At 41.4% G+C, this 72,089-nt stretch overlaps 1 protein-coding gene across 1 annotated transcript; it reads left to right on the forward strand.

Moving 5' to 3' along the window:
• Positions 1–14,430: 14,430 nt before the first annotated feature.
• Positions 14,431–16,367, forward strand: LOC147430279 (remorin-like). Its single transcript, XM_086494770.1, has 5 exons — positions 14,431–14,845; positions 15,112–15,198; positions 15,593–15,680; positions 15,786–15,867; positions 15,966–16,367. Exons 1-5 carry the CDS (start codon positions 14,743–14,745, stop codon positions 16,161–16,163), a joined length of 558 nt encoding a protein of 185 aa, XP_086350896.1. The 5' UTR covers positions 14,431–14,742; the 3' UTR covers positions 16,164–16,367.
• Positions 16,368–72,089: the final 55,722 nt, after the last annotated feature.

Genomic DNA, 72,089 nt, shown 5'->3' on the forward strand with positions numbered 1-72,089 from the left:
TAGGTGTTTCTTGTCCATTAGCTTATCTTTTTGCATCCATGTTTGTCTATTTTAATTGTGATTGGTAGCATAATATCCAGCACATTTGCTTGGTATCAAACATTAAATTCAATGTAATTTTTTGTCATAATCACTTATCTAGGTTTAAAAATCAAGCAATCCGACTAAGTTAGTTTGACCAAGCTAGGCGTTAGAGATCTTCTCTTAATACCATGGGAAATTCCTTCCTAATAATCAATGGTTACTTAGGTTCTTAATCCGATTTAGGCAGCATTGTGTGAAATATACTAGGGCTTTCTAGTGGGCTTAGTCCCTATTGACCTTTAGTTTAAGTATTATAAAGGAAGTTTACTAATGTGATGAGCCTGGGAAGGGTAACAGTGTTATATGACCCCCCCAAAGTTACAAAATTAAAATGTTGAAAACGTACAAAAAAAAATAAATCTAAGTGCCACAATGTAAAATCTTGAGCTGGAAGAGAAATCTCAACTTGATTTGGTACTTCACTCACATTTATCACCTATGGTACTAGAGCCCTAGAGGTTCCCAGCGTGTGCGCTTTTCCTTGAAAAGCAAAAAACCCAAGGCATACAAAATAAGCACACACATCAAAATTGAAACAATGTGAAAGACTTTGAGGGGTCAAAGAAAAGGAAATAAGTTAGGTGATGATTTCATGAGCAATTCCTTTTATCGTAGCTTAACTACAAGGTCTTCTAGGTATAGACTCTAGTCAGCCCTCGGACATGAAATACTTGGCTCTCACTATTAAACAACTTAATTGACCAGAGAAAATTGAGAAGTTTGCCCATGGTATTAATAGTCGATCTTTAATGCCTTTCGACCGTTAAATTAGCGAACCTAGACTTGTTTAATTTTTTTATCTTTACAACTGTTTATGTGTTTGATTATATTGCAGTTTAATTTTTATTGCTGACAAATGGTTTAAAATTTTGTTACCAATCAAATTGTCTGCTTACAACTGCATATGATTTTTAATTGTATATGAGAATGCAATTACTGTGCCAATGTTGTTTGATTTTGCAGTGACTGAAGAAGGTCTACATGAGCACTCAGTAAGTGCTTCAAGAAGGAAAATCCAAAGGCCAAATCTTTAGGAGGTAGCTTATAGCCTCGGCAATCAAGCATAAGGATCCAATTCGACAGAGTACCTTACTCTCCATGGAACGCGAAGCGAGCAAATCACTATCCAAATCAGCTTTCAAGGAAGCAGTGGGAATCAACACGACTTGGTTCTCACACCCAAGGTGAGTGTTGCATCGTCACTTCAGCATCAAGTATGATATCCGGAACAGACAGGTTCCTCGGCATGGATCAACGCAGCAACGTGGTCTATGCCACTCAATGTAAATTCTTACCCTCAAGCCCCATCAAAAGTGCCAACCGGACTTGGTATCCACATTTTTTTGCCTTCCAACCAACACGGTTGTCTGAGATAGACATTTCCTTCTCAGTCAGACCGCTCATGCAGCCCATTTTGGATTTCGTAGATGCACTACGTTCTACACCCTCCAAAGCATCAACCAGGGAGATTCCTACCCTACCAATGCTACTCTCAGGATGAGAGTTCTCTGGGGGGGGGGGGGGGGGGGGGGGGGCGGGTGTTAGACTCCGCTCAAGCGGACGTCTCCGGGGTGACGGTGGGACGTGGCCACCCGATCTTGGCAAACCACAGCTCGGTGCCGCGGGGCACGATGGACCCGGTATGGGGACGACGGACGATAAGACATAGTCCTGACCTTCATTTTCTCCTCAACGCACCGTTTGGCTACTACGGACGCGTGAGTGGGTTTGAGAGCGCTCGATAATGGGAGTGTCCCCCTCTACTTCACAACATGGAGGTATCGGGGGAGTTCGCCACGCACGGGGACTCCACGACCTAGTTTCAGGGCCGTCGACTCTTCGTCGGCGGGTCTCATCGGCGAGCGTCGGCTCGGCGCTACACGCGGAGGGGTTGTCCATTTTGGATGTTTAGGTACTCCATGTGGAGGCCTTGACTTTCTCTTTGAGATCAGCCATGCACATTCACGAACGTGTGCCCGAGATGCTCCTCGTTCGTGATTGACGGCTGTCGGCAGATTCGGCCCGGGCATTTTTGGTGATTTTTCAAATTAGCCCAAAGTGGCCTGAGAGAGTTCCAGAGGGACCTCTTAGACATGCGCTCAAGGCCCGAATAGCCTTGTTTGCTCAACATGATCCTAAAACGCTTTCGCACTCAACTTAAACTTCATGAACGCGTGCTGTCGAGACGGGCTCTCGCATGCATAGAGCTATACGTGATCTTGGGCCGTTTTCTGGACGATCCCATCAACGAGCCACCAAGGGGGACTCAAGTCAGCTAGACGCAAGCCTCCCAGCCTGGGTGCTCTAAGTTGTGGACCCTCGGCCTCTTGGTGAAGGTGTCACCTGGACTGTCTCGGGCACACCCGTACAAAAGGAGGCTCACAGATAGAGATACATACATAAGATATAATGCTTCAATAGTAGCATGGATGTAGACAACATGTCAGATCATATTAGAACTTAGGGCATGCATGTACTAGTATGAGTACAATTGAAATAACCACAGGTGTAATGGTGCTCGCTTGATGTCAAGAATGACGTTCGGATATTGATTGATAGCCAATCTTTTATGTATGAGTGACCCTGAAGATGCAAACTTAAAAGAACATATAAGATTCAAGTTAAAGTCAAGCAAGATCGTACTCGTATCTATGGCCAAATATAAACCTTAGAATACAATTGGTTTTTGGAAACATGCAATCACGATTGAAATTTATACAACCTTTCACAACAATATACCATATAGCATCCAAGAAAGAACTTATATGTAAGGTAGGGGTCTAAATATTTTTTCCTTGTACATCATATAAGTAAATAGGGCAGTTATATTTACTTTGGGGAGTTGAGAATATGGGTTTTTTTCAAGACTCTCTACTCACAAGTGACATGTCTCACTTTATATAGAGTGAACCCCCTGGGGAGTTGAAGGAAAGATCTGTGATTGGCAATGGCACTCGGGGGGTTCACCATTCAGTAGCCCTCTATATAACGTGCCTTCGCGAGGTATTAAAAAAACCTCTTTTATCATGTCTAAATGAATAAAACGACCTCTTATTTTAGGATTTTTTTCAAAATTGAATATAAAAGTCTCTTATTTTAATGTATCTTTCTTAAATTGCATAAAATTTTTGCATTTTAAAACCCCTCCTTTTGAACTCACGCTATACATTAACATGATTACATAATGCACCCCCCTAACAATGGCATAGGCGAGGTGTTCTTCAAGAGGAGCTCTTGTTTGTTGTTACACTCCTAGAAGTGGTGCTCTCCTTAAAGCTACAATGGAATGTTGTTGAAGCATCGACATGCGGACATGGTGCATACATGAACAACAAACCCCCAATCTCTCTCTCTCTCTCTCTCTCTCTCTCTCTCTCTCTCTCTCTACATATTCACTAAGATAGACACTCCATACCTATGAATGCTTAAATCTAGTTTTTCTTGAAGAAAGACACTATGGTATGGGCACATGGCCCAATAATTAAACAGAGAACTAATTATTAGTCAAGTTAGTTCTGCTAGTCAGACTAACTTGAAAATTTGATTAAGTTAGTGGGCTAACTTCCAATTTTTCAGGATGTGGCTATATGACGCAATAGCGCATTTCTAAGCTTCTTTAAGACTTCCCCGCACACCATTCCGACAATTGTCAAAATTGCAACTTTACTTCTCTCTCTCTCTCTCTCTCTCTCTCTCTCTCTCTCTCTACACAATCACTAAGATAGACACCACAAGCCTATGCATGCTTGAATCAGTTTTTTCTTGAAGAAAGACACTATGGAATGGCCACATTGGCCAAAAAATTGAACTCAAAATTAATTGTTAGTCAAGTTAGTTAAGCTAACCAACACTATTTGGCTGAGACTACCTAGATGAGACCTAATTAACTCATGATCGAACTAGATCACAAAGGAAACCTAACTAGATTAGACTAAGGCTATAGGATGAACTAGGCCTCTATGCCTTTGTGACTTGGGGACTCTGATGTAATAAATCCAAGGGATTATACCCTGGGCCGACTTGAAGGTTGAATCCTTTTGCAGAGAGGTGACTTGGGCAATTAGAGAGAGAGAGAGAGAGAGAGAGAGAGAGAGAGAGAGAGAGAGAGAGAGAGATTTGTAACTTGAAAAACTTATCAAAGGAAATATTGTATCTACTTAGACTTGTATCAAGTTGTTCTTTCAAAGTAGGAGCTACATGTAAGTGTGGTAATATAGAATACTTCCAAGAATGGATTATGTGGAAGATATAGAGAGAAGAAGATGTTGTACCTACAAATGAATTTTCAATTGGCACGAGATTAAATTAGTGCTATGCTGGCTATAGGACAATGGTCTTGATGCCTGCCCGCTTGCTTTTCTCACACACAAGCAAGAGAAAAGTGTCAAAAGTTGTTTCATGTAAACATTTCTATCAAAAGACATAAATGTAAGGTACACATGCACATTCTAAACTACAAGTGATCATTGATTAGACATAGCGCACAAATGGACAAGTGTGTGAGGGATGTTTTACTCTATTCTCCCCTATTAAATGAATCATGAAAAGATGCGTCCTTTTCGTTAGCAAGGGGGACTCCTAGTGCTAGGAGCCGTGGGCTTCCGGTATTGGAAGGAGGTTTGTATACAAAAGAGAAGAGAGGATTTTTTACAGCATAGATCAAGAGACTTTGATTTTTATGTGTGCTAATATTGCTAGATGAAGCTTCTTAGGCGTGTTGGAGGAAAACCCTAGCTAAAGGTATCACTCTACCAATCTACAAGAGGAAAATGAAGAAATTAACGTTAAGCTAATGAATAAAAACACTTAGCATTACGATATCAAATAAGAATAAATCATTTTTTAAGTATTAGCTTTACACATCCTTCTTCTCTGAGTGAGTGGGTAAGCAGGATATACCAAGACTGAACTTGGAAGTTTGAAGTTTCAAACCACTCTGCCATGGCAATGAACAAAGCGACTGGACCATTTGAGGTACCAGAACAATTATTATATTCTCAATTTCTTCTCTAAGGTATGGAGTAGTGACGAAACTTAGGAAATGGGCATGCATGGTAGATGCATGGTTTAGCTGGGATGAATATAGTTATCAAGGAGATCTGGCAGGATTAACCTGTCTCAGAAGGATTAACAGACTTATCCTTGTTAGATTCTTACATCTTTTACATCATTCTCCTCTTTTAGTATACATTAGGGTGACATGGATGACAACTAGAGTCACCCAAGTTACCTGTAATGCTGTGTGGAAACTAATTATTGATTGTTTTCTTACTTTGGATGCACGGAAGGGTGCTCTCTCTCTTACTTTGCTAAAGAAAGGACGTGCCGTCACTTTTCCCTTTTCTCTAGCAAGACCCCAAAGAAACTAAGATCTGGCTTGCACATTAGAAAGATGTATATTTTAGTGTGAATGACCAAATAGATATGTCTACTTGAAATGAATGGATCTTGAATTTTTTATGAAGTCTCATGTGCTACTCTTGCCTATATAAGTAACTTTTAGGATGTGGTTGTATGGCGCGATGACACATCTTTGAGTTTCCTTAAGACTTTCCCGCGTGCCATTCGGACGATTGGCAATGATGCAGCTAATGTGGTTGTATGGCATGATGGCGTATTTCTAAGTTTTTGTAAGGCTTCCCTGCACGCCATTCGGACAATTGGTAATGATGCAACTATACTTCCTTCTCTCTATCTCTCTCTCTGTCTCTCTCTTTTCCCTTTTCTCTAGTAGGATCCCAGAGAAACTAAGATATGGCATGCACATTAGACAAATATATCCTTTAGTGTGAATGACTAAATAGATATGTCTACTTGAAATGTATGTTGTGGTCTATGGTTCTTGAATTTTTTACGAAATCTCATGTGCTATTTTAGCCTATGTATATAAGAAACTCTCTCTCCTAAGTACATGGGGGTGGACAATGGCACATAGTGCACTTGAACAAAAGAACTTGGGTACAATACTTGTTCCATTGATATCTAGTTTATCTAGATATCTTGGACGGGGGGATGTCACACAACCATTATAACTCCGAAGGATGGCCTCCCTTCCAAATTTACTTACCCCGTTTAGTTGTTGGCTTCAGGTGCTCAATTCTGAGTTTACCCCTAAATGTAAGTGCTCTGAATTCATGCAATTTTGTAAAAACTTTGATAATCTTGGATAGCTTGTATGCACTAACAATTTGAATATTGTCTTTGACACGGAGGTGAAAGAATTGCTCAGCTGTGGGTTGAACCATATCCCCACCCAACCACTGAATCAACACTTGGCTTTTGCCGCACTACTTGATTGCTTGGCTAACATAGCCAATGTCTTAACAATGGACAATCTAACCCTTAACAAACTGTCTAATGGTTTGTTTCTACACTTTCAGACGAGTATTGGAACAATTCCACTAGCTCGGTTGAGTAAATGGCTCTCAACCTATGTTTCACAAATGGTATTTAACTTGAAACAGGATTGGTTCATCGTCGGATTAGACAAAGCACCACATATCCCTTCTATCATTTGCAAACAGCTTGCAAAAACTGCTGCTCGGGGACAACTTGATGGACCAAAACTTATTGTGACAGACATGACTGCTAATGAGGTAATTGAAATTCTTCAAGGAGCACTGGGCTCTCTCTCTCTCTCTCTCTCTCTCTCGCCCACAACCCCAAACCCTAGCACCTCCTCCATAGTCCCCCTTGCACGAGAAGCAGCTCTCGGGGGGGGGGGGGGGGGGGGGGGGGGCATTAAGCCTAAGCCTTGCCCTACACATTCAAGCGTATCGGCAGTGCGTGCTGTCTGTCCAGGAACGCTTGTTGTTCTAGTTCTCTCGGCACCCTATCAAAAGCCATAGCGACGCCCTCTCAACATGGTATGATGCCTTACAAGCTTGGTGGCACCCTCTCAACACATTGTACGGACTCACAAGCTTGGCTTCCATCACGGGAAATCATGGTTGACAATACCCACTCACGCCTAAGTCACTTACTCTATTAGAGGCTCACACCTCTTGTGATAGTGGATTTCTCCACTCCCAACCAACAAGACGAAGGACATGGCTACCAAGGCAAAAAAACACTTCCAAAAATGCCCACGAGGACATAGCCAAGTTCCGCTGCTGTCATAGCGGCCCCAAGCAAAGCCGACCATATCGGAAAACTCCGAGAAGCCTTGGACAGAGTCATGGAAGAAAATTGTGACCTCAAGGATCGCCTTAGCAAACTTGAGGCACGATTTGACTCTGTGGTAGATGTCACTATCGAGAAGGTGAAGCAAGTTGAAGAAAAGATCACCTAAGCTCACTCGACAACACATGACATGACCAAGGAGATTTGAAGGAGTACGAGCGGAAGTGCGACGCGAGAGAGAGTGCGAGAAGAAGAGCACGACGATATGGTGAACTCGCTCTACTGTAATGTGTAGAGCATAGTGAGTTCTTATTAGGTTTTTACAAAAGAATATGTGTACATACCTGGGCGGCCCGCCCACTTACCTGGGCGACCACATTGGGCTTTATACCCCAAAAACCTCCCACTTAAAGTCCAATGTGGTACTTTAAGTGTGAGAGAAGCTACTATACAAGCTCATATACAAGAGATGTAGAGAAGTGATGTACTACCCTACACCTAACTGCTTGCGAAAATGTGCAAAGCTCTCTGAGGGAAGTCCTTTTGTAAGTAGATCAGCAGGATTTTCTGTGGTGTGAACTTTGACAAGCTGAAGTTGCTTATCCTCGAGCATTTCCCTGATGAAATGATACTTCACATCCACATGCTTTGTCTTTGAGTGATAAACTAGATTGCGAGCCAATTGTATAGCACTTTGACTATCGCAATATAACACAGGCATCTCTTCTTTGATTCCCAAGTCTGTTACTAGTCGATTAAGCCAAATTGATTCTTTGCATGCCTCTGATGCTGCAACATATTCAGCCTTTGTAGTAGACTGAGTAACACAATCTTGTAATCTAGAACGCCATGATACTGCTCCACCAGCCAATGTAAAGACATGCCCTGACGTAGACCTTCGGTTGTCTAAGTCACCTGCATAATCTGAGTCTATAAAACCCTTTACACTTAGCTCCTGACTCCCATAGCATATACGCATACTCTTTGTAGCTTTCAGGTATCTCAATATTCCTTTCACTGCCTCCCAATGTTTCTTGCCTGGGTTTGACATGTATCGACTTACTACTCCCACTGCAAATGCAATGTCTGGGCAAGTAGCAATCATTGCATACATCAAACTCCCCACTGCAGATGCATATGGAATCTTATCCATTCCAGCCTGTTCTTCCTCAGACACAGGACAATCTTGTTTGCTAAGTTTCACATATGGTGGCAATGGAACACTCAATGCCTTTCCCTTCTCCATATTGAAACGTTGCAAAACCTTGTCAATATACTTTGTTTGAGATAACCAAATCAACTTTTTTGATCTATCTCTCTCAATGCGCATACCAAGTATATGACTTGCCTCACCCATGTCTTTCATGTCAAATAATTTTGCCATCTTTGACTTCAAAGCTGAAATTTCTTCCAAGTGCTTGCCAGCAATCAACATGTCATCCACATACAAAATAAGGATCAGCCAACTGCCATCCTTAGCCTTCTTTGTATATAGACAATGATCGAACTCACTACGTTTGTAGCCTTGAGAAAGCATAAACTTGTGGAATTTATGGTACCATGCCCTCGGTGATTGTTTTAAGCCATAAAGACTCTTTAACAACTGGCATACCCAATCTTCCTTGCCTTTCTCAACAAACCCTTCTAGTTGTTGCATGTAAATTTCCACATCTAAATCACCATGCAAGAACGCTGTCTTGACACCCATTTGGTGCAACACCAAATCTAATATGGCAACCAATGCAGGAAAGCATCTCAATGTAGTCATCTTGACCACCGGAGAGAAGACTTCATCAAAGTCAATGCCTTGTTCTTGCTTAAAGCCCTTGGCAACAAGCCTTGCTTTGTACTTTGGCTGACTATCATGAGCGGTGATCTTATACCTGTAAATCCATTTACAGGGTAGAGCCTTTTTGCCCCGTGGTAATTTAACCAGCTTCCATGTCTGGTTTTTATGCAGAGTTGTCATCTCTGACTGCATGGCCAATTGCCAATTCCCGGAGTCCTTCATTTGCACTGCTTCCTTGTAACATGAAGGCTCATTGCAATCAGTCAACATGACATAGTTCATAGATGGAACAAACCTATCAGGAGGTCGCGTGACACGTCCAGATCTACGCACAATAGGTGGCTCAGGCTCAGCCACAACCTATGGTTCCACTCTATCCTGTCCTTGCTCCTCTTGAGCCCTGACATTTTGTCTTGCACGTGCAGGTCCATCTTCTTGGAAGACAACTCTTCTAATCTCCTCAACCCTCTCTGGTTTAGAATGATATTTGGATTCATTGAAGTGAACATCATTGCTGCGGACAACCTTTCTGGATTCAGGATCCTAAAGTCTGTACCCCATCTCACCAGAATTACCATAGCCTAGAAAGATGCACTTTCTACTCTTTGGCTCAAGTTTGTTCCTAAATTCCTTTGGAACGTGAGTATAAGCCTCACAGCCAAAGACTCTGAGATGCTTGTATGAGGGCATTTTGCCTGACCATACCATCTCTGGCAGTGAATCCTTCTGCAAAACCTTGCTAGGAGATCTATTTACAAGATGAACAGCTGTTGATACAGCTTCATCCCAAAACCCATTTGGCAGCTGTGCATTAGACAACATACTTCTGACCTTCTCTTGTATGGTCCTATTCATCCTCTCAGCAACACCATTTTGAGGAGGATTGTAAGGAGTAGTAAGTTCACGTTTTATACCTTTTGACTCACAAAAGTCCTGAAAGGCCTTTGAAACATACTCTCCACCATTGTCAGTGCGTAAGCATTTAAGCTTCGTGCCACTCTGATTCTCCACAAGTGTCACAAACGTTTTGAAAACACTAAACGCTTCATCCTTGTGCTTGAGAAAGTAAACCCATACTTTCCTCGAGTAATCATCTATAAATGTCATAAAGTAAGAAGCTCCCCCTAGAGATAGGTTAGGCATAGGTCCACACAAATCACTATGAACAAGTGCCAACTGTGTATCTCTTCTACTGCTTCTATGCTTATGTGGCTGATGTGTTTGCTTACCATACAGACAATGTTCACAGAATTCAAAATCATTAAATGAAAAGCCAGGAAAATAACCAGAACGAGACAAGATTTCCATTCCCTTCTTGGACATATGTCCTAACCGGCTATGCCACAAAGAAACGTTCGGCTGCTCGGTTACATTGATTACATTTTTAGAGACATTTGATACATAAATCATGTAAAGTCCTCCAGACTTTACTCCATGTGCTACTGTCATAGAACCCTTGGATATCTTCCACATGTTCTGTCCAAAAGTGGTGACGTAGCCAGCATCATCAAGTAAACCTGTGCTGATCAAGCTCTTTGTAATTGAGGGAACATGTCTCACATTCTTCAGCGTGAAAGAAGAGCCATTCTGAAACTTCAATTGAACATCTCCAACACCTAAGATCTCACATGTCTGCCCATTGCCTAGCCGAACATGATCTTTAGTGGTCACATAAGAGGTAAACCACTCCTTGTTTGGAGACACATGAAGTGATGCCCCTGAGTCTATAATCCAGTCACTCAATGCATTTCCATCAGATGCTGTAAGAAGAGCTGAGTCCATTGTATTCTTCAAGAAGTAGATGTCTCCTGACACTAGACTGTCATCCTCTGCAACAGTGTTTGTCACATTTATTTCTTGAATCTTCACTGAGGACTTGTTCTTCTCACCATGGTCTTCAGCTTTCTCTTTGCCTTTTTCTGCTTTCCATTCTCTGCAGTCTCTTTTCATGTGACCCTTCTTGCCACAATGGTAGAATTCTATGTCACTCTTGCCTTTAGCACTGCGGGACTTGCTACGAGACTGATTCCTCTTTCCACCTTTGTACTTTTCTTTGGTCCTTCCCCTGACAACTAAGGCTGTTCCTTTGCCTTTGTCCATTGTCTTTCTATTGGTTTCTTCAGTAAGCAGACTTCCTTCTACACCTGCTATGTTCAAACCATCTGGAGGTGCAGAATTACTCAAAGTTGTGCGAAAAGTGTCCCAACTTTCTGGCAATGTGATCAACAGGAACATAGCTCTAACAGGTTCATCAAACTTGACACCTTGAGCTGACAACTGACTATAGATTGTGTTGAATTCATTCAGATGATTGGACATAGGTGTCCCTTCTTTCATCTTCAAGTCAACAAGCTTCTTAAGCCAGTATACCTATGAAGCTGCACTCTGCTTCTCATAAAGATCACTCAGCTTTAACCATGCTTGATAAGCCGACATCTCGTCTGCTACATTGAAGTAAACGCTTTCTGCCAAAGTCAGCATAATGGTAGAAAGTGCCAATTCATCCATTTCGCTCCATTCATCTTCGTCCATATCTTCTGGTTTTATCCCCTTGAGCTTTATAGGTTTTATCTGCTTCTTTTGTACCAACACGTGCCAAATCTGCTTCTTCCACAATGGGAAATTGGTTCCATCTAGCTTGAGCTTTATAGGTTTTTATCTGCTTCTTTTGTACCAACACGTGCCAAATCTGCTTCTTCCACAATGGGAAATTGGTTCCATCTAGCTTCTTGATATTGTAAAGAGCAGTGTCCTGTGATCCAGCCATAGCTACGCTTCACAGTAGTTTACTTTTCTGGGAAAAATTCGGCAGAGTTTCCCCTGTAAACTGACCTCTAAACCAATATCAACCTGTCAAATGAACCAAGAAAGCTTCAGATTCTGCAAAAATTTTGGCAGAGTCTCCTTTGTAAAATGGCTATGGTGTACTAAAAACAGACCAAAAAACAGCTCAAAAAATACTGTGACACTGTAAGTTGTGGGTAAACCTGTCCTGCACCTGTACTGTCTCTAACTATCCTGTCATTGTCCTGTAAGCATAGACTGCGACAATGCCTCAACGGCAGTAAAGCAAAGATGCAATCCCAACTGTCTAACTCACAGTCAATACATCCTAGCTGCCTATCTAAGGGTGCTCGAGGGATCGCTCCAAGACCTGTATCACCGAAAGGATCTCAACATTCGAGAATCCCCCAGCTCAATAAAACCTCACTCGACCCTCAACAAAGGCTGCAGTAAATCTGACAGTACATAGACTTCCCACAAAGTCATACATCCACAAATTTCCCACTGTATGCTGTAACCGCTGCGGCGGTTGTTTGCTGCGTGACTCACAGCCAGCAAACCCTCAATAGACATACATCATCTCTGACAATACATCCCATGTGGAAGTACCTGCAATGTCAGGATGAAATCTGGAATAACAAGCAGCAAACACAAGCTACCTGATGAACTAGTGGATGTCGCCTACAGACTGTGTGTAGATGCGTCCGTGTCGTATGTGACACGCCTCCAAGAATTGTGAGCCGTCCTTCGATGTGTAGACAGCCACAAATCAACACTCTGGGAGTGTCGATATCCTCAGCACCTGCAGTCATAGGCCGAAAACCCCAAATCTGCAGAGTCGGATCTGCACCCGCGGATCTGCACCCGCTGAGACCACGTAGTCGAAAATGGCCTGCGCAGACCTTTGTCGAAGCCGAACGGTGGCCAAGATGACCTCAGAATGAAATTCTGACAACACCCAGACCTTCGGGCTCGCCCACGAGATTTGGGGCCTTGTCTTCGCCTGTCAAATTTCACTCCAATCTGAGTTGGTGACTCTAGCCTCCTGCAGTGCTGCCCCGAGCCTCGGTCTGAGCTTTGATACCAGTTGAAGGAGTACGAGCAGAAGTGCGACGCGAGAGAGAGTGCGAGAAGAAGAGCACGACGATATGGTGAACTCGCTCTACTGTAATGTGAAGAGCATAGTGAGTTCTTATTAGGTTTTTACAAAAGAATATGTGTACATACCTGGCGGCCTGCCCACTTACCTGGGCGACCACATTGGGCTTTATACCCCAACAAGATTAACACTAAAATACAAGCGGTCTTACAAGAGCGTCGGCCACAAGAATTCCTTGGCTTCAAGGTCAGGATTGGGGGACTTCCCTCACCATGGTGCACAATGATGACACCCTTGAGAGCCATCACCAAGCTCAACGATATCCTTCAACCAGTTCACATAGAGCCCAAAACCATCTCCTGGATCAACGATAAAGGCAGGTACCACCTAAGCATTGTATCCTCACCTTCAAGGACACCTCAGTCTCTCTTTCTCAAGGGACAAAATCTTTGGATCGTCGAAGAAATGACTACGAATCAACTGAAGAGTAAAACAAGCGAGCTCAAGAAGATGCACGAAGCCCGCAAACAAGGCAAAGGGCAGTCTATCGAGGTAGTAAAGCTGTCATTCAAGAGTTTCAAACTCTCAAACCAACTTCCCATCATCTAACCCCTCTTAATTTTTGTTCTTTTCTTTCCTCCTGCCGATGGACCCTCAGTCCTTAATTGACGCGTACCTAATGCCTTCATTTAGAAGCATCATTGCTGTTTGTTTTTTGTCCCATAGGTCAAATTTGACCTCCGCGGACTATATTCAATGTGTGTGTGTGTGTGTGTGTGATGCACGCGTGCGCACACCACCCCCCTCCCCCCCGGGAAAAGAAACCATCTTTCTTCATACTTGAACTATAAATGCTACTCCAATACCAGGTGATGGGATAGGTAGCACTTTCAATTGTGTGTGCATGGAACATCCTCGGATGGTGATGAGCGTGGCGAGGCCTTGGTAAAATTGGATGGTTTTGCCACGAATCATGGCACAATCTTGGACCTTGATTGTGAGGTTGTTGTGTAGGTGTCCTCAACCGATAAAGTTTGTTAAGCTCAGCCATTTGGGTGGAGTTGCAAAACATGCCCAAGGCATCCAAGTGAGGGTTGACCCCCTCCTGCGCGAAACACCTCTAGCATGTGAAAGATGAGAATGCGGTGAATTCTTGGGATATTAACTATGAGACATTAGAAGCTTCTTTCTCTCTCATGTTCATGCTTTATTCGTGTGCCACCCTCTCAAGGTGGACAGTTTCCCATGTAATCTTCATGTTTTGTCTGTGTCAAATGGGTGCTTCAGAGTTGAACTTGAGACGTGAAAGGTGAAAGGATAGCGATTGTGTGACGGTGGAGAAGATTACCAAAAAAGAGGAGAAGGGGTAGGGCCCTCGTAGACGTGGCAGCACTAGAAGGGCCCCACGTGGCATGATGCCAGCGATTCATGACACGGCAAGAGCTCGCTGGCCGACAAGAAGGGTGAAAACCCAAGGAATTTACTAAGAGTGGAAGCAGCAGTGTGTGTGTGTGGGCGTAAACCCAAGGGGCTCAACTCTCACCTGGGTTCCCCACTCCCTCCGCCTCGATTGACAGCTCAACCTCATCGATTGCTTGTCACATTCTTCCACTATTGCTCCTCCCACTTCTACTTTATCTTGTTGTTTTCCCCTCTGTGCAATGCATTGTTGCTCGCCATAGCCACCGTATAGGTACCCAGCAGCCTCCTCCCCACTTGGTACGATTCGGGCACTCGGGTTGTCCCCTCTCTTCGAAGTGAATCGTGGGTCGATCCTCTGATTGTTCGTTTTCCCCGTTTGGACAAGTGGGCGACATTCTACTCTCGTCTCACTCAATTCTGCGCCGCGCTCCGCTTCCCGGCCATGGCGGTTGAACCAGATGCTCCTCCTCCTCCTGCCCCTCCTCCCCCTCCTTCTCAAGAGCCGCCTGCTGCGGAGTCCGTGGCCAAAGCAATGGTTCCTTCAGGTTTGCCTCTGCTCCTTCTCTCAATGATTGCTGTAGGTCCACCATGTCCATGCATAAATGCATCCGTTTTGCACTGAAATTATGCGTACACGGTGCTGGTAGGATTGGTAGATTGGTCATTGCGCAATATCTGTAGCAATCTCGAAGAATTTGGCTCTGGCCTTGCTGTTTGGTCTGTTTGAGCTGAGATTGTTTGACCTGCGGATGAATTGGCTATTCAAAGTATGGCCCTTCACGCTCTAACTCTGCTTAATTTTTGGGGATAGATGAGCCTCACCCGCACCCGGAGCCAGAAGCTAGCCCAGCGCTGGCAATTGTCAGTACGGGGGAAAAGACAGGATCTAAAGACAGAGGTAAAGAACTCTCTTTTCCTGCTCAATGGCAGTGCTCGAAAAAAACTTTTGCCCAAAAACTTGGCAAACCTACATATGTGAAACAACAGAGGTAAATTGACAAAATTTGAAGGTTTTTACACCAAACTACACTAATTTTTTTAAAATTTTGTAGGTTTTCTCACCTTCAAATATAAAATTTAGAGGTAAATTTCAAAATTTGTAGGTGGGATTAGTAATTACACTAAACCTAGGTTTTTTTGGAGCACTGCTCAATGGTTTCATTTTCTTACTACCCTTGGCATTTTGGCCCTTTCTGAGTGGTACTTTGTGTCTGCTCAATGGTTTCTTTCTCTTGTGATATCTGTTCATTGCTTTGTGCTTTGGCCCGTTCGATGTTGTATTACTCGTGCAGATATTGCTCTCGCGAAGGTAAACCAGGAAAGGACGTTCTCTCACATCAGAGCTTGGGAAGAGAATGAGAAATCAAAGTCTATGAACAAGTGAGCCCTTAGATCTGCATCTTTCATCATGGACTGGTTTATTAACTATGGCTGTTCCCCTCAGCTTTTTGTATCCTTAATAATAGGGTATTTACTACAATACAGGTTCAACAAGGTGGTTGCTAAGATCAACGCATGGGAAAATGCAAAGAAAGCCACTGCTGAAGCCAAGCTGAAGAAAAGGGAGGTGAGCAGTCAAACTCTCACGCAGGATTTTGGCGTTGACATATCCTCATATTGATTTTTGGATGCCATTCTTACATCTATATAACTTGACATGCACAGGAAGCTCTTGAGGAGAAGAGGGCTGCATATGTGGAAAAGATGAAGAACAAGATAGCAGCTGTGCATAGAACCTCCGAGGAGAAGCGTGCGATGGCTGAAGCTAAGAGAGGGGAGGAGTTTGTCCATGCAGAGGAATCATGCGCAAAGTTTCGAGCGTCCGGTCATGCCCCCAAAAAATTCTTGTGCTTTGGAGACTAGATTGCAAGTTTGCCAATACTAGCCTTTTGGCTTGCATGAGAGGAAGCAAGGGCACTCTGCAGAAGAAGTAGAAGAAGGGAGATTGTTCTCATCATCATTAGAGCTCATTAGCCAGTATAGCGAAGAACTGAAGCACGTGCTTTGTGGAGTCTTATAGTTTTTTCTCACTCTAATGAAATGCTTAACTCACTGGTTTGCTCTGCACATATTAGTTGGACTATGTCAAGTTGCTACTGAGGACATGCCACAATAAATGGTTGGAAATGCATGCACACCTTGTATCATAGTTGCCTCTTAGGTCGATCATTCTTTCGTTGTATTTTCATAATTACATTGGATTAACTACTTTCCTTCATTGTTGTCTTTTGGCCCAATGGTGTTTTGGATCTATGAGCTTTTTCCATGAAAGGAGCATGAAAAGTATGTACCTGTTTTTAACCTCTCAAAGAGAAGAATTTATTCTCTACCATCATCTATGTATTATACTGCGGCTACCATCTAAAGGGCATACAATGTCTGTTGTCAAATTTGAATGAACTTGCTCGTGAAGACCCACAAAATAATGAATAATTGTAAGCTTAGTTCCGAACTTAACAAAACATCGTCGTGGTCTTGCACGTGGAACCACAATGTATTGTTCATTGAAAATCAATTAGGTGGATGTAGTGATATGGCTTAGTCAATTGGCACACCTGTGGCCTATTGGTATTCATTTGCTCATGTGGTCACCTTTGTGTTAAGTCCTATCGTGGAACATGTTTCTTAGTCGAGGTAGAAAGGATCCTCTGGTTCTTACTCCATTGAAGTAGCAGAGGTTGTATGAGGAACATTGAACTTTCATAAGCAGTCAACTCTGCAAATTGCTCTACACGTAACATTACGAGCTGTTTTGTATCATCATGAGCCTTTAGGCTATCCCACCCATCATCAGTTAATCTATTCCTCTCTATCATCAGAGACCAGGCAATTGTGATCTTACTACTTTGTTTCAAGTAAAGGCTCCACTACCAAGGAAATTGTGCTTACATTTGGCAGGTTTATTGGGTAAAGCAACCAGTTTAGAGGCACTCAAGAAAAAAACCACAAATTTGGGGGGATTTTGAAGATCTCATTGGATTTTAAATGTGAAAATTGCATCGTATTCCTCATAAAAAGTTTGATTACCAAGAATGTGAAAGTATTCCTCATAAAAAGTTGGGAAAACCAAGACTGATATTTTAGCAGTATTCTTTTTATCAAATCACAAGTTGACACATAAGCAAGATTTCAAGCATATTCCAAATTTTTCCCTCCAATTGAAGTTCTATGACTTTTGAAAGGTACCCAAGTTGTTTCAAAAGTCCAAAGTATAATCCAAATTTTTGTCTTTAAAGTGGGAGGTGCTGTGACTCCTCACTTGAGAAGGAGACGGCTGTGGATATGGAAAAGATGAAGAACAAGATAACAGCTATGCATAGAACCGCCGAGGAGAAGCGCGTGATGGTTGAAGCTATAAGAGAAGGGAGGAGTTTGTCCATGCAGAGTAATCGTGCACAAAGTTTCGAGCGTCTGGTCATGCCCCAAAAAAATTCTTGTTCTTTGGAGACTAGATGCAAGTGTGCCAATACTAGCTTTTTGGCTTGCATGGGAGGAAGCAAGGGCACTCTGCAAAGGAAGTAGAAGAAGGGAGATTCTTCTCACCCTCATTAGAGATCATTAGCCAAAATAGCGAACAACAGAAGCATGTTAATAGCAGAGTCTTAATAGTTTTTTCTCACTCGAATGAAATGCTTAATTCACTGGTCTGCTTTGCACATATTAGTTGGACTGCCTCTAGTTGCTAGAGGACATGCCAAAATAAATGGTTGGAAATGCACCTTGTATCATAGTTGCATGTTAGGTCGATCATTCTTTCATTGCATTTTGTCATAAAAACTAATATCTAATACCCCCAAATGATTCTCTCATGTTAAACTGATCATTTAATATGGGGAAGTACCAGGAGAATAAAAGCTAGAATATTGGTAAGGCTGCAGACCGATCTTTGTCAGGGATCTAAAGGAGAAAAAATAGGGATCCAAAGGAGGACAGCCTGCAAAAGAGCAATGTGCTTCAATGGGGTTTAAAAGGCCTAAGGTTCAACTCCATTAAGACTTCCATAGGCTAAGCTCCATTAAAACTTCCATAGACTAAAAAGTCTTCCCACATCCCTAGGAAGGAGGGGGCGAGCTCATATTGTACGGGATGAGGGAGAAACACACACACACACACACACACACACACACACACACACACACACACACATACACACACACACACACACACACACACACACTCCAAGGCTCCCCCTTTACACAAAGGGAATACTGGACACATGTCAAGCTCCTAGGCTAGTTGCCCCCAACCTCCCCTCAAATCCCATTGGATGGCCATAGAGATGGACCAATGAGAATTAGGCTAGAGTAAATTTAGTCTAATCAATTTAAAAATGCTTGATAAAATAACCAATAGAAATTAAGCTCCCTAAAAGACTGTTGGACGGTCTACCAAGGGGTCCAATGACCAGCATCCCAATGGCTTGCCTGATTCCTATTGGCCAGAAGACAAAAAGGTCCAATGAGAGTTTAGATGAATTATTTAAATACCTGAAGCTCACAAAAGGGGAAAGGGGGATGCTTGTCAAAAGGCTATCAACTATGCTTCTAATTTGTGAGTGGCTAAGCTTTATAGGAGCCAATGGGAGGCCAGCATGAGCATTTAGCAAGAGGGGTCAACCAAGATTAGAGAAGGGGCTGCATTTTAGTCTAACACAATGCTACACACACACACACACACACACACACACACACACACACAAAACTCATGTGTGCAAGAAGAACCCCATCTCCTTCTCCAAGCATTGATAAGTAGAGGCCTACACCAACAACTCTTGGCTATGGAATGCAAATCCAACCAAGAGCCAAGCTTCAATGTCATGCTCATTTCCTCTACCATGCTAATTACTAAGCTAAGCTATGCTATTAGTGTCATAAAATCTAATATCTAATATCTAACCAACCCAAATGATTTTCTCATATTAAATTGATCACTTAATGTGGGAGAATAAACGGGAACAAGTGTTAAGATATAGACATGTGCTTATAGATCTATCTCAACACGAGGCCAATGGTAAAGGGGCCCAAATGAGAGATGGTCTATCAAAAGAGCAAGGCTAAAAAATGGAGCATAAGACCTTAGGGATAGCTTCATTGAAGACCTCCAATAATGTGTGTAAAAGGCCTTTGACCTTAGGTTCCTGAGCTTGAGGCGCAGGAACCCGACCCAGCTCGAGGTGCTTGTCTTGCTTGACTAAGGTGCTTGAGGTGCTTGATGATTGACGTGCTTGAGATGCTTGAGGTGCTTAATTATGGAAATGTTTGAGGTGCTTGACATGTTTGAGATGCTAGGGTTGCACTTGAGGTGAGAACCCATTAAAGTGCTTATGAGCCAAGCTTGTGGTGGGAACTGGGCCTATGCATGAGGGGCTTGAGGTGTCAAAAAGTCAAAGATTCATCCCTACAAGGAGGGGGTGAGCTCTACATGAGGGGGGATGAGAGAGAACACCCACACACTCACACAAGGCATGCATGGTACAAAGAAAGAAAAAGGGACACTTGTCAAGTTCCTCCTCATGTTGCCCTCATGGTGTGCTTGAAGCCTATTGGTTGGCCACCCAAGGGGTCCAATAATAATTTATGAGATTTAATTAATTGATTTAGCATTTATCTAGCCCTCTCTCTCAAAGGGGAAAGGGGGACACTTGTCTCAAGGCTACCCTTGCTGCTTGTAATGCCTCCTGCTTGTGATTGGCTAGGCCTCGAGGGGTCCAATGAGCTTCAAGCATGAGCTACAAGGGGGGGTCGACCCAAGCAAGATAGGGGGTTGCTTAGGGGGTATACTCACCCACACACACTCACAAACACTCTCATGGTGTGCTATGCAAAGTGCAAGAGCTCCCTCTCCTTCTCCAAGCAAGTAGAGGTTGAGAGCCTACACCAACACTCTTGGATATGGAGTGCAAATCCAACCAAGAGCCATGCTTCAATGCTTAAGCTTGCCATCTCCTTCTTCTTCATTACTATGCTATTATGTATGCTAGCAACAAGAGTTATGATAAGTGAGGAACTAATTCTGTCTCCTACGAAATGTTTCTTCTTTCTCTTTCCTACCCTCATTCCCTGCTAGCTCTCTCCACCTTCGAAGGTGTTTGAGGTCTTGGGACTGAGGCTTGGGATAGTTAAAGCTTTCTTCAAGTTTATGTTATGTTTGTGATGCATGAAGCTTTCCATCTTCATTGCATCACCTAGGTCACAAGGAACACAAAGGTTGTATTGTAACAAGTCTCTCTTAATGGGAGAAATCATAATACAAATGTCTATTGGAGGGGGGACCTGCTCCACATAAATCCGGTCCTCAACTGTTGTCATGTTCTCTAAATTCTCTCTCTTGCAAAAGTATTGTTCATGCCAAGTTAACTAATTGCTATGATTATGTTGCTATCTTCAACTATGTTCACCCGCTATGCTCACAAAGTCATTTCTCAAAAGTACTCTCATTAATTTCCGCTACTCTCAAATTAAATAGGCCAACTCCATTACATTGGTATCAGAGCATTTGGTTTCTCTTTTCTTGCTTAAGAAGAGAGGTCCTTAAGTAGCCTATAAATGGTTGATGTTGTTAATTATATTAGGGTAAGTGGAACTGGGATCTATTATCGGTTTTGTTGAGCCCACTATGTGGGGGATGGTGCACACCTCGGGAGCTTTGGACTTAATAATGGAGTCTTTTTAGACTTGCCTACGGCTTTACCATTATTGAGCCATAAGAAGTCCGAAAGGAGCTAGCCCTCGGTAACTCTGCTATGTTAGACCTACTCCTCTACTCTCTATAATTAACCACTTCGAGCCGTGGGTGTAGATACTTAAGAGCCGATTTTCAAAGGCTAAGAGGAGTGGCAACTAAGGTTTTGAATTGCCAAAGCATACACTAAGTACATACATAAATTTTGTTAACATGGTGGACAATAATCAAGAGAGTAGAATGAACATTGATAGCTTTGATTTTGCACATGAAGGTGCTAATGATGATGCTCCCATGTTTGTGAATTATCTCGTCACTAGGTTACAACAAGCTATGGGCAACCTTGCTTTGCAAGCTGAAGTTACTCAACAACTTCGTGCTTATGGAATTTCCCTTCCTCTCCAAGAGGAGAGAGAGCTTAGGAGGCCTCTTGAAGAGACCCCCAAAAGAAGACTCTCTCCCATTCGAGAGGAGGAATCCAAAGAGCAAGAAAGCAATGAAAGTTTAAGTTCCTCTGAAGATGTGGCTCCACGAAGACGGCGGTTTAGACGATCGCCCACTCCTCCCAAGAGGAAAAGATCAACACATAGTCCTTCTCCTCATCACTCTGAAGGGCAAGAGAGAAAACAAAGGAAGAAAAGGGCTAGGAAGAGGTCACCCTCTTCTCCTTCTTCTTCACCTTCCTCCTCTTCTGACAAAAGTTATGGTTATTCTCCTAGAGAATACAAGAGGGGAGGACATTGCTAATCATTTCCTGCATGGCGAAGGTCACAAAAGCTAAAGAAGTTCAAGGAGGGAGGAAAGAGTATCTCTTTTCTCACCTATGATGGCACCTTCGGTGCTACCGATAAAGTGTTGGCCTTCATCCAGCAATTTGATGCGGCCTTTGGAGATGAGGCTTCACAGAGTCCTCTAAGCTACGCCATGTAGCTATGCACTTCCAAAAATCAGCTCGTCAATGGTGGGCTAGCCTTCGTGGAAATGGTGAAGCCCCAAAGACATGGAAAACTCTACGAGTTTCCATCATGAAGAAATTCCTTGCAAGCGATGCAAAGGACAAAGTGCTTACCGAATGGCACAGCGTGAAGCTCCTCTCCCATGAGTCTATCCACAAATATGTAGACAAGTTTTGGGATTTACATCTCAAGGCTACTGTCTTTCAAAAGATAGACTTTGCCGAGCAAAGGCAGCAATTCTGTGCGGGATTACCTGAAGAGATGGCCGAATACATCAACTCTCAACGGCCTGGTACTATTAGTGAAGTAATCCATCACACCATGGTTGCTTCACGCATCAATTTCCATCAAGGGGCTAGACGTAATGTCAAGCCCATGGAAAACAAAGACAAAAATGATGCAAAGGGGAAAACCAATGTTCAAAATACTTCCCAAGTCAATTCCAACAACAACAACAATCGGTCCAAGGAGAAGGGAGTTTACAAAGGTAAAAACAAACTCTCTCCTGAAGAGCTTGAAGCTTTTCGCAAGGACCATAAGTGTTTCAAGTATAGGGAGTAAGGACATGGCTATCGTTCTTTCCCCAAGAAGAATACTCGCAATGAGACTCCTAGGGCTTCCACCATCGAAGCTCCAAAAGAGGATGCTCATTGCAAAGGATCATCACTTTCCTATGCTTGGGGAAAGGTAAGAGAGCATGATGCCTTCATCTTGTTTGACCCTGGCTCTACTCTTAACTTCATATCAATGGAGTTGGCCACCAAGTTGGGCATTAAAACTTTTGAGATGGGAGATATAGTAGTGGCTGATGCAGCTTTCAAGGGACAACAAGCCTCCGTTACTCCCTTGATTGGGAAGTTGAGGCTTCATGTCCAAAGCTATGTTGACAAGGAAGACTTCTTCATCTCTCCTCTCCAACATGAGGATGTTATCCTAGGGGCACCATGGTTTGATCGCATGGCTGCCAACATGAAGTTCCCTGAAAGGAGAATCTACTTCACCTACAGGGGAAAGAACATGTATATAGATGCTAGTGAGTGTGATCGCACAATTCCACTTGTAAATCCTCTTGATTTTGATAAGTCAATGAAGAGCTCAGTTTCTGCGTACATGATTTTTGTCAAAGAGTCTTTAAAAGATACTAATGTTTCATCAAATGTAAATGGTAGGAATCAAGAAGAGTTAGACTTGTCTAATTTTCTAAAAGGATTCCAAGATGTGTTCATCGATGATATCCCTATGGACTTACCTCCAAAACGAGGGGATGATGACCATCGTATTGAGCTCCTTCCTGGAAGCTGACCACCTAACAAGCCTCCTTATCGAGTCTCACAAGCTCAACAACAGGAGATCATGAGGCAAGTACAAGATCTGGTAGACAAAGGGATGGTGAGGCCTAGTTCCTCTCCCTTTTGTTCTCCAGTCCTTTTAGTGCAAAAGAAAGATGGTACATACCATATGTGTGTGGACTATCGAGCACTAAACCATATCACTATCAAAAACAGATTTCCCGTACCTTGGGTAGAAGATCTGTTTGATAAGCTACAAGGCTCGACCTACTTCAGTAGGATTGACCTTAAGAGTGGCTATCATCAAATAAGGATAGTGGATGAAGATATCTTAAAGACCGCGTTTCGCACAACGTTTGGTCTTTATGAATATCTAGTCATGCCTTTTGGCTTGACTAATGCACCAGCTATGTTCAATCGTTTGATGGAGAAAATTTTTAGACCATACCGCAAATTCACTGGAGTGTTCTTTGATGATATCATCATCTACTCCAAGTCTTTGGAGGAACATAAGCAACATCTCCAAGTGATTTTTCAAGCATTGAGGGAGAACAAGCTTTTTCTCAACCGAAAGAAAAGCGAATTCTTCCTTCAAGAGATTCAATACCTAGGTCATATTATCTCTAAAGACGGTATCCGAATGGATCCATCAAAGTTAGAGGTAATAAAAGCATGGCCTAACCCAAGAAATCTACACGAGCTAAGAAGATTTGTTGGTATGTGCGCATACTATAGATGCTTCATAGCAAAATTCTCTCAAGTAGCAGGACCACTACACGACTTAACTAAGAAGAACATTAAGTTTGTATGGACTGCTAAGGAGAAAAATGCTTTTGAAAAGCTCAAAGAGAAGCTTACTTCCCAACCAGTCCTCGTGCTTCCGGATCTCTGAAAGCCATTTGAGGTCCAATGTGATGCTTGTGGTGATTGCCTTGGAGCCGTTTTGATTCAAGAAGGGCATGCCATAGCATATGAGAGCCGAAGGCTCAATATTGATGAACGAGTCTTGGAAATTTATGAGAAAGAGCTTTTAGCTATTCTACATGTCCTAGACACATGGAAGCACTACCTATTGGGGACTCCATTTATCCTACGAACTGACCACCAAAGTCTCAAGTATTTCATGATGCAAACCAAGCTTTCCGACAAACAAATGAGGTGGGCAAATTTTCTTTTGCAACTTAATTTCCATATTGCTTACATAGCTGGTAAGCACAATCAAGTGGCCGATGCACTTTCACGACGACCCAAAGTTAATGCGGTGTCTATAGCTACTCACAATGATCTATCCTCTATGATAGATGAGTATGCTACTGACTCTGACTTTAGAGACATAATGTCAGCCCTTGCTTTGGGGAAGAAAGAGGAACCATTCACCTTGCAGGATTGTTACCTTCTCCACGACAATAGGCTATGTGTTACCCATTCCCTTCGTGAGAAAGTTATGTATGAATCCCATGCTCCTCCATATGCGGGGCATAGAGGTATTCAACCTACTCTCTGAGGAGTAGAGACGTACTTCTATTGGCCTACCATGAAAGTGGACATACAAGAGTATGTTTCAAAATGTGTAGTATGCCAAAAGACCAAGTATGATAGAGGGAAGCAACCTGGATTACTCCAGCCATTGCCTATTCCAAATTCACCATGGGAGAGTATATCCATGGATTTCATCTTTGGATTACCCAAGTCTATCCATGGGAATACAGGAATATGGACAATAGTTGATAGGTTTAGCAAGCAAGCACATTTTATTCCTGTCAAAAAGACTATTAAGGCACATCAAATGGCAACTCTCTTCATATCTTAGATTTTCAAGCACCATGGATTACCCACATCCATCGTGTCAGATAGAGATCCTAGAATGACCAGTAATTTCTGGAAAGGTCTCTTTGAAAATCTAGGAACAAGATTGAATTTCTCTTCGGCCTATCACCCACAAACGGATGGCCAAAGTGAGATAGCCAATCTTACGATACTCGATCTACTCAAGACTTATGTTACCGAAGTAGATCAACGCTCACAATGGGAAAAGTACTTACCTCTTGTAGAGTATGCCTACAATAATACTGTACATACTTCTATGGGAAAAGCACCTTTTGAGATCATTAGGGAAGACCTAAAAGTCCCTTGCTACTCAAAGTACATGGGAAGATCTTCGCCGCCGCCGATAAGTATAGCCGTGACCTACAAGAATCTTTTCAAAATATTAGGGAGGCTATATCCATCTCTCAATAAAGGCAAAAAACTGTTGTGCTGATAAGCACTGAAGAGCCTTAATGTTCAAAGAAAATGATTGGGTCTTACTCAAGTTTCCTAAGGTTCGATTAAGGCAAATGACGGGAAAAAATCCTATGGGCCATCAAAAGTATTATGCTAAACTAGCAAAAAGATACTATGGTCCTTTCCAAATCTTGAAGCCCATCAATGAGACGGCTTATCAACTCAAGTTTCCCAACCATTGGCTCATACACAATGCCTTTCATGTAAGCCTACTTAAGCCCTACAAAAGAGAGCCACCAACTGAACCAATTATTGAAGACCCTCCCGAAGTTGAAGACCAAGAAGAGGTGCTACAACCCGAAGCTGTCCTTCGGCATGAAGACAAGGTACTACGACATGGTAAGATTATCCGATGGTATCTTATTAAGTTCAAAAATTATCCTTTTGAAGATGCTAGATGGATGCAAGGAATACAGCTTAAGGATAGTATGAACCTTGTCAATGCTTACAATGCTACATTAGAGTAAGCAAATGTACAAATGACTCATGTTTTTGTCTTATAAGGCTAGTCCTCTTTTTAATTGTGCACAAATTTAACTAGTATGCATGCTTAGAATCATGTTTGTGATGACGACGTCTCTCATGGCCATTCGTTTGTGGGTGATAGGCCGAGGAGAAATTTAGCCTTGTACCTAGATTCTCAAATAGACCCTTCCAAAATGACTCATGTTTTTGTCTTATAAGGCTAGTCCTCTTTTTAATTGTGCACAAATTTAACTAGTATGCATGCTTAGAATCATGTTTGTGATGACGACGTCTCTCATGGCCATTCGTTTGTGGGTGATAGGCCGAGGAGAAATTTAGCCTTGTACCTAGATTCTCAAATAGACCCTTCCAAAAATTAATGGTCATTCGAAGATCTCTATCGACACTATTGATGTTGGAAAACCATGGTACTTGAAAATGTGAGATATGAAGAGAGGTGCCATTTGATGTGCCTTAATAGTCTTTTTGACAGGTATAAAATGTGCTCATTTGCTAAACTTGTCAACTATTGTCCATATTCTTGTAATCCCATGGATAGACTTGGATAATCCAAAGATCATTAGGAGAAATATGGACCTTGTATGCGCTTTGTAAGGAATCTTAATTTTTAGGGATTAAGGCTAATATTGTGTAGAGTTAAGGGGAAAAGGGCATTCAAGAAGCTAGTTTTGAGTAGGCTTTTTTAGCATTTTTTTTAGACACATGTAGGATGTGGACCTAGGAGGTCACTTTCTCTCTCTAGCTTTTTGAAAGTGAAGGGAGTAAAGGAGTGTGGCCACATTAGCAAAAACGTGGGTCACTAAGAGCCAAAATTTGACTTTTTTTTCAAGAAAAGTTTTTAAACTTATTTTTTACTTAAAACTTTCACCCAACATATATACATATGAAAAAATCATTTTTTGACCTTTTTTTAAACCTACAAACACTAAAAGTCCACTTTTTCAAAAAAAAAAACCTAAAAGAAAAGACATTTGTTATCTCCTCCTCTCTCCTCTCTCCCTCTCCTCTCCCTCCCTCCTCTCTCTCTCTCTCTTCTCTCCTTCTCCCTCATCCTCCCTCCCTGCTCCCTTCTCTCCTCCTCCTCCCCTGATCTCTCTCCCTCTCCCCCCCTTCCCCCTTCTCTCATCCCATGTTCCTCCCTCTCCCTCCCCCCTCTCTCTTTTCATCCTTTGCTTCCTCACGCAACAAATGCCATGGTGCTCACGAACATCACAAATCGTATGCCGCAACCACAATGTACTCCGCACAACAAAAGCGTACATATTTGCTTGTCGACGACGTTTGCACTGAAGTCCGCACATGAGGGTGAGCAGAGGTCATCCCAGGAACGTCGTACCATCGGTAAGACGAATGTTGATGGTTCTTCAATATCTTGGGAGGGAAGAAGTAGGCTTGTTAAACTATTGCAACTAGTTGTGTATGGGTGCAGGTGAATGTTTGCATTTGTTGGATGCTCAAATGTCAAGCTCTTCAGCTCAAAAGAGTGGCATTACAAGACAGTATTGCCTCTTCGAAGAGGGAGGTTGAAACTCTCCAAAAACAATTACAAGAAAAGGATGTGTACATTATGAAGCTTGCCAATACCATCACATATTTGAAAGAAACACCCCCTGGTGCAAGGTAACAATATACTTCTTACTTTTGGTTGTGTTCTTCTTATCACAGACTTTGAAGTTTAAGATGTTGCCTCTACTTGTTTTGTAGTGCTTAGCACAAAGGTTGCTTTTGTACACAAATAGTGAAAGGCTGCAGGTTAGAGAGGTCAAGTGTCACCACTTTTGCTCTAAAACAGCCTTCTTTCTTACATCTTGCACGTAGGTGCTTCAAATCCATGCTTATTAGAGGTGGGTAATCTCATCCTAATGTATATTTTAGGATTATTGGATGGAAATACTTGCAAGTTTGTACAACATATACTTAACAAGCGTCTTTACTATATAGCTTGCAAATGTTGAATTCATACATGTTTTTGTTTGAAGAACATATCTCTAACATGTCATGATACAAGGTGACCTCTTACTATGCTAGTTGAGTGGCGTTGTTTGCAAGAATGGCTCAAGGAACTGGAACACGAAGCTTTTACGATGGCACAAAGCTCTCCTCAAGCAATGTGACTTCCACTACACCAAAAATAATTATGCTAACATGGAGAGATCCCTAGTAGGACAATACAACAGCTTTTCATCAGCAACACACCCTTTTCTAACATGAGAGCATCCCCACCAAAGATATTTTTATGTGATAGGTCACCCTATGAGCATACCATGTCATGGAATGGATGTAAGAACTATGACCGCACTACCCATTGAAAGTTGTTCACGAATGTATGTTTATCAGAGTTAATGAGAAGAAATTTGGACTTTTTTGTTTGTTGATGTGTAAGAGCACTCTAGGTCTACCATATTTTAGATTGTTTGATAAGTTAAGTAAGATTTGTAGTCATTTAAAGTGTAAATTTTTTTTTTGTTTGGTAATATTGTACATGAGAAGACATGATAAAGTACAAGAGATCTTGACGGAAAAAACCTCGGTGAGATTCCTACCATGCACTTGTGACACCATACCTCTCATTGAACCCTTTGATTCCTCTCATTGAACCCTTTGATTTCTATCGTAGTGGAAAGTCCAAGGGAAGCCTATTTTCAAATTTTTAGCAATAAATTTTTTTTGAAGAAAATTTTGGTTATTTTAAAGTTTGTACATAGTCTAGGAGTTCATTCTGATTGTTTTCCTTCAGTTTCAAATTTTGACCGAGAGCACTCTTTGGAAGCCAATTTTGAAGGTGTTAGGGCGAGATTTTGGGAAAGTTTTGTATGTAAGAAATATAGTCCTTAACACAATAAAAAACATTGGTTCTTTGAGTATTTTTAGATTCCATGGTTTGAATGCTCGTTGGAGCCCGCAGATTAAGGAAAAAGTAAGAAATGTCTGTTTTACATCATTTTTTAAGAAATTGCCAACTTGCACGTTGATTTTTGGAGAATCCGAGCAAGATATGATTTTTTTGCATCACACGATGATTGGAGAGCGCAACAAGATGAAAAAATTCATGTGAGACAAGCCTAGACAGATTCGGAGCTGATTGGAAGCTAGAAGCTGTTGAAAGCAGCTTAAAAGTTCAACACTTGTATATCATCCTCATATACAATAATTTTGCAATGTTTTTCACTGTAAAGACCACCAGGGCCCTCAACAAGACTGGCCACAAGGGTGCGCAAAAAGCCCATCCAAAAGTCTCGGATGGGCATTTTGCGCGCCCTTGTGGCTAGTCTTGTTGAGGGCCCCTGGGGGCTTTTACATGGAAAAAAAAATACAAAAATATCGTGTATAATGATGATATTAAGATGTTATGTTGGATGTACAGAGAGCAAGAGCTCCCCCCCTCGCCCCCCCCCCCCCCCCCCCCCACCCATTTTGCTATGGCCTGGATGGACCTTGGGGCCTTAAAATGGAAAATACAATCTTTTTTAATCCATGGCCATTAGATAGAAGTGTGCAGTTTGATGTATTCATAGCAAACTCCCCCCCCTAATGGCAAATACCTAAACCTTATATCATGCTCATCAACCATTTTTTGCTTCCTTGTGTCCACTACCCCTGTTCTTGGTGTGTGTTTGTTATTATAAGACCCTAGGGACCCTCAAAAAGAGGGGCCATAAGGACGTGCAGAATGGCCATCCTGGGACCCTGGATGGCCATTCTGAGTGCCCTTGTGGCCCCTCATTTTGAGGGTCCCTAGGGCCTTATAATGACAAATAGGGGCTTTTCTTAGTGCATGTCCATGAGGTCTAGTGTATGATGTAATCAGAGCCCCCTCCCCCCCCCCCCCCCCCCCCCCTTCTCTGTGTTCAAAGGTGCGGAACATTCACTATGTAAAACTTTCCTATATCATGTGCATTCACCAGAATAGATTAAAAGTACCCCTTATAGGCCTTATCTACACATGTTTCTATAACTTCACAAGAATATAAAGTCCCTTCTATTGAACGCATGTGCTATGTTACATATACTTTAGTGAACTCGTCAGGTCAAAGGCCTCACAAATCTTGTGCACTAAACATTCAGTACTAGAAATCGACCAAACAAGGATCAAATGTTTACTTCCTTGTGTCCACCTCGTGCTCTTGGGAATGTTTTGGTTAAGTAATTTCTTTGGTATTTGAAACCACACATGACCCCTATTGTTATAGTATCCAACCAAAGGTTTTTTGATTAGCGGTTTACATAGGCTCGAGTGGTACATATCTTCTATGTTAACAATGCATGTATCTATAATTTATGTTTACACTTTCTCTATCTAAATGAGCTACATAGTCAAAATCAAATTTGCAATTTAACAGTTGTTCACAAGGTAATAGCTATTGGTATCATCTTTAGCAATACCAAAGAGATAACTACCAATAGCTCATGAATAGGGATATTTAAGAAGATTTGATACCAAAAACTTATCAACACTACTCAAAAAGATGGAAACTCAAAGGCTTTACAATATATGTATGATGAAACACGAATCAATAATAAGTCACCCCTATACATTGACACCTCCATCTCAAGTTTTCATTTCTCTAAGTCAAGCTTGGCATAGGCATAGTATGGAAAACAATAACATGTTGGAACGCAAGAATTTAGTTTTCTCAACTTTTGAAACGTTGCTAATGATATATATTAAACATCCCCAAATGAGGACATCTTGACAAAGGTTATGATCCACTTTAATAAGAATAACCATTAATGATTAAATTGAAATCAAAATATTGCTTGAATTTCTTCGTGGTGGAGTGATTAAGACTTAAGACTTGAAAAGTCTTACGAACAAATCAAAATATCCATAAAGATCAACAATATTTCTCAAATCTGTATGAAACTCCAGTAATCTAAATTAAATACTTTCACTCAATGCGACACCATTTAACAAAAAAACATAATTATATTGCATTTATAGAGGAATTCAGCCTCATGAAAGTAATTACAAAAGGAGACAATGTTGTTGTTGTTAGGCGTCTCCTACAAGTATTTGTCTTCCTCATCTAGAGATTCATATACACTTGAGTATTTGTGTGTCTATGACACTAGGGAAGATAGTAGTACTATATGGATGGCTTTTCTAAGAGCTCCTAGAGAGTACCTATTGGTTCAAGATTCTACAAAAATTCTACTATTCTTATCAAAATCCTTTAACATGGTAGTGAAAGGTTCCTCTCGGAACAAAAATATAGTGATTTCCATCTCTGCACATGGTTGCTTGCTCATGTCCTCTGAAAAAAAGTTGACTTTGTAAGTAAACAATAGATTATGTGAGCACAAAGTTACAAAGTACAAAATGATATCATTCTAATAATCTAATGACAACTATACAAAGAATAAATTATAAGAAGAAAATTTCATGACTCTCCATAGATAGCACAACTTACTTGCATTGTGAGACTCAATCACATGCCACACAACTATAGATGGCGCACCAAAGCCATTAACAAAATAGCACCACCTAGTGTTAGAGGTGTGAAGCCTAAACATTGAAAGCCATAAAGAGGTTTTTTCTCTCCAGCATGATAAACTTAAACATGGAGATGATGTTAAGCTTTGAATGCAAGCTACAAGGGTATTTTTCTTACCATTATATCTTTATGTTGGAGATGAACTCTTACAATGTCCACACACTATTCACACCTCCTGTTGTTGCGGTATGCAAGCTCATACTTTGCCACCTTCGGGAGTAGAGGTTTCCATGTAGTGTGAGTGAATGAAAGTAGAAGTAGTAGAATCTTGTTTAATGATGTAATGGAGGTGAGAGAAGGGAGAGGAGCTAGCTTGCTGTGAAACTATGTGGTGGGCAAGTGGAAGAGATGGGGGAGGAGTTTTCTTGGTGCTACAATGGAGGTGGGAGAAAGCTAGCAGAGAGATAATGCTCGACTATAGGCGGTGCATGTGGTTGTTACAACAATGGAGAGCTTGGAAAAGGCTTTGTAGAGAGAGAAAATTACTTTTTAGCTATAGAATAGGTTTGGAAAGACTTTGGAGGGTGGAAAATGATGTTTTGAATTTTTTTGAAAAAATCAATTTTTATTGTATTTTTTAGTGCACGTTTTTGACTTTTGGAGGTCCGAAATACTTTTTTGACCATGAAATAGGTTTGGGGACCTTTTAAGGTGGGAAAACTTGAAATTTGAAATTTTTTGAAAAATTGAATTTTTTAGTGTATTTTTAAATCCGGGCCAAAAAGTGGGGGAAAAGAGGTCAAAGTCCCCTCCCCCCCTCCCCCTTTCCCCTAGCCACCTCCCTTACCTTCTCACTAGGTAAGAGGCCATTAAAAGGTGTAAGGTTACCTTGTCCCCCTATTTTTTTGAGGGTATAGAGTGTGTCCACCACCCTCTTCCTATTGGTTGGCCTCTAATTAACCTTAATCCCAAAGGGCCCCAGAGGGTTCATATTTTTCCTAATGTAGAATCCATGGATATACTCTCCCATGGTGAATTGGTAATGGTTGGAGTAATCCAGGCTGCTTCCCTCTATCATACTTTGTCTTTTGACATACCACACATTTTGAAACATACTCTTGTATGTCTACTTTCATGGTAGGCCAATAGAAATACATCTCTACTCCTCAAAGAGTAGGTTGAATCCCTCAATGCCCTGCATAGGGAGGAGCATGGGATTCATACATTACTTTCTCACGAAGGGAGCTAGTAACACCTAGCCTATTGCCACGGAGAAGATAACCATCCTTCAAGGTGAACGGTTCTTCTTTATTCCCTAAGGCAAGGGTTGAAATCATATCCTTGAAATCAGAATCAATAGCAAACTCATCTATCATAGAAGATAGATCATTGTGAGTTTCTATAGACAGTGCATTTACTCTTGGTCGTTGTGATAGTGCATCGGCCACTTGATTGTGCTTGCCAGCAATATGAGCATTATGAAAATTAAATTGCAAAAGAAAATTTTCCCACCTCATTTGTTTGTCGAAAATCTTGGTTTGAATCATAAAGTACTTAAGACTTTGGTGATCCATTCGTAGGATGAATGGAGTTCCCAAAAGGTAATGCTTCCACGTATCTAGGGCATGTAGAATAGCTAGTAGCGCCTTTTCGTATATTCCCAATACTCGTTCATCGCGATTGAGTATTTGACTCTCATATGCTATGGAATGCCCTTCTTGAAGCAAGACTGCTCCAAGGCGATTAATCTCTACAAGCATCACATTGGACCTCAAATGGTTTTGAGAGATCCGGTAGGGTAAGCATAGGTTGAAAGGTAAGCTTTTCTTTGAGCTTCTCAAAAGCATTTTTCTCTTTTGCAGTCCATGTACTTAACATTCTTCTTTGTTAAGTCATGTAGTGGTCCTGCTATTTGTGAAATATTTTCTATGAAGTGTCTATAGTATGCACACATACCAATAATGCTTCCTAGCTCATGTAGATTCCTTGGATTAGGCCATCCTTTTATTACCTCTAACTTTGTTGGATCCATACGAATACCATCTTGAGAGATAATGTGACCTAAGTATTGAATCTCTTGAACAAAAAATTCACTCTTCTTTTGATTAAGGAAAAGTTCATTTTTCCTTCAGAGCTTGAAAGATTACCTGGAGATGTTGCTTATGCTCTTCAAGAGAATTGGAGTAGATGATGTTACCATCAAAGAATACTCTAGTGAACTTGTGGTAGATAATGTTACCATCAAAGAATACTCTAGTGAACTTGTGGTAGGGCCTGAACATTTTCTCCATTAAGCGATTGAACATGGCTGGAGCATTTGTCAAGCCAAAAGGCAAGACAAGATATTCATAAAGACAAAATGTTGAACAAAAAGTGATTTTGACAATATCTTCATTGACTATCCTTATTTGATGGTAGCCACTTTAAGGTCAATCCTATTGAAGTAGGTAGAGCCTTGTAGCTTATCAAACAGATCTTCTACCCATGATACATGAAATTTGTTTCTGATAGTAATCTTGTTTAGTACCGTATAATCAACACACATGCAGTATGTGCCATCTTTCTTTTGTACTAGAAGGATTGGTGAACAAAAGGGACAGGAACTAGGCCTCACCATCCCCTTATTTACCAGTTCATGTACCTGCCTCATAATCTCCTCTTGTTGAGCTTGAGAAACTCTATAAGGAGGCTTATTCGACAGTGACCTCCCAGGTAGAAGCTCTATCTTATGGTAATCATCCCCTCGTTTTGGAGGTAACTCTCCAGGGATATAATCTTGGAATCCATTTAGGAAATTAGACAAGTCTAATTGCTTTTGATTCCTAGCATTTCCATTGGATAAGACATTAGGATCATTTATGGACTCTTTGACAAAAATCATATATGTGAAAACTACGCTTTTCATTGACTTATCAAAACCAGGTGAACTTACAAGAGGTATACATCTATGTACATATTCTTTTCCCTATAGGTGAAGTAAATACTCCTTCTTGGAATTTCATATTGGGAGCCATGCGGTTGGTGAACCATGGAGCCCATAGGATAACATCCTCATGTTGGAGAGGGGAGATAAAAAAGTCCTCTTTGTTGACGTAGCTTTCGAGATGAAGCATCAATTTTCCAGCCAAGGGAGTAATGGAGGTGTGTTGTGTCTTGAAAGCCCCATCGGAAGTCACAATATCTCTCATCTCAAAAGCTTGTATGCCCAGCTTAGTAGCCAGCTCCATTGATACGAAGTTGTGAATAGATCCGAGGTAAAAAAGGATAAAGACATCATTCTCCCTCACCTTTCCCCAAGCATAGGAAAGGGATGATCCTTTGCAATGAGTATCCTCTTTTGGACCTTCAACCAAGGAAGCTCTAGGAGTCTCATTGCGTGAATTTCTTTTGGGGCAAGAATGATAGCCATGTCCTTGATACCCACACTTGAAACATTTACGGTCTTTACGAAAAGCCTCTAACTCTTTGGGAGAGAGTTTACTTTTACCTTTGTAAACTCCTATCTCCTTGTTCTTGTTGTTGTTGTTGCTTTTGTTGCTAGAATTACCTTGGCAAGAGTTTTGGGAATTGTTTTTCCCACTAGGTTCATTTTGGTCTCTAGTTTTCATGGGCTTAAAGTTTCTTTTAGCCTCTTGTTGGAAATTGATTCGTGAAGCGACCATAGTATGGTGGTGAATCACTTCAATGATGGTCCTAGGCCTTTGAGAGCTGACATACTCAGCCATATTTTCAGGTAGTCCCGCACAAAATTGTTGCTTTTGTTTGACAAAGTCTATCTTTTGGTGGACTGTACCTTTGAGATGTAAATCTCAAAATATGGCTGACATACTCAGCCATATTTTCAGGTAGTCCCGCACAAAATTGTTGCTTTTGTTTGACAAAGTCTATCTTTTGGTGGACTGTACCTTTGAGATGTAAATCTCAAAACTTTTCCACATACTTGTGGATAGACGCATTGGGAGATAGCTTCAAACTTTTGCCCCTTGATAAGTACTTTGTCTTTGGCATCGCTTGCAAGAAATTGCTTCATTATGAAAACTGGTAGAGTTTTCCATGTCTTTGGAGCTTTACCATTACCTCGTAGACTAGCCCACCATTGTCGGGTAGACTTTTGAAAATGCATAGCTACATGATGTGGCTTGGAGGACTCTGTGAAACACTCATCTCCAAAGGCCGCATCAAATTTTTGGATGAAGGCCAAAAAAGCTTCTGTAGCACCAAAGATGCTATCATAGGTGAGAAAAGAGATGCTCTTTCCTCCCTCCTTGAACTGCTTAAGCTTGTAGGACCTTTTCCAAGCATCATAGGATTTGCAATGTCCTCTCCATTTCTTTCATCAAAAGAGGAGGAAGATGATGAAGATGGAGAAGAGGGTGACCTCTTTCTCACCTTTTTGTTCTTTTGATTCCTCTCTTCCCTCTTAGAATAACAAGAAGAAGGACTATATGACGATCTTTTCCTCTTGGGAGAAGTTGGGGATCGTCAAGAATTCCGTCTTTGCGGAGCCACATCTTCTGAAGAATTTGGAGATTCACTTCTTTCTCTTTCATAGGATTCTTCCTCTTCTCTCACTGGAGAAGAGTCTTCTTTTTGAAAGTCTCTACAATGCTTCCTAAGCTCTCTCGCTTCTTGGGGAGTTTAGAGATTTCTCTTTCAAACCTGACTAATGTTTTATCTTATCCATTTCACCATTTGTAAATTTCCATTTATTTTTTTCATTGTATATATCCACTTTTAAATACTAACTAGAAATATAACTCTTACTAACCTACTTACATAAACCCTAGCCCTGCGGCCCATCTCTTCACCTAAATCAATTACCTCCAAAGGGAAACTTTGTATTTGTAACTAAGAGCGATAATGTGAACTCTACTCACTCCAAAACTTATAAAAGGAGATCCTTTGTTTGTAACAAAATATGAAGTTGTGCAACAGGTGAGAAGCTAGAAGCTTTATGCATAAGTCGCCTTGCATTATGCCATGCTAGATTAGTCAATTCCAATTGCCATAATTTTACTTTATTCTTGTGTAAACCAAAAATGAAAAGTGCTTAGTGTTTTTCCTCAATTTTTATTGTTAGTTTCCTTAGCGTAGTACACGCAAATGAGAGCTGCACTTTCATGGTAGAAAGGAGAGAAACTATGTTTCTTCAACAATTGTTGGTGGTCATCAAAGAAGAGGTGGTTGGGCTCTGAGTCTTGATGGTGTTCTCTTGTCTTGTGCTCACTAAATATCATGGAATCCATGCAAGTGTAAATTTTTTTAAAGTGCCCTTTTGTCTGTTGGTGGTTTGGTTGGTGTTTTGTGTGTGTAGCCCTAGCCCCAAGTAAGTCCTTGTGAGAGACTGGAAAGGTGGAGAGGACCATTTTGGTCCTAAGACAATGTATGGGGTGGCTAGTTTGAGTGTGTATTTGTTGATTCATAATGGTACTTGACATTCTAACTCTTGTAGGTCCAAGTTTGTTTAGTCTTGGTGTGTCATGGTTTGCTTTAGTTGAGGAGTACATGTTAGGAAATATGACGTAGCTAAGTAGATAATTGAGTAGATTACTTAATGGAGAGAGATAATTTTCACACACATGAGATTATAGAGTAGAATAGAGAGAGAGAGAGAGAGAGAGAGAGAGAGAGAGAGAGAGAGGGAGAGTACACACGATATACGTGGTTCACCAAATGTGGGCTATATCCACAGGAAAGCAATCACTCAATGGCTTTAGTACTTCAAAACAAAAAGTTGGTTACAAAGGGATTATACCATTTTGGAGCTTCCACCTTGCTTCACTCTCACCACCTCACACCGATCTTGTTGCATCAACTTCACACTATGAAATGTGTGTAGAAATGGCCTCCTTTTATAGGCCAAAAGGGCTGCCCTCTCTCATGAGAGGCAGCCATGTGTAACCACCCTTGTGTAGATGAGTCCAAATCGGACCCTCCAATCCGCCCATGTGTGGCCGCCCTTGAGAAGACAGTCCGCTTTTGAATCCGGTCACCGGCCATCGGCCATTGACTTCCGACCACCGGCCACCGGTCATTGACTACCGGCCACCAGCCAACCGGCCACCCGACCGGTCATTTTTTGACCACTTTTCGGCCACCGTCCGGTCATAATATTCAGGCAAAAAGGAATATTTTGGCGTGAAAATTTTGAGATTGGCCATGGAAATTTTGATTTTCGGCGAGTGATTTTATTTTCCGGCGAGTTATTTTTTTTCATGCACGATGGCTTCTCCTCATAATGGGGGCCTTACAAATGTGCGTTTTTAACGCAAAAAATTGCAAGGGGTAAATCAGGCTCCATACTTAACAGTACATACCACTGTGTTGGTTTATTTGAATGTTTGAGTATACAAGCTTGAGGTTTGGTAGTGGCTAAAAAGTGTGGTATCACTCTTTCACTCATTCTCTTATTGTGAAGTAGAATATACACTCATTGTTTGGGAGATAAGAGCTTCAATTTATAAAGTGGTATAGTCCCCCCCCCCCCCCCGCCCCCTTTCTCTTCCCTCACATCCTAGTTTGTGATTCAAAAAACTAGGTGGTGCCCCGTATATCTTCCAAATTGTGTGTGTGGTGTTTGGGTGTGTTTTTGTTGTTTGGGATATATATGTTGTTTTTGTGTTAGGCCCCAAGTCCTATGGGCGAGATAGGATATTTGAGAGGTATCTAGAGGCCACTTTTCTTGTCGCTTATCCGAGACCGCCTCATATTTTGGAGCCCCCACTAAGGAGGCTGTTCATGTAAATTTTTTGCATATAAGTTTTTAAGATTGTGTTGTGTGAATGTTGAAGGTTCATCTTCTATGAATGCTTGATTTTTAACATGATTAAATTGGTTGCATAAATCATGAACTTTTGTATGAACTTTCCATTTTACTTGCAAGACAAACCACCCATGTCATTGTAAGTACAAAATTGCAATTCCAACATGTTGTTTGCCAGTTTTTGTTCCTTATAGTTTAGTATAAATTAATGCATCGGTGAATCCTTTAATTATACCTCTTATTAGATATGACCTTTATTGGATGTGTATATCTTTATTTTACTTTAGGTAATATTAGTTTATGTGTGCATGTGTGTACGATGGATGGTGGACCCACAATTAGTAGGAAATTCATTTTCAACAACGTATGGTGTTCATATTTGGTGCTCAAAGGGTAGGAGAGATTCTACCATCCCCAAAACCTATTATTTTTCCTCTTATTGACTACCACTCTTCATTTGATCTGTATGTTTTCATCTTACACTAAAACAAATTTTAGCATTGCAAAATAGTGTGTGCATATTTTTGCTGCAACACAAAGTAAATTTGATCTAGAATTTGGTCTAGATTAACATAACATGAAAAAGGGAAAAAAAGAGGTTGTCACAAAAAAAAGGAGATTGTCACACAAAGAATCTCACCAGAGCCAAACATTGCCTTGTTAATAAGGAGATGAGTCTCTTTCTTTTAGATGAATTGATGTCTCAATTTTCTTTGAATCTTGATGTGATTAATTTCTTGTCATGAGAAAAATTGATTATTTGGGACTAATCTTGATGTGATTAATTTCTTGTCATGAGAAAAATTGATTATTTGGGACTAATCTTCATGTGATTTTAGTCATTGGTAAACTATGATGCACTATACCTTTGAAGATATCCCAATATTCTTTGGGGCTTTAGATGCAGATGTTGACAATTTTCTCTCTAACTTTAGAATGATATGCCATATTCTTGGCGAGAGGAATAATGTTGATAAAGGGGAATTGTTGTTGTTATGTCTTAGAGGCAATGCAGAGCAATGGTTTTGGAATATATCTTCTGAAATTGGATACGGCTATACATGTATGAGAGAGATTTTTCTCATCAATCAACGGGCAAGATTTGGATTCACTTCAACTTTTCCAGATTCTGTGAAGATGGACAATTTATTGATGGCTTCTCTTCTTTTCTAAAGACAAAAGTAGCTTGTAGTGGACCCTCTATCCAATCCCTAAATTGCCCAGAGAAAATTTTGCAAATACTTCAACATCCAAAATGGAGTCACACATGTCAAGAAGACATAACAACACAAACATGTTTCAATCAAATGGTCTTATCCTTTGAAATGGTTCTTTCCTTCTACCCCAACAATTAAGAAATATTTTTTTTTTGGCAAGCACAATGAATATATGCTAACTTATGATCCAGAAATTGAAGTGTATCGTAAATATTTTTTGCATTCCTTTATCTCACCTTGACCATGACCAACCAACATTTGTGGGAGGTTTGAGTATGATTCAATAGAGGAAAAAAATTCAAACTTTTGGAAGATCAATTTCCAATCAGAGCAAAGGAAGATTTTGTGCAGACTCTAAGGAGAATCAAGATCTTAACGGTAACTTTGATTCTATGGAAAATTTTGAGAGTGCTTCTTATTTAAAGGAAGAGAGTGAAGAAGAAGAGGAAATCATAGGTGGAGAGATCATAGAATATGTTGATCATAAAGAGATGACATGGACGGGAGTACCTACTCCAAAACAAATTAGAAGAGTGTAAAGTGGATCCATGTGAGGATGATCTTGAAGAAGTGTGTGAGGATATTGAAAAGCTTTTGAATGACCCATGTATGATAAGCATGGAAGAACCTACCATACAAGAATCCAAGGATCTCACAAATTTAGAAAGTAACCCATTAACCTTTAATGTGGTACAATGTTAGGAGAGTTTCAACCTTGCCAAGGGGGGGCTTAGAAGTGGATGAAGGATATGGAAGAGTAGTAGGAAACATGTCATAAAATCTAATATCTAACTAACCCAAATGATTTTCTCATATTAAACTGATCATTTAATGTGGGAGAATAAATGGGAACAAGAGTTAGAATATAGACATGTGTTTATGGATCTATCTTGACATGGGGCCAAAGTCAATGGGTCCAAATGAGAGATGGTTTGTCAAAGAGAAATTATAGCTAATGGAGCTTGAAAGACCTTAGGGTTAGCTTCATTAAAGACCTACAAAGTTAGTGTTAAAAGTACTTAGACCTAGGACCTTAGGCAAGCTAGGGTTGTGCTTGAGGTGGAAACCCGACCCAACCTTGAGGTGCTTGTTGGGTGCTTGTCGTGCTTTGCTGACTAAGGTGCTTGAGGTGCTTGTCGTGCTTTCTGAATAAAGTGCTTGAGGTGCTTCATGACTAAGGTGTTTAAGAGGCTTGAGATGTTCCACAGAGTCAAATAGATCCCTATACACAAGGGGGGCGAGCCCTACAAGTAGGGGAATGAGAGAGAACACACACACACACACACACACTCACTCTATGCAAGCCACGTCTAAAGAGGCAACAATGACACATGTCAAGTTCCTCCCCAAGTTTTCCTCATAAGGTGCCTAAAGCCTATTGGTTGACCTCTAAAGGGGTCCAATGAGAATTTAATTATTTAATTAATTGTTTAAAGCATTTTCAAGCACTCTTTCTCAAAGGGGAAAGAAGGACACTTATCCAAATGCTACCATGATTGCTTAATATGCACTATGTATGTGATTGACTAGGATTGTAGGGGTCCAATAAAATGCCAGCATGAGCTACAAGGAGGGGTCAAGCGACCAAAGCAAGCTGGGGGTGTGCTTGGGGGGTATACTCTCTCTCTCACACACTCACATGCTCATTCTCACTTGGTGAGAGTGAAAGAATGCCATCTCCTTCTCCAAGCTTATTGAGAAGTTGAGAGCCTACACCAATACTCTTGGCTATGGAATGAAAATTCAACCAAGAGCCATGCTTCAATGCTTAAGCTTGCCATCTTCTCCATCTTCATTGCTATGATATTATGCTATGCTAAGCAAGGAGGGTAATGATAAGTGAGGAACTATTTCTTTCTCATATGAATGTTTCTTCTTCATCCTGGCACAACAATTTCTTGCAATGTATGTAATTGTATTTGTCTACATGGATGACATTATATGCTTTTGTAATGGGATAGACATTGGCATTGGAGAGTCTCCAAATCGCTAAAATCTCTCCATGTGTGAAGAATTTGTGACAAATTGTATGAGAAATTCCTCATGCTTGGGCTCTCGGATTATGATCAGCCATAATGCTCGCAAAAGAGCAACCAACAATGAGTAGAAAATGTCAACCAAATCAGCCCTAAACTGGCTCGAATCGCATCAACAAAAGTCTGCAAATATGGCTGTAAGATATGGCTGCAAATCAGTCCCAAAATTCAGCTCTTAAACAGTTGCATAAACAAGTCACAAACGTGTCCCAGATCAGCCTACAACTGAGTCATACATGGACACCTGCAAAGAGGAAACAATGGCTGAAAATTCAGCACCCAAATAAGCCCTCAAACCTGCCTGTAAACTTGTAAACCTGTAGCTGAAACCTGTTGAAAAACCTCAAGCCATTAGTGCTCGAATCCGGCTACCTAGCTCGTAGCCACACAAGCATACATCACAATACTCACTTCTGTGAGTGTGCCAAGATAACTGTACGCCTGTCAAACCGTGAGCTAATCACCAAGCCCACACTGTGCGGTAATGATACATACACACGCACAAATCTCCCACCTGCAGAGAACACCGCACGCAAATGCTGAGTGCAACTGGCAATCTCTACCTAGATCGCATAAATGATGCGCATAAAACTCCTGGGAAAATTTTGCCAGAGTTTCATTAGTAAAACGACCACAAAACCAGTAACCAAACTGACTGCATGCTCAAAACCATGAGCAACCAAAGCGCATCAAACCGCACTCCAAATGCATGCACCAATCTCCACACTTTGCATACATCATTGCAAACACCTGCAAATCTAGTACACAAATATCTGCTCTACCTTTGACTGCCAAAAAACATGCTCGCGGCATACATTGCCGAGCTCAAAATGCAATCACATTAGTCTCCCTGAGCATCAAACCACATAAGGCATACATCGTATCCTCCCACCTGTGAGGAAACTTGCAGCAAATGTCACTCTCACATCTGAGAGCAAACCATGTGTGGAATCCTCGACACACAATAAACAACTGCTGCTGCTGCAGAAAATTCAGCGTTCAGAATTTTAAAATTCTGATATGACGAGCGTGTCCGGAGCGTGCCAAAACCCCAAGGTAGACTCCTGGATCACATGTATCCGAGTCCGGGTGTGAAAGCTATGCCAAAAAACCTCCGTTTCGACCCAAAAAACGCAGCATAAACTGCCAAAAGAGGGCTGAAAAATGCAGCTCCTCAACCGTAGCTCGAATGAGGTTTCTGATGGCTCGAATGGCTTCGAAAGGGGGGTAAAACGGCAGGACACCTGCCGCAAACACTCTCGGGAAGCTGAATTTGCCGATGCCGAAGTCGAAACCCTGTTTGCACTCTTGAAAGTGAGCGCGTGCGGACGCGATTTTGGGAATGAAACTGGCTCTCCGCTGTCGTCGTGACTATGCACACACGCGCTCCCTCCGTACCTACGCTCTGATACCAATTGAAGGGGATCGAGGAGCACCACAGACGGAGAGTGAGAGAGAGAAGGAGACACATGACACACAGATATGGGTGGGGAGACTGTGAAGTGGCAGCTCCCCCTATACAGTATACTCACTAAAAGTATAGGGTAACAGTGGGCGGGCGCCCATGACCTGGGCGACCGGTCAAGGCACATAGGCCTTAACCCCAACAGACCATGCTCGGAGGTTTGTCTCTCTTTGCAGAGGTCGTGGCCTCAACAGAGAAGACGCATACCTGGTGCTCTTTCCGTCCACCTTGGATGGCCACCTTGGATGGTCTTGCAGATAAATGGTACAGTCAGTTTGCTGAAAACCACTTTACTACTTGGACCATGCTAAGACAGCAGTTCTGTGAAGCTTTTCGACCAGGGGATTATCAAGAGAAGATTCTAGATGAGTTGGCCAACCTGTTGCTCCAGCCCAAGGAGACATTTACAGAGCTCATGACCAGAACAAATTCCCTGGTCGCCAAGCTGCCTCAGCAACCAGGGGAATTCATGGTGATGAAGTGGGTAGAGAAGGCTCTGCCTAAAACTTCTCAACAAAAGATCAGAGAAAGTCTCCGTCCTGAAGCCAGTCTGGAGGACTTTGTTGCTACTGCTACTAGAATAGAGGGAGCAAGAAGGCAGTTCACTAACTGTCCTCAGTTAGATACTGCCCCTGTACTCGTGGACAGTCCATCAGATCCTTTAACTTCTTTACGCAGGGAACTGGAAGCCCTAAAGTTACAGCGAGCTCTTCAAGAGGAGAGGTCGTTCTCTCTTAGACAAGAGAAGCCTCCACATCACGAGGCATTAAAACAGATTAAGCGCGAGCTAGAAGAGCTCAGGTGTCAGCAAGAGACTAAGGCTACGGTTTGGTGTAGCTCATGCCGCTCTCTAGAACACCCTCCACAGGACTGTCCCCTTCGCTCTTGTTGCCACTTCTGCGAAAAATCGGGTCATGAAGATAAGGATTGCTATTATCTAAAGCGATTGCACAAAATACAACAAAGTCTTGGTCCTACTCTCCAACAGGGGTTAGCACCATCATCCAACATGGTTTCCCACTACGGCCATCCCAACTACATGCCACCTTTGCTCAATACCCCTACTATCCAAGGTATGTCAAGTACTTTCCCGACTCAAAGTTTTTATAATGCTAATGCCACCTCAACCCCTCAGAGCTTCTACACTTCAGCCTCCAACTCCATGCAGCAACCACCTCGTCCCCCGTTTCATCCTTCCAATCGGCCCATACTCTGCTACAGATGCGGAGAATATGGGCATTATCAGAGCAAATGCCCTCTGCCAGAAGGCTCTTCTCCGTGCCAACTTTGCCCTGAGGCTCAGGATCACTATACGAAGGATTGTCCAAAACAACGCGCCTCTACCTCTGCGAGCCCAAGTCAGAGCCAACCCAAATTCACCTTTCCCAAGATCAATTTGATAGCAGTTAGTACCAGCCCCAAGCCACCACTTCTGCCCATATGATTGCCTCTCAAGACAAGTTGCAGTTGGTAGAGGAGCCAGTTGGTGTCCTCACACGAGCTCAGAGGGCAGCCCTCGGCCTCAATCTTCCAGCAGGTACAGCCCTTTCCTCCCCAATGCCTACACCTCCTCCAGCAGCGGACATGCCATCCACTAATGCTAAGAAAGGATCTTTTACTATGCTCTCCGATATTGATGGGGCTTTCTTAGAAGCAGTTGCTGACTTACAAAAGATCAAGGAAACTGAGAAGACACTGATCCCAAGAGAAAAACCTACAGTAGAGACTATATTGAAGAATACCTTTCAACAAGTGTCCCTCTATGACATGCTACGACTAGATGCAAAGTTTAGAAGTGACACCATTGCTGTTATTCAATCACTTTATCCTGGAGCAGGTCTACATGGATACTCCCATTGTAAATATCCAATTCCATTTGTAAATTAATACTAACTCTACTAACACTAACCCACTATGAAAAGTCCTATCACCTCCATTTCTCTCCTCTCTCTTTCCCCACCAACTTCTTGATAATTCCAAGCAAAAGAAATTAGATAAATTGCTGAAAATCTAACCCAACCATGGTTAGAGGAGTAACCCTAGCCTTCAAAATTGCTATAAAAGGAGGGTGTAGCTAGCACAAAAGGGGGGGAGAAGAAAGAGCACTATGCTATAGCTTGAGAAGCCAAGCTCAACCTCTTGAGAAGGAGCTCTTGAGTGGAATCTCATTGGCATTAGGCATATGTATGTGTTGTATTAGGGGTGATTAGCAAGGAAACTCTATGCCATTGTAAGAGAGAGTGATCATTAAATTGAGAGTAGAAAATCTATCATATATCCTACTAGTGTAAGCCCAACATTTGCTGAATCAAGGAGGGTGAATTTGGACTAAGCATGGATATTTTGTCTCCCTTCCAACGTGAAGTCATGGACAATAATGATGTGTAAGTGTCTTGGTATTTTATTTAAGTTCTTGATAGCTTGTCTCCGGGTATTGTTATCAATTTAGCCATAAATCCCACATGCTGTAAGAGGGCGACAGGTTGGAGAGGACTCCCCTGGCCTTAAGACAGTGATTGGGGTGGTTTTTTTCTTCTGATGTGTTGTGGTGTAATTTACTCAGGCTATGTTGAACAAATACTAATCTCACTTTGATTGTTCATGACAGATTTGTAGGAAGGCATTAGTGCAACAAGCACCCCCTTCCCCCTTCTCTCTCTTTCTTACATATATATATTTATGTGTGCTTGATCATTAACGATACACTTCAAAGCAGCCCGAGCACCATCTCTCTCTCTCTCTCTCTCTCGTGTTTTAGTGTGTGAGAGTGTTCCATTGGTGTTAGGGTTAGTGTAAATTCCTTGCTTGTTTGTGGGTTGCTCTAACGATTCTCCTCTTTTGCGTCCTAGTTCGCTCTTAAAGTAGGTGGTGCCCCTTGTGTAGTTGAGATTTGGCTGTGGGTTTGTTGTTTTGGTTTGTGTTGTGTTGTGCCCCAGCCCCATTGAGCAGCACGGGAGCCTTGAAGGGTGTCTAAAGGTTGCTCTTCTTGTTGCCCGCCCCGGACCGCTTCAAATTGGTGCCCGCACGGAGGACGGCTTGTGTATTTTTGTGTAGAATCAACCTTTAGCATAGTCAAGTAGTTTGCATGAATCACGAAAATTTGTATGATCCCTTCATTCCCATTGCAAGGCAAAAGGTACACATAATTGTTAGTACTAAGTTGCAATTTCAACGTGTCATTCGTAGAATTTTGGGTCCTCTTAGGTTGGCCGAGATAAACGCTTCAGTAAATCCTTTTATTTTGCCTCTCATTAGGTACGACCTTAGTTTGGACGTCTATATTTTTGTTTTGTTTTAAGCATTAGGTCATGCATAGACCATGGATAATGGCCCAGGAATAAAGGTTTTCCCCTTCCATTTCACTCCACACATTAGAATAAACATTGCAATTAGTAGGAAAATCCATTTTCAACAACGTATGGTATTCATGTTTGGTGCCCAAAGAGTAGGAGAAATTCTCGCATCACCAAACCCTGTCATCCTACCTCTTATTGATTATCATAGGTCGTTTGATGTGAATATCTTTATTTTGTTGTAGAATAGATTGCAAGCTAGAAAACATTATTTTGTAAATCTTTTTAAGAAAGAAAAACAAAAACGGGTGTCACTTTGAAATCAATTCAATGGAAAGCCAACGTCAAATGTCTGGGTATCCTCTTTTCTTTGGAGAGCCTGGAGAGGATGCAGAATTATTTTTAGCGAATTTCAAGATGTCTTGCCGTATCAAGAGGATAATAACTGATCAAGAACGTGTAGAAATGTTTGAGGTTGTCCTTAGGAAAGATGCTAGCACTTGGTTTGACTCTCTGCCTGAGGAAGTTAAGGGGAATTACATAGAAGTTTTGAATCGTTTCAAGAAATACTTCTTTGATCCCCAAAACACTCAGAAATTATGGCAAGACATTGTTTCTCATAAGCAAAAAGACTTAGATGACTACTACTTGTACAAGCAAGAGTTTCTACGTCTTTGGGCTCTATGGATACGAAATGTTGCTAACCCTGGTGATGGTGCAGAATTTCTAAAGAAGGAGAGGTTCATAGCCGGACTCTTTCCTGACCTTAAGGTAAAAGTTGAGGCGGGTGCACCTGCTACCTTTGATGCAGCTGAAACTAGGGCTGCTGAGAAATATAGGAAACTCAAGTGCTTAAGGGGAGAGGTTCCAATAGAAGGTCTTAGACCCAAAGGTAAGTCACAAGCATCAACATCGAGGGAGCTTCCTGAGGTAACGGCGGAAGTAATTGAGAAGTTAAACGAATCTTTAAGCAGCCTGTCAATTCACCTTGCACAAGCTGTAGGTCCAAAGGGACAAGCAAAGAAGTCTGAAGAGCAAGATCCACGACCTAGGAGAGTGTTGCAATGTTGGAATTGCGGAGAGTCTGGACATGGGATGTATAATTGTCCTTGGCCCCGTGGGGAGCCAGGGAGACCTAACTTGAATTACCCAGTGATGAATGCAGGTGAAGGAACTGGTCAACAACCAAGGCTTCTACAAAGACCAAATGGACCAAGACCACCAAGACCACCTCCACAAGGGGTAGAAGGAGTTCCACCTTTGCCAGATCCAAATGTGCATGTGGTAGAGGTGACAAATTCAAATGAGGTTGACATGGAAGCCAATGGCATTAAGCGTGGCCGAGGAAAAGGTAAAGACAAAGAGGGTGTCCCATCACAGAGTGACCATGGACAAGGAAAGAAGGCAAAGGAGACCAAGGAAGCTAAGAGGACTCGACGTCGTATCAATCTCCAAGACTTCCCTCTTGGACATGGTATGGCTCCATACAACCTGTTGGAAGACATGCGAGGTAAGGGTCTTGATATCTCATGGCCTCAGTTTCTTGCATTATGCCCACAAGTTAGGAGGGATTTAACAAAGGCAGTTAGCACTAGGAGAAAGGTAAAAGAGAGTTTTTCTGTTGTAAAAATTGCACATGCTGAAATGAACGAGGATATTACACCTGTGCTAGATTGTTACATAAAAGGAAGATTGGTTAGGAAAGGTCTAGTGGATGGGGGTGCACAAATTTGCATCATGACAGAAGGGCTCATGCAAAGACTAGGCATGCATATCCATGAGAGACCTGAAATCAAAGTCAAGATGGCAAACAATAGCAAGGCTAGGTGTGTAGGCATTTGTAAAAATGTCTTTGTAGAGGCCTTTGGCATTAAGAAGGCAGTGGATTTTTATGTTATGTCGACCAAGGGAAGTGGTTATCCATTTATCCTAGGAAGACCATGGCTAATGAAAATGCGAGCTTTACAGGATTGGGAGAGTGGGAAATTAATTTGCAGGAATGACAATCATAAGACGGTTGTCTTTGACATGAAGGAGCAACGGCAAGAGGAGCTCCATGAAGAATCATCTCAAAGTGAGACGGAAGAAGGTTGGACCGATAGCACTTCAGAAGAAGAAAGTAGCACTTCAGAAGAAGGTTGGACCGATAGCACCTCAGAAGCTACGAAGGCTAGGAGTCATCAAGGAGCAGGCTTTACTCAAGGAGGTAAGAAAGCTTCTAGCAGCAGGTTTCATTTATCCAGTGGAGAATTCAGAGTGGGTCTCTCCCGTTGTTGTCACTCCTAAGAAAAACGGAAAGTGGAGGGTGTGTGTGGATTACCGTCCACTCAATGAGGCAACAAAAAGAGATCACTTTCCCCTCCCATTTCAGGATGAGATACTAAATGAGGTAGCTGGTCATGAGAAGGACACTGTGTGTGATGGCTACTCAGGCTACTTTCAAATAGGTATCGCATTGGAAGATCAATTGAAAACAACCTTTATCACTCCTTGGGGTTGTTATGCTTTTAGAGTCATGCCATTTGGTCTGACAAATGCTCTTGCAACATTCCAACGTTTCATGAACATGGTGTTTCAAGCATTCTCTGGAAAGTCAATTAGGGTGTTCATTGATGATTTCTGCATTTATAGCTCAAAATCATTGCATCTACAAAGGGTAGAAGAAGGTTTAAAGAAGCTCTACGACATGGGAGGTCAACTCAACCCCGACAAGTGCCACATAGGTGAGGATGAAGTGATCTTGCTCGGTCACAAGGTTTCCTATAAAGGCATTGAGGTGGATCCTTAAAAGGCAAAGGCTCTTATTGAGCTCCCATCACCGAAGAGTCTTAAGGAGGTCATCTCTTTCATTCAGAAGGTGAAGTATATGTCACGCTTCATTCACTTAGCCTCGAAGTTGCTTCATCCTTTGCAAAAGCTAACACAACAAGTAGAATTTGCATGGTCTGATGAGATTGAAGAGTATTTTTGTAACATTAAAGTCATTTTGTCAGAGATACCAACACTCATGCCTCCTTGTTGGGAGTACACATTCTTTGTTAGCTCTAGTGTTGGAAGGGAAACAATTGGTGCTGTGTTGCTACAACAAGATCCCCACAGTACAAGGATGCGACCCATCTACTTTGCTAGTAGGGTCATGAATGCTTTGGAGAGAGACAACACAGAAGCAGAACTCATGATGCTTTCTCTTATGTTTGCGGTGACAAAGTTTAGATCCTACCTACTACCAAAACCTTTTGTAATTCTCACTGCAGAGAATTTGTTCCGTTGGGTGTCATCTCAAATAAATCTTAGTACTAGGATCTCAAAGTGGATTATGGAGTTGCAAGAGTTTCAATACTCTTTCAAGGTAGAAGATAGTGTGCGTGCACAATTGGCAGGGATTCTCACTTATAGGGTACATGAGAAAGAAATTAAGGTGCCTCAAGTTAAGACCGTACCATTGCCACAACCAAAAAGTATTCCCAATGCTTTTACCTTATTCTTTGATGGAGATTTTTGACGAGCCACAGGGAAAGCAGGGGGAGGGCTAGTGTTGCTCAACCCAACTGGAGAGGTGGTCATGAAAGAGAAGTTCAATCTACCAAGTTCAGCTAGCAACAATGAAGTAGAATACGACACACTAATTCATGGTTTGAAGATGTGCATTGGCCAAGGGATACAATGCCTCATGGTAAAGGGAGATGCACTTCTCATTGTTAAACAGATTTTAGGAATTTGGGCATGCAAGAATGAAAGCTTACGGACAAAAGTTCATGCCATTCGTAGATTGTTTAATCAATTTGAAGAAGTGCAACTATATCATATTCCTAGGAAACAGAATGAAGATGCCGATTTACTTGCACAGCAAGTAGTTACATGTGTTGAGAAAGAAGTGCAGGTCATCATGGTGGCAGCAACTGTCAAGCAACCGAGATACCAGGGATTGGAGTCATTGACTCCCATTATAAGCTACATTTTGGAGGGCGAGTTTCCACAAGACTTCACGAAAGCTCAGAAGAGGAGACTCATGAAGAAGGCAAGCGCATATCTCTTCCTAGAAGGCTCCCTCTATCAAAGAGGGAGGGATCAAGTATGCAGAAGAGTACCATCTATTGAGGAAATTCCAGCCATTCTAAAAGGTTTGCATGAAGAAGCATGTGGTGGTCATTTTGCCCAAGAATTAACTGTGAAGAAGATTTTGCTTGCAGGGTATATTTGGCCAAGTCTGCATGTGGATGTCCAACATTGGTGTAAAAGTTGTCACAATTGTCAGGTAAATGGGAATAGAAGATTGGTTTATGGTCCAAGGCAAATCGTGCTTGCAAATGGACCCTTCGAAAAGTGGGGCATTGATGCTATGGGTCCTCTGCCTAGGACAAAAAATGGTAAACTCTACATTCTAGTGGCTGTAGACTATATGACTAGGTGGGTGGAAGCACAGAGTGTGGCAAAGGTAAATGAGAAAACAGTGAGCAAATTCGTCTACAGTCACATTTGTTGTAGATTTGGCACACCTTTGGAGATTGTTTCTGATAATGGTCCAGGGTTTAGAAAGGGATTGCTCATAGAAGTCTGTGAAGAACTTCACATTCTACAGCGTCACAGTACACCCTACTATCCCCAATCAAATGGTTTGGTAGAAAAAGCTAATGGTGTCATTGTAGGCATCATTAGAAAGATGGTGAAAAACAAGACAAAGTTGTGGGATGACTTCTTGGATGGTGCCTTGTGGGCGTATCGAACCACATATAGGGAAGCCACGGAGTTCACACCATTTCACTTGGTCTATGGTCAAGAGGCTTTACAGCCAATTGAGCTAAACATTCCAACAATGCGACTTCATGGCAAATCAGCACAAGATGATCAAGAAGCATGGATGGATCGACTTCTTACCTTAGCTGAGCTTGAGTGGAAAAGAGAAGCAGCATACGAGTGCTATAAGAGGAAAGCCACACAGACAAAGGAGAAGCTTGACAAGAAACTGAAGGACAAAGGCATCAATGAAGGAGATCTTGTGCTAAGGTATGACAATCGACTCGATAATCGTTTTGATGCCAAATTTGAAACAGGATGACAAGGGCCATACATAGTCAAGAAGGCTTTCAATTCAAGTTACTATCAGCTTATGGACTTGAATGGTAAAGAGCACTCCAGGAAAGTAAACGGGTATCGCTTGAAGCCCTATTTGAGTCGCCTTCTACCAAAGGATCTACCAAAGATCTGTGAAAAGGCCACTGTCTCATGTAAGTATTGTTACATGAAGCATGAGTGTAACTCTAGCCAAAATTTTGAGGGGCCAAACAATAAAAATCTCGTCAAGGACTCTGAAGCACTCTCTGTGGAAAAGATGCTCTATGATGGTACATGAATATACCATCATCCAGGGGGAGGGCTAATGATAGCCGTTTTTCAGCTCTTTGTAATTGCCACAATGAGTTACCTCACCCTATCAAATCACTCAAACACTGTGGTTACCCTCACCCTTTCACTGTATATAGGTGCGTGTGAGTTAGGGGACTTTTCCCATATCTCCTTACTGAAATAAAAAACCCTCAATTAGCTAGTCATTGGGCTAGTTGAGCCAAAAAAATAAAAAATATAAGTATATTATGGCCCATGCGTATGTAAATATTTCTTTGTATATAGGGCCTAAATAAAAGATTTTTTCATAATTATTTTGGTATTTATTTAAATATTTCTACCTAGGTGTGTGTTATTTATGCTCTATACATTGCCTCACCATTACCACAAATTTTCTTACCATTTTTCATACTCTTTATTCCATATAGAAATATTTTCATGTAAGCTTCTCTTATATTTGGTGTAACTCCACCCCAACAAAAATCCAACAAAAATCCAAAAAAACTAGTTTTATTTATGTGTATATTTTTTCACTATTGTGATTTTTCCCTTCCTACATCTATTTTGTTTTTTTTTTCTAGAAAATTAGAACACGAAGAATATTTATCTTTTTATGGTAGCCTCATAATGAGAGAGATTTCTTTTGACCCCTTTATATTTTTTCCACTTATATTATTGACATGTACATATTTTTTAGACCCCTCAATATTTGATTTTCTTAGTCGTACTATTCACTTATATCATCATCTCAACAATATCTTCAATTATAGACCTACCAAATAAGGTCAAGGGTAGGTGGCATGCATACATGCACTATGGAGGGCTCACTCTTGGAGGTATTCAAAAGAATCATCCAAAGAAGAATCCCACAAGGACCTTGTGCAGTGGAAAAAAACGGTCGGTTTTGCTGAATTTTTAAAGTTCACTTGCTCCCCAAATTTGAAAAGGTGATACAAACAAAAGTCGTAGTTCGTGGACTGAACTTTTGCCTCAAATTTTTTCATATTTTTTTGAGCTACGAGCTGTGAGCTATGATTTTATTAGTGGACCCCAGTTTTCCCATGCTATGCAGCCACACTCTCTCTTCCACTTTATCATTTTCCTCTTTCACACACACTTCTCCACTCATCATCCCCACCTCTCTCACCACTCCTCTCTGCACCCTACTCACCTTCTCCTCAACCTTGAAGAATAAGAGAAACCATGGTGAACTCATACCTCCCACACACAATTCCATTCCAAAATTGACCACCTAGTCTCATTTTTCCTCCTCCAAATTACCCATATCTATAAAAAAACCACAAAATTCAGCCTCTTCTCTTAAAAGACAGCATCATGGTGGTTGATTACTCAGCTTCAATTACCTTGTCTCTCAGGGAAGGTCAAGAGTGGAGAAAAACTGTACCGTCAAAGCTAGTGGACCGTCAACAAGCGTCAAAATTGGCCCTACTCAAGACATTTGGAGCATCAACCTTGTAAGAAATCCACCTTTTCTTACCTCTTAAGAGTTTTTCTTCCTTATTTTTATCCTACATGGATACTCCCATTGTAAATATCCAATTCCATTTGTAAATTAATACTAACTCTACTAACACTAACCCACTATGAAAAGTCCTATCACCTCCATTTCTCTCCTCTCTCTTTCCCCACCAACTTCTTGATAATTCCAAGCAAAAGAATTTAGATAAATTGCTGAAAATTTAACCCAACCATGGTTAGAGGAGTAACCTTAGCCTTCAAAATGGCTATAAAAGGAGGGTGTAGCTAGCACAAAAGGGGGGGAGAAGAAAGAGCACTATGCTATAGCTTGAGAAGCCAAGCTCAACCTCTCTAGAAGGAGCTCTTGAGTGGAAGCTCATTGTCTTATGCATGTGCATGTGTTGTAATAGGAGATTAGCAAGGGAACTCTTTGCCATTGTAAGAGAGAGAGTGATCATTCAATTGAGAGTAGGAAATCTATCATTTCTCCTACTAGTGTAAGCCCAACATTTGCTGAATCAAGGAGGGTGAATTTGGACTAAGCATGGATACCTTGTCTCCCTTCCAACGTGAAGTCATGGACAATAATGATGTGTAAGTGTCTTGGTATTTTATTTAAGTTCTTGATAGCTTGTCTCTGGGTATTGTTATCAATTTAGCCATAAATCCCACATGCTGTAAGAGGGCGATAGGGTGGAGAGGACTCCCCTGGCCTTAAGACGGTGATTCGGGTGGTTTTTTTCTTGTGATGTGTTGTGGTGTAATTTACTCAGGCTATGTTGAACAAATACTAATCTCACTTTGATTGTTCATGACAGATTTGTAAGAAGGCATTAGTGCAACAAGCACCCCCTTCCCCCTTCTCTCTCTTTCTTACATATATATATTTATGTGTGTTTGATCATTAACGATACACTTCAAAGCAGTCCGAGCACCATCTCTCTCTCTCTCTCTCTCTCTCTCTCTCTCTCTCTCTCTCTCTCTCGTGTTTTAGTGTGTGAGAGTGTTCCATTGGTGTTAGGGTTAGTGTAAATTCCTTGCTTGTTTGTGGGTTGCTCTAACGATTCTCCTCTTTTGCGTCCCAGTTCGCTCTTAAAGTAGGTGGTGCCCCTTGTGTAGTTGAGATTTGGCTGTGGGTTTGTTGTTTTGGTTTGTGTTGTGTTGTGCCCCAGCCCCATTGAGCAGCACGGGAGCCTTGAAGGGTGTCTAGAGGTTGCTTTTCTTGTTGCCTGCCGCCCCGGACCGCTTGCCACAATGAGTTACCTCATCGTATCAAATCACTTAAACACTGTGGTTACCCTCACCCTTTCACTGTATATAGGTGCGTGTGAGTTATGGGACTTTTCCCATATCTCCTTACTGAAATAAAAAACCCTCAATTAGCTAGTCATTGGATTAGTTGAGCCAAAAAAATAAAAAATATAAAAAATATAAGTATATTATGGCCCATGCGTATGTAAATATTTCTTTGTATATAGGGCCTAAATAAAAAAAAATTCCATAATTATTTTGGTATTTATTTAAATATTTCTACCTAGGTGTGTGTTATTTATGCTCTGTACATTGCCTCACCATTACCACAATTTTTCTTACCATTTTTCATACTCTTTATTCCATATAGAAATATTTTCATGTAAGCTTCTCTTATATTTGGTGTAACTCCACCCCAACAAAAATCCAAAAAAACTAGTTTTATTTATGTGTATATTTTTTCACTATTGTGATTTTTCCCTTCCTACATCTATTTTGTTTTTTTTTCTAAAAAATTAGAACACCAAGAATATTTATCTTTTTATGGTAGCCTCATAATGAGAGAGATTTCTTTTGACCCCTTTATTTTTTTTCCACTTATATTATTGACATGTACATATTTTTTAGACCCCTCAATATTTGATTTTCTTAGTTGTACTATTCACTTATATCATAATCTCAACAATATCTTCAATTATAGACCTACCAAATAAGGTCAAGGGTAGGTGGCATGCATACATGCACTATGGAGGGCTCACTCTTGGAGGTATTCAAAAGAATCATCCAAAGAAGGACCCCACAAGGACCTTGTGCAGTGGAAAAAAATGGTCGGTATTGCTGAATTTTTAAAGTTTACTTGCTCTCCGAATTTGAAAAGGTGATACAAACAAAAGTTGTAGCTCGTGGACTGAACTTTTGCCTCAAATATTTTCATATTTTTTTGAGCTACGAGCTGTGATCTATGATTTTATTAGTGGACCCCAGTTTTCCCATGCTATGCAGCCACACTCTCTCTTCCACTTTATCATTTTCCTCTTTCACACACACTTCTCCACTCATCATCCCCACCTCTCTCACCACTCCTCTCTGCACCCTACTCACCTTCTCCTCAACCTTGAAGAATAAGAGAAACCATGGTGAACTCATACCTCCCACACACAATTCCATTCCAAAATTGACCACCTAGTCTCATTTTTCCTCCTCCAAATTACCCATATCTATAAAAAAACCACAAAATTCAGCCTCTTCTCTTAAAAGACAGCATCATGGTGGTTGATTACTCAGCTTCAATTACCTTATCTCTCAGGGAAGGTCAAGAGTGGAGAAAAAATGTACCGTCAAAGCTAGTGGACCGTCAACAAGCGTCAAAATTGGCCCTACTCAAGACACTTGGAGCATCAACCTTGTAAGAAATCCACCTTTTCTTACCTCTTAAGAGTTTTTCTTCCTTATTTGTATCCTACATGGATACTCCCATTGTAAATATCCAATTCCATTTGTAAATTAATATTAACTTTACTAACACTAACCCACTATGAAAAGTCCTATCACCTCCATTTCTCTCCTCTCTCTTTTCCCACCAACTTCTTGATAATTCCAAGCAAAAGAAATTAGATAAATTGCTGAAAATCTAACCCAACCATGGTTAGAGGAGTAACCCTAGCCTTTAAAATTGCTATAAAAGGAGGGTGTAGCTAGCACAAAAGGAGGGGAGAAGAAAGAGCACTATGCTATAGCTTGAGAAGCCAAGCTAAACCTCTCTAGAAGGAGCTCTTGAGTGGAAGCTCATTGTCTTATGCATGTGCATGTGTTGTAATAGGAGATTAGCAAGGGAACTCTATGCCATTGTAAGAGAGAGAGTGATCATTCAATTGAGAGTAGGAAATCTATCATTTCTCCTACTAGTGTAAGCCCAACATTTGCTGAATCAAGGAGGGTGGATTTGGACTAAGCTTGGATACTTTGTCTCCCTTCCAACGTGAAGTAATGGACAACAATGATGCGTAAGTGTCTTGGTGTTTTTTGTAAGTTCTTGATAGCTTGTCTCTGGTGTTGTCATCAATCTAGCCATAAATCCCACATACTGTAAGAGGGCGACAGGGTGGAGAGGACTCCCCTGGCCTTAAGACAGTGATTGGGATGGCTTTTCTTGTGATGTGTTGTGGTGAAATTTACGCAAGCTATGTTGAACAAATACTAATCTCACTTTGATTTGTCATGACAGATTTGTAAGAAGGTATTAATGCAACAAGCACCCCCTCCCCCTTTCTCTCTCTTTCTTACGTATATAATTGTGTTTGCTTGATCATTGCCGATACGTTTCAAAGCAGCCCGACCACTTTCTCTGTCTCTGTCTCTCTCTCTCTCTCTCTACACGTCCTAGTTCGCATCCAAAACTAGGTGGTGCCCCAAATTTGTGTAGGGTTAGGTTGCGGGTTTGTGTGTGTGTTTATTGTTTTTTCCAACCCCAACCCAATTGAGCAGCACAGGAGAGTTGAAGGGTGTCTAGAGGTTGCTCTTCTTGTTGCCCGGGGCGGAGCTACACCAAATATAAGAGAAGCTTACATGAAAATATTTCTATATGGAATAAAGAGTATGAAAAATGGTAAGAAAAATTGTGGTAATGGTGAGGCAATGTACAGAGCATAAATAACACACACCTAGGTAGAAATATTTAAATAAATAGCAAAATAATTATGAAAAAATCTTTTATTTAGGCCCTATATACAAAGAAATATTTACATACGCATGGGCCATAATATACTTATATTTTTTATATTTTTTATTTTTTTGGCTCAACTAGCCCAATGACTAGCTAATTGAGGGTTTTTTATTTCAGTAAGGAGATATGGGAAAAGTCCCCTAACTCACACGCACCTATATACAGTGAAAGGGTGAGGGTAACCACAGTGTTTGAGTGATTTGATAGGGTGAGGTAACTCATTGTGGCAATTACAAAGAGCCGAAAAACGGCTATCATTAGCCCTCCCCCTGGATGATGGTATATTCATGTACCATCATAGAGCATCTTTTCCAAAGAGAGTGCTTCAGAGTCCTTGACGAGATTTTTATTGTTTGGCCCCTCAGAATTTTGGCTAGAGTTACACTCATGCTTCATGTAACAATACTTACATGAGACAGTGGCCTTTTCACAGATCTTTGGTAGATCCTTTGGTAGAAGGCGACTCAAATAGGGCTTTAAGCGATACCCGTTTACTTTCCTGGAGTGCTCTTTACCATTCAAGTCCATAAGCTGATAGTAACTTGAATTGAAAGCCTTCTTGACTATGTATGGCCCTTGCCATCTTGTTTCAAATTTGGCATCAAAACGATTATCGAGTCGATTGTCATACCTTAGCACAAGATCTCCTTCATTGATGCCTTTGTCCTTTAGTTTCTTGTCAAGCTTCTCCTTTGTCTGTGTGGCTTTCCTCTTATAGCACTCGTATGCTACTTCTCTTTTCCACTCAAGCTCAGCTAAGGTAAGAAGTCGATCCATCCATGCTTCTTGATCATCTTGTGCTGATTTGCCATGAAGTCGCATTGTTGGAATGTTTAGCTCAATTGGCTGTAAAGCCTCTTGACCATAGACCAAGTGAAATGGTGTGAACTCCGTGGCTTCCCTATATGTCGTTCGATTCGCCCAGAAGGCACCATTCAAGAAGTCATCCCACAACTTTGTCTTGTTTTTCACCATCTTTCTAATGATGCCTGCAATGACACCATTAGCTTTTTCTACCAAACCATTTGATTGGGGATAGTAGGGTGTACTATGACGCTGTAGAATGTGAAGTTTATCACAGACTTCTGTGAGCAATCCCTTTCTAAACCCTGGACCATTATCAGAAACAATCTCCAAAGGTGTGCCAAATCTACAACAAATGTGAGTGTAGACGAATTTGCTCACTCTTTTCTCATTTACCTTTGCCACACTCTGTGCTTCCACCCACCTAGTCATATAGTCTACAGCCACTAGAGTGTAGAGTTTACCATTTTTTGTCCTAGGCAGAGGACCCATAACATCAATGCCCCACTTTTTGAAGGGTCCATTTGCAAGCATGATTTGCCTTGGACCATAAACCAATCTTCTATTCCCATTTACCTGACAATTGTGACAACTTTTACACCAATGTTGGACATCCACATGCAGACTTGGCCAAATATACCCCGCAAGCAAAATCTTCTTCACAGTTAATTCTTGGGCAAAATGACCACCACATGCTTCTTCATGCAAACCTTTTAGAATGGCTAGAATTTCCTCAATAGCTGGTACTCTTCTGCATACTTGATCCCTCCCTCTTTGATAGAGGGAGCCTTCTAGGAAGAGATATGCGCTTGCCTTCTTCATGAGTCTCCTCTTCTGAGCCTTCGTGAAGTCTTGTGGAAACTCGCCCTCCAAAATGTAGCTAATAATGGGAGTCAATGACTCCAATCCCTGGTATCTCGGTTGCTTGACAATTGCTACCACCATGATGACCTGCACTTCTTTTTCAACACATGTAACTACTTGCTGTGCAAGTTAATCGGCATCTTCATTCTGTTTCCTAGGAATATGATATAGTTGCACTTCTTCAAATTGATTAAACAATCTACGAATGGCATGAACTTTTGTCCGTAAGCTTTCATTCTTGCATGCCCAAATGCCTAAAATCTGTTTACAATGAGAAGTGCATCTCCCTTTACCATGAGGCGTTGTATCCCTTGGCCAATGCACATCTTCAAACCATGAATTAGTGTGTCGTATTCTGCTTCATTGTTGCTAGCTGAACTTGGTAGATTGAACTTCTCTTTCATGACCACCTCTCCACTTGGGTTGAGCAACACTAGCCCTCCCCCTGCTTTCCCTGTGGCTCGTCGAAAAGCTCCATCAAAGAACAAGGTAAAAGCATTGGGAATACTTTTTGGTGGTGGTAATGGTAGGGTCTTTACTTCAGGCACCTTAATCTCCTTTTCATTGGGAATACTTTTTGGTGGTGGTAATGGTAGGGTCTTTACTTCAGGCACCTTAATCTCCTTTTCATGCACCCTATAAGTGAGAATCCCCGCCAATTGTGCACGCACACTATCTTCTACCTTGAAAGAGTATTGAAACTCTTGCAACTCCATAATCCACTTTGAGATCCTAGTACTAAGATTCATTTGAGATGACACCCAAGGGAACAAATTCTCTGCGGTGAGAATTACAAAAGGTTTTGGGAGCAAGTAGGATCTAAACTTCCTTATCGCAAACATGAGAGAAAGCATCATGAGTTCTGCCTCCGTGTAGCCTCTCTCCAAAGCATTCATGACCCTACTAGAAAAGTAGATGGGTCGCATCCTGGTACTGTGGGGATCTTGTTCTAATAAAACTGCACCAACTGTTTTTTTCCCAACACTAGAGCTAACAAAGAATGTGTACTCCCAACATGGAGGCATGAGTGTTGGTAGCTCTGACAAAATGACTTTAATGTTACAAAAGTACTCTTCAAGCTCATCAGACCATGCAAATTCTACTTGTTGTGTCAACTTTTGCAAAGGATGAAGCAACTCCGAAGCTAAGTGAATAAAGCGTGACATATACTTCACTTTTTGAATGAATGATATGACCTCTTTGAGATTCTTGGGTGATGGTAGCTCAATAAGAGCCTTTGCCTTTGAAGGATCCACCTCAATGCCTTTATAGGAAACCTTGTGACCAAGCAAGATCACTTCATCCTCAGCTATGTGACACTTGTCGGGGTTGAGTTGACCTCCCATGTCATAGAGCTTCTTTAAACCTTCTTCTACCCTTTGTAGATGCAATGATTTTGAGCTATAAATGCAAAAATCATCAATAAAAACCCTAATTGACTTTCCAAAGAATGCTTGAAACACCATATTCATGAAACGTTGGAATGTTGCAGGAGCATTTGTCAGACCAAATGGCATGACTCTAAAAGCATAACAACCCCAAGGAGTGATAAAGGTTGTTTTCAATTCATCCTCCAATGCAATCCCTATTTGAAAGTAGCCTGAGTAACCATCGCACACAGTGTACTTCTCATGACCAGCTACCTCATTTAGTATCTCATCCTGGAATGGGAGGGGAAAGTGATCTCTTTTTGTTGCCTCATTGAGGGGACGGTAATCCAGACACACCCTCCACTTGCCATTTTTCTTAGGAGTGACAACAACAGGAGAGACCCACTCTGAATTCTCCACTAGATAAATGAAACCTGCTGCTAGAAGCTTTCTTACCTCCTTGAGTAGAGCCTGTTCCTTTATAACTCCTAGCCTTCGTAGCTTCTGAGCTTTAGGTGTGGCCTCAGGCTTTAACTCAATCTTGTGTTGAACAACATCTACCCCATGCACGTCGGTGTAGTCTTTAGCAAAAAGCCTAGGAAATTTCCTTAGCACACATTTGAACTCCTCTCTTTCATCCTTTGTAAGTGTTGTAGATAGCATACCTTCTAGCATTCTTTCATCTTCCACTTTTTGGTTCATTTGGGAACCTACCTCTTCCAAACCTCGAGAAGAGGTCTCCTGGTTGTTTGGCTTAAACCTTACCCCCATGACTTCAATGGAGGACTCCTCTTCAGTAATGCTGCCGCTACTTTCTTCTTCTGAAGTGTTTTCAGTCCAATCTTCTTCCGTCTCACTTCGAGATGATTCTTCCTGGAGCTCCTCTTGGCGTTGCTACTTCATGTCAAAGACAACCTTCTTGTGATTGTCATTCCTGCAAATTAGCTTTCCACTCTCCCAATCCTGCAAAGCTCGCATTTTCATTAGCCATGGTCTTCCTAGGATAAATGGGTAACCATTTCCCTTGGTAGACATGACATAGAAATCCACTGCCTTCTTAATGCCAAAGGCCTCTACAAGAACATTTTTACAAGTGCCTACGCACCTAGCCTTGCTATTGTTTGCCATCTTGACTTTGATTTCTGGTCTCTCATGGATGTGCATGCCTAGTCTTTGCATGAGCCCTTCTGTCATGATGCAAATTTGTGCACCCCCATCCACTAGACCTTTCCTAACCAATCTTCCTTTTATGTAACAATCTAGCACAGGTGTAATATCCTCGTTCATTTCAGCATGTGCAATTTTTACAACAGTAAAACTCTCTTTTACCTTTCCTCTAGTGCTAACTGCCTTTGTTAAATCCCTCCTAACTTGTGGGCATAATGCAAGAAACTGAGGCCATGAGATATCAGGACCCTTACCTCGCATGTCTTTCAACAGGTTGTATGGAGCCATACCATGTCCAAGAGGGAAGTCTTGGAGATTGATACGACGTCGAGTCCTCTTAGCTTCCTTGGTCTCCTTTGCCTTCTTGCCTTGTCCATGGTCACATGGTCACTCTGTGATGGGACACCCTCTTTCTCTTTACCTTTTCCTCGGCCACGCTTAATGCCATTGGCTTCCATGTCAACCTCATTTGAATTTGTCACCTCTACCACATGCACATTTGGATCTGGCAAAGGTGGAACTCCTTCTACCCCTTGTGGAGGTGGTCTTGGTCTATTTGGCCTTTGTAGAAGCCTTGGTTGTTGACCAGTTCCTTCACCTGTATTCATCACTGGGTAATTCAAGTTAGGTCTCCCTGGCTCCCCACGGGGCCAAGGACAATTATACATCCCATTTCCAGACTCTCCGCAATTCCAACATTGCAAGACTCTCCTAGGTCGTGGATCTCGCTCTTCAGACTTCTTTGCTTGTCCCTTTGGACCTACAGCTTGTGCAAGGTGAATTGACAGGCTGCTTAAAGATTCGTTTAACTTCTCAATTACTTCCGCCGTTACCTCAGGAAGCTCCCTCGATGTTGATGCTTGTGACTTACCTTTGGGTCTAAGAACTTCTATTGGAACCTCTCCCCTTAAGCACTTGAGTTTCCTATATTTCTCAGCAGCCCTAGTTTCAGCTGCATCAAAGGTAGCAGGTGCACCCGCCTCAACTTTTACCTTAAGGTCAGGAAAGAGTCCGGCTATGAACCTCTCCTTCTTTAGAAATTCTGCACCATCACCAGGGTTAGCAACATTTCGTATCCATAGAGCCCAAAGACGTAGAAACTCTTGCTTGTACAAGTAGTATTCATCTAAGTCTTTTTGCTTATGAGAAACAATGTCTTGCCATAATTTTTGAGTGTTATGGGGATCAAAGAAGTATTTCTTGAAACGATTCAAAACTTCTGTGTAATTCCCCTTAACTTCCTCAGGGAGAGAGTCAAACCAAGTGCTAGCATCTTTCCTAAGGACCACCTCAAACATTTCTACACGTTCTTGATCAGTTATTATCCTTTGATACGGCAAGACATCTTGAAATTCGCTAAAAATAATTCTGCATCCTCTCCAGGCTCTCCAAAGAAAAGAGGATACCCAGACATTTGGCGTTGGCTTTCCATTGAATTGATTTCAAGTGATACCCGTTTTTGTTTTTCTTTCTTAAAAAGATTTACACAATAATGTTTTCTAGCTTGCAATCTATTCTACAACAAAATAAAGATATTCACATCAAACGACCTATGATAATCAATAAGAGGTAGGATGACAGGGTTTGGTGATGCGAGAATTTCTTCTACTCTTTGGGTACCAAATATGAATACCATACGTTGTTGAAAATGGATTTTCCTACTAATTGCAATGTTTATTCTAATGTGTGGAGTGAAATGGAAGGGGAAAACCTCTATTCCTGGGCCATTATCCATGGTCTATGCATGACCTAATGCTTAAAACAAAACAAAAATATAGACGTCCAAACTAAGGTCGTACCTAATGAGAGACAAAATAAAAGGATTTACTGAAGCGTTTATCTCGGCCAACCTAAGAGGACCCAAAATTCTACGAATGACACGTTGAAATTGCAACTTAGTACTAACAATTATGTGTACCTTTTGCCTTGCAATGGGAATGAAGGGATCATACAAATTTTCGTGATTCATGCAAACTACTTGACTATGCTAAAGGTTGAGTCTACACAAAAATACACAAGCCGTCCTCCGTGGGGACACCAATTTGAGGCGGTCCGGGGCGGGCAACAAGAAGAGCAACCTCTAGACACCCTTCAAGGCTCCCGTGCTGCTCAATTGTGTTGGGTTGGAAAAAAACAAACACACAACACAACCTAACCCTACACAAATTTGGGGCACCACCTAGTTTTGGATGCGAACTAGGACGCGTAGAGAGAGAGAGAGAGAGAGAGAGAGAGAGAGAGAGAGAGAGAGAGAGAGAGAGAGAGAGAGAGAGAGAGAGAGAGAGAGAGAGAGAGAGAGAGAGAGAGAGAAAGTGCTCGGGCTGCTTTGAAACGTATCGGCAATGATCAAGCAAACACAATTATATATGTAAGAAAGAGAGAGAAAGGGGGAGGGGGTGCTTGTTGCAGTAAGGAGATATGGGAAAAGTCCCCTAACTCACAGGCACCTATAGACAGTGAAAGGGTGAGGGTAACCACAGTGTTTGAGTGATTTGATAGGGTGAGGTAACTCATTGTGGCAATTACAAAGAGCCAAAAAACGGCTATCATTAGCCCTCCCCCTGGATGATGGTATATTCATGTACCATCATAGAGCATCTTTTCCAAAGAGAGTGCTTCAGAGTCCTTGACGAGATTTTTATTGTTTGGCCCCTCAGAATTTTGGCTAGAGTTACACTCATGCTTCATGTAACAATACTTACATGAGACAGTGGCCTTTTGACAGATCTTTGGTAGATCCTTTGGTAGAAGGCGACTCAAATAGGGCTTCAAGCGATACCCGTTTACTTTCCTGGAGTGCTCTTTACCATTCAAGTCCATAAGCTGATAGTAACTTGAATTGAAAGCCTTCTTGACTATGTATGGCCCTTGCCATCTTGTTTCAAATTTGGCATCAAAACGATTATCGAGTCGATTGTCATACCTTAGCACAAGATCTCCTTCATTGATGCCTTTGTCCTTCAGTTTGTTGTCAAGCTTCTCCTTTGTCTGTGTGGCTTTCCTCTTATAGCACTCGTATGCTGCTTCTCTTTTCCACTCAAGCTCAGCTAAGGTAAGAAGTCGATCCATCCATGCTTCTTGATCATCTTGTGCTGATTTGCCATGAAGTCGTATTGTTGGAATGTTTAGCTCAATTGGCTATAAAGCCTCTTGACCATAGACCAAGTGAAATGGTGTGAGCTTCGTGGCTTCCCTATATGTGGTTCGATATGCCCACAAGGCACCATCCAAGAAGTCATCCCACAACTTTGTCTTGTTTTTCACCATCTTTCTAATGATGCTTGCAATGACACCATTAGCTTTTTCCACCAAACCATTTGATTGGGGATAGTAGGGTGTACTGTGACGCTGTAGAATGTGAAGCTCTTCACAAACTTCTGTGAGCAAGCCCTTCCTAAACCCTGGACCATTATCAGAAACAATCTCCAAAGGTGTGCCAAATCTACAACAAATGTGAGTGTAGACGAATTTGCTCACTCTTTTCTCATTTACCTTTGCCACACTCTGTGCTTCCACCCACCTAGTCATATAGTCTACAGCCACTAGAATGTAGAGTTTACCATTTTTTGTCCTAGGCAGAGGACCCATAGCATCAATGCCCCACTTTTCGAAGGGTCCATTTGCAAGCACGATTTGCCTTGGACCATAAACCAATCTTTTGTTCCCATTTATCTGACAATTGTGACAACTTTTACACCAATGTTGGACATCCACATGCGGACTTGGCCAAATATACCCCGCAAGCAAAATCTTCTTCACAGTTAATTCTTGGGCAAAATGACCACCACATGCTTCTTCATGCAAACCTTTTAGAATGGCTGGAATTTCCTCAATAGATGGTACTCTTCTACATACTTGATCCCTCCCTCTTTGATAGAGGGAGCCTTCTAGGAAGAGATATGCGCTTGCCTTCTTCATGAGTCTCCTCTTCTGAGCCTTCGTGAAGTCTTGTGGAAACTCGCCCTCCAAAATGTAGCTAATAATGGGAGTCAATGACTCCAATCCCTGGTATCTCGGTTGCTTGACAGTTGCTGCCACCATGATGACCTGCACTTCTTTCTCAACACATGTAACTACTTGCTGTGCAAGTAAATCGGCATCTTCATTCTGTTTCCTAGGAATATGATATAGTTGCACTTCTTCAAATTGATTAAACAATCTATGAATGGCATGAACTTTTGTCCGTAAGCTTTCATTCTTGCATGCCCAAATGCCTAAAATCTGTTTAACAATGAGAAGTGCATCTCCCTTTACCATGACGCGTTGTATCCCTTGGCCAATTCACATCTTCAAACCATGAATTAGTGTGTCGTATTCTGCTTCATTGTTGCTAGCTGAACTTGGTAGATTGAACTTCTCTTTCATGACCACCTCTCCACTTGGGTTGAGCAACACTAGCCCTCCCCCTGCTTTCCCTGTGGCTCGTCAAAAAGCTCCATCAAAGAACAAGGTAAAAGCATTGGGAATACTTTTTGGTGGTGGTAATGGTAGGGTCTTTACTTCAGGCACCTTAATCTCCTTTTCATGCACCCTATAAGTGAGAATCCCCGCCAATTGTGCACGCACACTATCTTCTACCTTGAAAGAGTATTGAAACTCTTGCAACTCCATAATCCACTTTGAGATCCTAGTACTAAGATTCATTTGAGATGACACCCAAGGGAACAAATTCTCTGCGGTGAGAATTACAAAAGGTTTTGGGAGCAAGTAGGATCTAAACTTTCTTATCGCAAACATGAGAGAAAGCATCATGAGTTCTACCTCCGTGTAGCCTCTCTCCAAAGCATTCATGACCCTACTAGAAAAGTAGATGGGTCGCATCCTGGTACTGTGGGGATCTTGTTGTAATAAAACTGCACCAATTGTTTCCTTCCCAACACTAGAGCTAACAAAGAATGTGTACTCCCAACATGGAGGCATGAGTGTTGGTAGCTCTGACAAAATGACTTTAATGTTACAAAAGTACTCTTCAAGCTCATCAGACCATGCAAATTCTACTTGTTGTGTCAACTTTTGCAAAGGATGAAGCAACTCCGAAGCTAAGTGAATAAAGCGTGACATATACTTCACTTTTTGAATGAATGATATGCCCTCTTTGATATTCTTGGGTGATGGTAGCTCAATAAGAGCCTTTGCCTTTGAAGGATCCACATCAATGCCTTTATAGGAAACCTGGTGACCAAGCAAGATCACTTCATCCTCAGCTATGTGACACTTGTCCGGGTTGAGTTGACCTCCCATGTCATAGAGCTTCTTTAAACCTTCTTCTACCCTTTGTAGATGCAATGATTTTGAGCTATAAATGCAAAAATCATCAATAAAAACCCTAATTGACTTTCCAAAGAATGCTTGAAACACCATGTTCATGAAGCGTTGGAAAGTTGCAGGAGCATTTGTCAGGCCAAATGGCATGACTCTAAAAGCATAACAACCCCAAGGAGTGATAAAGGTTGTTTTCAATTGATCCTCCAATGCGATACCTATTTGAAAGTAACCCGAGTAGCCATCACACACAGTGTACTTCTCATGACCAGCTACTTCATTTAGTATCTCATCGTGAAATGGGAGGGGAAAGTGATCTCTTTTTGTTGCCTCATTAAGTGGACGATAATCCACACACACCCTCCACTTGGCGTTTTTCTTAGGAGTGACAACAACGGGAGAGACCCACTCTGAATTCTCCACTGGATAAATGAAACCTACTAATAGAAGCTTTCTTATCTCCTTGAGTAGAGCCTGCTCCTTAATGACTCCTAGCCTTCGTAGCTTTTGAGCCTTAGGTGTGGCCGCTGGCTTCAACTCAATCTTGTGTTGAACAACATCTACTCCACGCACATCGGTGTAGTCTTTAGAAAAAAGCCTCGAAAATTTCCTTAGCACACATTTGAACTCCTCTCTTTCATCCTTTGTAAGTGTTGTAGACAACATACCTTCTAACATTCCTTCATCTTCCACCTTTTGGTTCTCTTGGGAACCTACCTCTTCCAAACCTCGAGAAGAGGTCTCCTGGTTGTTTGGCTTAAACCTTACCCCCATGACTTCAATGGAGGACTCCTCTTCAGTAATGCTGCCGCTACTTTCTTCTTCTGAAGTGTTTTCAGTCCAATCTTCTTCCTCTCACTTCGAGATGATTCTTCATGGAGCTCCTCTTGGCTTTGCTCCTTCATGTCAAAGACAACCTTCTTGTGATTGTCATTCCTGCAAATTAGCTTTCCACTCTCCCAATCCTGCAAAGCTCGCATTTTCATTAGCCATGGTCTTCCATAGGATAAATGGGTAACCATTTCCCTTGGTAGACATGACATAGAAATCCACTGCCTTCTTAATGCCAAAGGCCTCCACAAAAACATTTTTACAAATGCCTACGCACCTAGCCTTGCTATTGTTTGCCATTTTCACTTTGATTTCAGGTGTCTCATGGATGTGCATGCCTAGTCTTTGCATGAGCCCTTCTGTCATGATGCAAATTTGTGCACCCCCATCCACTAGACCTTTCCTAACCAATCTTCCTTTTATGTAACAATCTAGCACAGGTGTAATATCCTCGTTCATTTCAGCATGTGCAATTTTTACAACAGGAAAACTCTCTTTTACCTTTCTCCTAGTGCTAACTGCCTTTGTTAAATCCCTCCTAACTTGTGGGCATAATGCAAGAAACTGAGGCCATGAGATATCATGACCCTTACCTCGCATGTATTCCAACAGGTTGTATGGAGCCATACCATGTCCAAGAGGGAAGTCTTGGAGATTGATACGACGTCGAGTCCTCTTGGCTTCCTTGGTCTCCTTTGCCTTCTTGCCTTGTCCATGGTCACTCTGTGATGGGACACCCTCTTTCTCTTTACCTTTTCCTCGGCCATGCTTAATGCCATTTGCTTCCATGTCAACCTCATTTGAGTTTGTCACCTCTACCACATGCACATTTGGATCTGGCAAACGTGGAACTCCTTCTATCCCTTGTGGAGGTGGTCTTGGTCCATTTGGCCTTTGTAGAAGCCTTGGTTGTTGACCAGTTCCTTCACCTGCATTCATCACTGGGTAATTCAAGTTAGGTCTCCCTGGCTCCCCACGGGGCCAAGGACAATTATACATCCCATGTCCAGACTCTCCGCAATTCCAACATTGCAAGACTCTCCTAGGTCGTGGATCTCGCTCTTCAGACTTCTTTGCTTGTCCCTTTGGACCTACAGCTTGTGCAAGGTGAATTGACAGGCTGCTTAAAGATTCATTTAACTTCTCAATTACTTTCGCCGTTACCTCAGGAAGCTCCCTCGATGTTGATGCTTGTGACTTACCTTTGGGTCTAAGACCTTCTATTGGAACCTCTCCTATTAAGCACTTGAGTTTCCTATATTTCTCAGCAGTCCTAGTTTCAGTTGCATCAAAGGTAGCAGGTGCATCCGCATCAACTTTTATCTTAAGGTCAGGAAAGATTCCTGCTATGAACCTCTCCTTCTTTAGAAATTCTGCACCATCACCAGGGTTAGCAACATTTCGTATCCATAGAGCCCAAAGACGTAGAAACTCTTGCTTGTACAAGTAGTAGTCATCTAAGTCTTTTTGCTTATGAGAAACAATGTCTTGCCATAATTTTTGAGTGTTTTGGGGATCAAAGAAGTATTTCTTGAAACGATTCAAAACTTCTGTGTAATTCCCCTTAACTTCCTCAGGCAAAGAGTCAAACCAAGTGCTAGCATCTTTCCTAAGGACCACCTCAAACATTTCTACACGTTCTTGATCAGTTATTATCCTCTTGATACGGCAAGACATCTTGAAATTCGCTAAAAATAATTCTGCATCCTCTCCAGGCTCTCCAAAGAAAAGAGGATACCCAGACATTTGGCGTTGGCTTTCCATTGAATTGATTTCAAAGTGACACCTGTTTTGTTTTTCTTTCTTAAAAAGATTTACACAATAATGTTTTCTAGATTGTAATATATTCTACAACAAAATAAAGATATTCACATCAAACGACCTATGATAATCAATAAGAGGTAGGATGACAGGGTTTGGTGATGCGAGAATTTCTCCTACTCTTTGGGCACCAAACATGAACACCATACGTTGTTGAAAATGGATTTTCCTACTAATTGCAATGTTTATTCTAATGTGTGGAGTGAAATGGAAGGGGAAAACCTCTACTCCTGGGCCATTATCCATGGTCTATGCATGACCTAATGCTTAAAACAAAACAAAAATATAGACGTCCAAACTAAGGTCGTACCTAATGAGAGGCAAAATAAAAGGATTTACTGATGCGTTTATTTCGGCCAACCTAAGAGGACCCAAAATTCTACGAATGACACGTTGAAATTGCAACTTAGTACTAACAATTATGTGTACCTTTTGCCTTGCAATGGGAATGAAGGGATCATACAAATTTTCGTGATTCATGCAAACTACTTGACTATGCTAAAGGTTGATTCTACACAAATTCTACACTACTAGGCCGTTCCTCAGTGGGGGCACCAATTTGAAGCGGTCGGGGCGGGCAACAAGAAGAGCAACTCTAGACACCCTTCAAGGCTCCGTGCTGCTCAATTGGGTTGGGGTGGAAAAAATAAACAACACACACACCAAACCCGCAACCTAACCCTACACAAATTTGAGCACCACCTAGTTTGGATGCGAACTAGGACGCGTAGAGAGAGAGAGAGAGAGAGAGAGAGAGAGAGGAGAGAGAGAGAGAGAGAGAGAGAGAGAGAAGAGAGAGAGAGAGAGAGATAGTGCTCGGGCTGCTTTGAAACGTATCGGCAATGATGAAGTAAACACAATTATATATGTAGGAAAAGTAGAGAAAGGGGGCTGGGGGGCTGGCGTGGTTGCTGTTGCATTTGTTCAACATAGCTTGCGTAAATTTCACCACAACACATCACAAGAAAAGCCACCCCAATCACTGTCTTAAGCCAGGGGAGTCCTCTCCACCCTGTCGCCCTCTTACAGTATGTGGGATTTATGGCTAGATTGATGACAACACCAAGACAAGCTATCAAGAACTTAACAAAAAAACACCAAGACACTTACGCATCATTGTTGTCCATTACTTCACGTTGGAAGGGAGACAAAGTATCCAAGCTTAGTCCAAATCCACCCTCCTTGATTCAGCAAATGTTGGGCTTACACTAGTAGGAGAAATGATAGATTTCCTACTCTCAATTGAATGATCACTCTCTCTCTTACAATGGCATAGAGTTCCCTTGCTAATCCCCTATTACAACACATGCACATATAAGACAATGAGCTTCCACTCAAGAGCTCCTTCTAGAGAGGTTGAGCTTGGCTTCTCAAGCTATAGCATAGTGCTCTTGCTTCCTCCCCCCTTTTGTGCTAGCTACACCCTCCTTTTATAGCAATTTTGAAGGCTAGGGTTACTCCTCTAACCATGGTTGGGTTAGATTTTCAGCAATTTATCTAATTTCTTTTGCTTGGAATTATCAAGAAGTTGGTGGGGAAAGAGAGAGGAGAGAAATGGAGGTGATAGGACTTTTCATAGTGGGTTAGTGTTAGTAGTTAAATTTTACAAAAATGGAATTGGATATTTACAATGGGAGTATCCATGTAGGATACAAATAAGGAAGAAAAACTCTTAAGAGGTAAGAAAAGGTGGATTTCTTACAAGGTTGATGCTCCAAGTGTCTTGAGTAGGGCCAATTTTGACGCTTGTTGACGGTCCACTAGCTTTGACGGTACATTTTTTCTCCACTCTTGACCTTCCTTGAGAGACAAGGTAATTGAAGCTGAGTAATCAACCACCATGATGCTGTCTTTTAAGAGAAGAGGCTGAATTTTGTGGTTTTTTTGATAGATATGGGTAATTTGGAGGAGGAAAAATGAGACTAGGTGGTCAATTTTGGAATGGAATTGTGTGTGGGAGGTATGAGTTCACCATGGTTTCTCTTATTCTTCAAGGTTGAGGAGAAGGTGAGTAGGGTGCAGAGAGGAGTGGTGAGAGAGGTGGGGATGATGAGTGGAGAAGTGTGTGTGAAAGAGGAAAATGATAAAGTGGAAGAGAGAGTGTGGCTGCATAGCATGGGAAAACTGGGGTCCACTAATAAAATCATAGCTCACAGCTCGTAGCTCAAAAAAATATGAAAAAATTTGAGGCAAAAGTTCAGCCCACGAGCTACAACTTTTGTTTGTATCACCTTTTCAAATTCGGAGAGCAAGTGAACTTTAAAAATTCAGCAAAACCGACCGTTTTTTTCCACTGCACAAGGTCCTTGTGGGGTCCTTCTTTGGATGATTCTTTTGAATACCTCCAAGAGTGAGCCCTCCATAGTGCATGTATGCATGCCACCTACCCTTGACCTTATTTGGTAGGTCTATAATTGAAGATATTGTTGAGATCATGATATAAGTGAATAGTACAACTAAGAAAATCAAATATTGAGGGGTCTAAAAAATATGTACATGTCAAATATAAATAATATAGGTGGAAAAATATAAAGGGGTCAAAAAAATCTCTCTCATTATGAGTCTACCATAAAAAGATAAATATTTTTGGTGTTCTAATTTTTGAGAAAAATAGAGAATATATGTAGGAAGGAAAAAATCACAATAGTGAAAAAATATACACATAAATAAACTAGTTTTTTTGGATTTTTGTTGGGATGGAGTTACACCAAAAATAAGAGAAGCTTACATGAAATTATTTTTATATGGAATAAAGAGTATGAAAAATGGTAAGAAAAAATGTGGTAATGGTGAGGCAATGTACAGAGCATAAATAACACACCATAGGTAGAAATATTTAAATAAATACCAAAATAATTATGAAAAAATCTTTTATTTAGGCCCTATATACAATGAAATATTTACATACAAATGGGCCATAATATACTTATAATTTTTTTATTTTTTATTTTTTGGCTCAACTAGCCCAATG

This window comes from Adiantum capillus-veneris, chromosome 22, assembly GCF_014529385.1.
Source record: "Adiantum capillus-veneris isolate H3 chromosome 22, ASM1452938v2, whole genome shotgun sequence".
Lineage (NCBI taxonomy): Eukaryota > Viridiplantae > Streptophyta > Polypodiopsida > Polypodiales > Pteridaceae > Adiantum > Adiantum capillus-veneris.

Excerpts from the sequence above, each read along its gene's own strand:
- LOC147430279 (XM_086494770.1), top strand. The coding sequence starts at position 14,743 with ATGGCGGTTGAACCAGATGCTCCTCCTCCTCCTGCCCCTCCTCCCCCT. Across the intron at positions 14,846-15,111 it reads CAAAGCAATGGTTCCTTCAG|ATGAGCCTCACCCGCACCCG; the intron begins GTTTGCCTCTGC and ends TTTTGGGGATAG. Across the intron at positions 15,199-15,592 it reads GACAGGATCTAAAGACAGAG|ATATTGCTCTCGCGAAGGTA; the intron begins GTAAAGAACTCT and ends TTACTCGTGCAG.